Consider the following 71670-nt stretch of genomic DNA (forward strand, 5'->3'; position numbering starts at 1 on the left):
TAACTGCATCAACATATTTTCACAGTGGTAGTGAAATACCACTAGTAGATGCCCCTGAAAATTTCGGGCCCCAAATATGAATTGCAAACTGCGTTCTAGAACGCAGTTCACTATTCAATTGCAGATAAGGCAATCGGGCCCCAAATATAAATTCTAGATTTTGAATTGCGAACTGCGTTCTAGATAGAACGCAGTTCACTATTCAATTGCATATAGGGCAATCGGGCCCCAAATATGAATTCTATGTTTTGAATTGCGAACTGCGTTCTAGATAGAACGCAGTTAACTATTCAATTGCATATAAGGCAATCAAGCCACAAGTATGAATTCTAAATTTTGAATTGCGAACTGCGTTCTAGATAGAACGCAGTTCACTATTTAACAATTTGAATTGCGAACTGCGTTCTAGATAGAACGCAGTTCACTATTCAATTGCATATAAGGCAATCGGGCCCCAAACATGAATTCTAAATTTTGAATTGCAAACTGCGTTCTAGATAGAACGCAGTTCACTATTCAACAATTTCAATTGCGAACTGCGTTCAAGATAGATGCATATTGGGCAATAGGACCCCAAATATGAATTCTAAATTTTGAATTGCGAACTGCGTTCTAGATAGAACACAGTTCACTATTCAATTGCATATAAGGCAATCAGGCCCCAAATATGAATTGTAAATTTTGAATTGCGAACTGCGTTCTAGATAGAACGCAGTTCACTATTCAATTGCATATAAGGCAATCGGGCCCCAAATATGAATTCTAGATTTTGAATTGCGAACTGCGTTCTAGATAGAACGCAGTTCACTATTCAATTGCATATAAGGCAATCAAGCCGCAAATATGAATTCTAAAATTTGAATTGCGAACTGCGTTCTAGATAGAACGCAGTTCACTATTCAACAATTTGAATTGCGAACTGCGTTCTAGATAGAACGCAGTTCACTATTCAATTGCATATAAGGCAATCGGGCCCCAAATATGAATTCTAAATTTTGAATTGCGAACTGCGTTCTAGATAGAACGCAGTTCACTATTAAATTGCGAACTGAAAATATGAATTGTAAATTTTGAATTGCGAACTGTGTTCTAGATAGAACGCAGTTCACTATTCATTTGCATATAAGGCAATCGGGCCCCATATATGAATTATAGATTTTGAATTGCGAACTGCGTTCTAGATAGAACGCAGTTCACTATTCAATTGCATATAAGGCAATCAACCGCAAATATGAATTCTAAATTTTGAATTGCGAACTGCGTTCTAGATAGAACGCAGTTCACTATTCAATTGCATATAAGGCAATCGGGCCCCAAATATGAATTCTAAATTTTGAATTGCGAACTGCGTTCTAGATAGAACGCAGTTCACTATTCAATTGCATATAAGGCAAGTTAAAATATTTTTTTCTTTATGAATATGTCAGCATTACGTTTTGTTTTTTAAATCTCTAATGCGAAAAAAACATGCATTATGCTTAAAACAAAACGATAACTTTTTAGATTAATTAAACAATAAAATGCTTTTTTTGGTGATTCATTCGGGATATGAAGGTAGCGACATTGCATTAAATAAGTTTTTAAATGTTAACTGTACTTTACAGTCAGTAAATCCAGTTTATCAACTGTAACTATACTTAGCTCATTTATGCGAATTTTGTGGGCCATACATTTATAACCTAATGATCGATTTTGTATTTGATGTGTCATATACATGATAAAAAGTAAACCTGAAAGTAGTGAATTTCACGGTTACAATTGTAGTATATTTAGACAAAAACACCATTTTGTAGAGGGGAAGAGTTTTACTTCATTGGATCAAATAAAGAATAGTTATTTAACATGTACTAAGTAAATGTTGAATAATGCTGGTTAAGTAACCTGAATATGTCATCAATTACAGTTAAAGTTACTTACAAGTTAAGGAAACCTTTAATACAGGTAGTATGAACTGTTTAAGAAGAAGAAGAGATAACTGAAGAGAGCATACATTTAGGACATATTTATTATAAAAGAATACAAAAAACTATCTGTTCTGTTGTTTTGACATAACCAATTCTCTAAGGTTATCTTCACTTTCTTTTATGCTTTTTTCCAAGTAGGATTTGGACGTCTGTAAAAAGAAGTTTCAGATGAACAATAAAATTATGTATGGTAATTGAATCACAATTGATACTACAATGTATAAGAACTTTTGCTCAATGTTTGCAATAAAGTAAGTTTCAGTTTTATTTTAAAGATAATAAGGTCCAAGGGCCATGTAAATCACTTGGGCAACAATAGCCAAAATTTTCATCAAATCAGTGTTATATGGTATTAGATGGAAAAGGCCTAAACAAATTAAAAGAGGTGTACAAGAATTTTAAAAAATGTTCTCTGAATCTTCTGAGCCCCATTTGTTGTTGTTTGTTTTACAAAAAGATTCCTGTGTAAATATTCAACTCATCATGGCCCAATCGTTCCCCTAGGAATTATCATTTGAACAAACTTGAATCTACAATCACTAAGGATTCTTCCACACAACTTTCAGCTTTTTAAGGGGGATGTGCGGCCATCTTGTACATTTGGGGATAAAATGTAATCATTTCTTGAACTGGCTTGTTTCTGCCGAAACTGGCCAAAAATGTTGCAAAAAGATATAACAGCAATAAATATGAAGTCCTACATGTCATTTTGTTTGAAAAGTACAGGTATGCATACAAGAACAGGACAATGCCTTTTTAATAACTCAAAACAGATGCGAACTGCGCAGTTACTGACTTATTTTGAAGTTTTAAATTATGAAGGGGGTTTACTGGTGTCCTCTCTACAACCATTTGTTGAGAAAAAGTCATTTAGGTTTAGTTTTTGGGGGCAAAATTCATTTAAGATAATTTTTTAAAATATCAACAAACATTCAATAATTCTATTAAATTATCTCCCTTTGAGAGAGGATGTGACCCTTTATTTGAGCAAAATTGAATTCCAATTTACCCAAGGATGCTCTGTACCAAGTTAAGTTGGAAAAGGCCATATGTCTCTGGAGGATAAAAAGTTAAAGGTAATTCTACGTATATAAAAGAAAAGGGCTTGGTTTTTTATGAAACAAGTCACATTGATTGCTACAAAATATATAGGGGCCAGTTAAGTTTGCGGACCAGTACCTTTAGATAGATAACTGGTCATGTTGGCCAGTAAGTTTTATAGACGACTCTTGAAATAATAATACACAAAATAGTCTTGAATAAATCTCATTAGGCAAACATAAGACAAGTTGGGTCTAAAAATAAAATATTGTACAACTGAACATGGTAACATTAATCAAACAATCTTGTCTAGAAAATTAGAAGTCTATAAATTTTAAGATAAAGTATACAAAAAAAAAAAAGATGAGACATTATCTAAAATCCCTTAACTGAGCTTAATGATTGTTGTAATAAGGAGATAAAAAAATACAAGAAAGCAACAAAATATATGCATCTTTACTTGTTTTAATATAGGATGCCTAAAAAATATGTGTACCTCTAGGTTTTTAATCTTCTCCTCTGCTCCCTTTTTTTTATTTGCAAGATTCTTTTTAATACTGTCATGAGGCTGTAGAATGAACCTGCAAGTAAAGTCAAGCATTTATTAGCAATATGAATTTTAAATCATATTTCTTTATCATAATTTTCTTTTCTATGTGTATATATAGTTAACTGTAACTGCACCTCTTCTTCAAATACAGATTACATAACTCGTACATTGATCAAGAAAAATAATTGATGTTAGCATCAAATAATGGCCACAAACCATCTGGTTTTTCAGGGTCAAAAAATATTGAAAAATGAAAAAAAAAGTTTTTTGCATTACAAGGAGTGGTGTACATCGTCATACAAATACATGCATATATTATTATAGTTTGTAAATTATGAAAGGATCCTACTGATAAACATTTTGAGAATAAAAACACTTTCTCAAAAACTATAATAAATCAAATATAGAAAACTTGTACATTTTTCCAAATACCAACATAATTAAATACTCAATACATAATACAAAAATACTTTTCCTTTTTTACGAATTATTTTTGTTTTTTAAGCAAAGTACAAACAAATTAAATTTTATTTCACCAATTCATTTTACATTTTCATTCAGTTTTAATCATTATTCTCTTTTAAGCACAGTTCTCTCTGAGCAAAGCTGCATGTGCATTGACAAAGCTTTTGGTTAAACTACACTTTCATAATAGGTCTGCAGAAACATACAGCTACTTTTTACTTTCAAATCATATAACTGAAATATGTGTAGTTTATTTAATGATAAAAAAAAAATACAGGTTATCATCTCAAATATTTATATAATCATTTTAATAAAAAACATAAAATATATGTTTGTACATAAATTTTACATCGATTCTGCAGAAATTTAACATCAATCCTGCATCAGCACATGGGCATATATTAAAAACCTATATAATACCATGCCCTTGGATGGCTTATAACAATCACTTACATTCTTCCTACTCCTTCATAAAGTCTTGTGCTGTCTGGTAGAGCTCCTATTTCATGTTCTACTAGTTCTGAGTGTTTGATACTCCGCTTCAGTTGATCAATTTGAGCATCTGATACTTTAATCTGTTGAGTACTTGTTACCATTTTCACCTGAAGTTCCTGAAATGCCTGTCAAAAAAAGTTCCATAATACAAAACCATGTATGCTAATATGAAATAACACTCATCAATATGCAGTTAACTTGGTTTACAGTCTAGTGAAAAGATTATTAATAAACTTAAGTAACATTCTTTAACAGAAGTCTGACCTAGGTCAGATCAATTTTAACTATTTACTTATCTTGTCTGTTTAGTCAGGGCCATCACTCCCCTCAAATTTGAACCAAATATCGACCCATTCCCAATGGCAAAAAGCCATAGATTTTCCCAATTTTAGGATAAAAATTCCCAATTGCATTAATTATTAACAACTTGGGAGATTTGCACGAGCTGCTTGCTTTTTGGTTAGTTCATTTGCTGTAATTGATTAAAGCTGGCTTAATTATATCTCTAATGATCATGTAATTGGGCAGACACTGATGATTATTTTAATTAAAAGGTTCTCACAACTGGACTCAACCCCTGTGGTGAATAACAAGCCTAACTTTGGGGTTGGTTTAGAAAGAATAATCTTACCATGACCAGGCTGGTCCGTAGGACATCTGTCATTTTAACGATAGAACATTCTATCTAAGGTCGGTTATACAGCACGGCATTACGAGTGATGCATTTGAAAGTGCTCAGAAATTTATAAAGGATGGTTATAAATCATTATTTGTGATGACAGCTAGTAGCATTGGTTGATATCTTGTTTTTAGATCATAAGCCTTTCAAGTAAATGCTTACATTATCATGAAATAATTTAGACTTTGTAAACAGGTCTTCTGCATTACGGCTGTAATTGGGTCACAGGGTTTACTAATAACCGTAAATACACAAGATGTCAGTAACATACACAGAATTTTGCTTATAAGATATTGCAAATATTTAATCTATGAAATAAAGTATAAAAATTCCACATGACTACGGTAAGTTTGGTTCCCTTTTCCAAATTTGATTTTAATCTTTTTTTTAAAATATTTTTGAAAAAAAATGTTTTTTGGGGTTTTTATCTTTATCTGTGGGTTAATACCTTGATTTTTAAAAAAATGCAAATCAACATGCATCAATCATGTGAAAAAAATGAAGTCTTATTTTCCTGACCACTATAAAATTTCAAATAAAAAATCTAAATCAACATGTATAAATAAAATTTTAAAAAAAAATGGCCTCTTCATAATTCTGAACCTTTTGGTTAGTTCCTGAGAACATCATTTTAGCTAATAGCTGGCGATTGGCTGTTCGTTCGCTCTAAAACGCGTTTGCCCTTGACGCCGTTCGCTCTAGTTTTCGTTCGCCCTAGGTCCGTTTGCTCTTGACGCCGTTCGCACCGTGTCCGTTCGCCTTAATTTTATATAGGATGAATTAATTTATATATTTTTGTGTATTCTGGTCAATTTAAACATTTTGAAAGATACATATATATATAATTTATAAAACAATACCGCCCTTTCTACTTCTACATAATAATCACCATGGTTGACAGTACATGTAGTTTGATACAGTTACATGTTCCTGACTTCCATTTCCGTATATATCTCATTTAGAGATCAAAGGATAGTGTATATGTAAATTCTTTAAAGATAGAAATAGAATAGGTGATAATCATCTGCTAAGCTTCTGAATGAGCCATATACAGTCTCAAATTCTTTAATTGTTTAAAAAACACCAAGCGAATCATTCTAAAAACAAGAAAACGGTTATCGACAATTTACGGCAATTAAAATCTTACAATTATACCAATTTTTAATGAAGGAAAAACATATTTTATACGAATAATTAATAAGAGTTAAGAAGTTTTAAGCTAAAAGTAAATAAAATGACTTATAATATGGTTTATTTATAAACAAGGAGCGAACAAGGTTTAAGGCGAACGATTATTTATAATTAGAGCGAACGGACCTAGATTGAACGGACTAAGGCGAACATGTGGATGGGGCGAACACACCTGATACCTAGCTGGCTGTAAAAGTAAAACTTTAATTAAGAAGTGAACAACAGATTGTACTAAATACAGAAGTTATTTAATGACATATTAAAGTATCTTAAATTTTCCCAATTTGAGAAAAAATGTCGATAATTTTCCCAATGGAGAGTGACCTGGCCCCGTACCATGAAGTGCTGTGACAGCCCTGTTAGTTTAACTTTGGTTTATGATTTGAAGCAGACAATCACAATGAATTTTATTCTCTCTTTTACAAAGACCAAACAGTACTGTAACCAAATAATCTGCGGTCGGCCCAACGGTTACACCGTTTACATTTTATATATAATCTACATTGAGCCCTTTTTTCATAAATATGTGTAAACGGATCAAAGAATTTTTTTTTTAAAGGGTACTTGTTTGTGTCATAAACATGTAAAATGTAACCAATGTTACTGGTTACAAATAGATAGGAAGGGTAAAGGTCAGGTCTATTTTCTTGCCATATAACGAATATTTTATTTTACTTACTTTTTTAAGTTCCAAGTCAACTTGCATTGCCATGGTTTTGTTTAGTTTGATTGTACAACTTGATCCAATCGGCAATCCGTCTTTTCCGACTTCTCAGAACTTGTCGTTTTCTGTAAAGCGTACGCCGAGTCCGAGGTTTAAAAATTTAATTTGTCGGGATCGGAAAAAATCACTGATATTCATACGCAATATAGATATTGCTATCATTTCACCATTTTTCACCTTGATCGCTCGCTAATAATAATTTTTAAGTATTATATTTATATAGTGTTATTTACTTAAAGTGTATTACAATCTGATTGTGTGATTTATTCAGAACTATTTCTATAGCGGAATCATACATTTGCCTGTAATTTTGCGACGCCATTTTCCGCCATTATCCAACAAAGAGAGAACTGCATTACCCTTGACGAACAATTTTGGTTGTATAGAAATGGCAGACTATGTAAATGAACTCAAAGATGAACTTGGACAGATCGAACAAATAGAAGTAAAATTGTTGAACACGCATCGAATTCTAACAGAAGGTAAATTTATTCGAGCCGGTTGGTTATGAGCACGTGTTGGTCTAAAATACGAAATATGTAATTTAAAACAAATTAGTCGTCTCGACTAAGTTTTTTAAGAGGCTGCATAGAAAAATGATGTGTGTTGTGTTTAAGTATGATTGTGCCTTTCTCGTCATATCTTGAGTTTTATGTTTATACCATAAGATACTAAGTCGTAACATGGAAGAATAAAAACAGCACAGTAACAGACAAAGTCTTGCACCTTGATCTATGCAAAACAACCAGCATTCATTTAACCCAGCATTTAAGTAAAAGGATGAAAAGATATTCAGGTGAAGCATTATGTAGTAAATAGGTGTGTACAGTTCTTTTTGTACATTTTGTGGTGAAATAATTTTGTGGTACAGTTAATTAACCAGTTCCGAATAGGGTACAGATTTTGTGGTGCTGTAGCAAAAAGAATAATCTTACCGTGACCAGGCTACGCATTTTGTTAAATAATGCGTTTGAATTTGCCTAGCATTTTGTCTGAAATCGCACTCGAAATTCTCGGATTTTATTGTTAACATGGCGACCATAAACAGTGAATTTTCAATCGGGATGTTAAAAGTGCCAGCGATTTCATTGCAAAAACAGTTAATGTGGTAATATGGGATTATAAAAGAGCAACATTGTAGGTATTTGAGACCAATCATATGAAAATTTAGGTGAGATACAGCGCGATATAATTTTTTTATTTGCTACAAAGCGAGTATATGCGACAAATTCTATCGTTAAACCGGGTTCGTAGGACATAAATTATGTCATTTTAACGATAGAATGCAGTAGATGTTCCTATTTGAGATCTTATTATACCCCCGCAAACGAAGTTTAGGGGGGTATATTGGTTTCACCCTGTCCGTCTGTCCGTCTGTCTGTCTGTCCGTCTGTCCGTCTGTCTGTAGACGCAACTTTGTCCCCCCTATAGAATTTTTTATTACTGCATGGAACAGTTTGAAAATTTGTACATATGTTGAACACCATCTGAAGATGTGCACCTGCAATTTTTTTTAAGATCAGACAAGATTTAATGATTTTATGACAGTTTTCATTTTCCTTATTCTATATATTGTACACTAATGTTGAAAAGTAAGGGAGGTAATCCTTACAGATTTTATTAATTAATTAATAGAAAACACTCTAAAATATATTTATATAAATACATTCAGATGGAGTTTTTTGTCTTTATGTCTTAATTAATTAAAAAAAATTATTTTTTATAAGTATTCTATCAACTGACAATGCAAAGTTTTTGTTTGTCAGTGATAAATTCTTAGGAGCTAATGAGAACATCAAAGACAAGTGTGGCTGAATTCATTTGTCCCAAGGGAGCCATTATCTGAGCCATGGCTCAGATGGAGCATGTGTTCAGGGGAAATTGATAATCTGTAAAATGGGTGATGGTTTTGGGGCTATTTTAAAACTGTTTCATGTAAACCAAAAGGTCTATCATTATAAGGAAATAAATAATATAATTATTAATAAAGAAGTTAAACTATTTTTAGAGGTTGTTGAAATTTATTTGTCAAGTAATTTGATGAAGTGACCCTATTGGGCATTAATTTAAATGAAATTCAAAATTACTGATATGATTGTAGTGTTTTGGCAATTTTAAAATTGTTTGTAATATTGAATTTTCTTTTTTACATATTTTTACATAGTATGGTAATTATGGTAATGTTTTGGGAGTTTATTAAATTTAACAAACTCATCAAAGAAAATCATAGTCCTATGGGATCAATTTTCTGATATGGAGTTCAATTGTGCCATAGGAGAAAGTGAGGAAAATTTGAAACAACTAATTGCATCTGTCAAGACTCTTATTAGAAAGATATTGAAAGTTTTATCAACAGAAGAGCATTGCTTGGCTACCGGTATTTCTATTCACTGCAAAGGGAGGGGTTATTGTCATTTTGTTGGTTTTTCCTTAAATCAATTAAATTAAAAAAATATATCATCAAAAACATACATTTGTAAATGTATTGCTGTTATAGATATGTTTTTACAGTGAAATTCTGACTATTTTGATTTTAATTTTTCTTTGTTAACTTTTTTTTTTTTTTTTACAATTCTAGAATTTTTTTTTTTTATGTGTTCCAAACCTTAATTATTATTCAATTCAATTATTTGTCCCATTTGAAATTAGCCTAGCGGGGGTATTAGTCCCATTAGGACAGTTCTAGTTTTTTGTTGATGTACACTATGTCCCTGACGATATGAATGCAATATTGCTGTATGTAATTTTGAATTGAATTTAATTTGAACAAACCACTAGGGAAGCCATTACCAGTCGCGAATAAGCTGATGAGTTCCGAATAGCCATACTAATCAATTGTAGATTAAAACGATATGGCCCTTAACACCCCGATTGAATCTGTTGAATAAAAGGTTTGATGTATACCACGTACCAGTTATTGGTAATTTTTTGAAGGTGTATAGTTTGACTTGCATGGAAATAACAGTTGAAATCACCATAACAATAATTCAGATTTGTTTCTAACATCCTGTCGGAATACTGTGGCAGCGCCTCTACTTAGGCCTTTAAAAAAAAATTGTGTTTAGGGTAACACTGATGAAAAATTCATTTAATCCTAAAAACAAAGGAAAACAAAATGGTGATTCAGAAAATGATGGCTCAATAAATTTTATTTATTTTAAACATAACTTAACCACAAATGTGTTTTATGTATATTATTTCATTTCTGTTGTAAAGAAATCAAAAGAGCAGAAGGTGGAGGAGGCAAGAAAGTTATTCCTACTGTGGAAGCTCATCATAACAGACCTCAAGGTGTAGCAGTCAAAGTTAAGATTCCACAAAATGAATACCCAAAAGTAAGGCATATTGAGGAATAGCAATTGTAATCCTTGTGTGTGTATATGTTTGTCTGAAGAATATTAAAATCTATCTTAAAAACTTGTGCTTTGTTAAAACATAATCAAATTTAGATACATTAATAGCTTACATGTATGCTAATGACTCTAAATGTTTTGAGTCCAAATTTAAGTATTGAAGAATTTCATGGTCATTCCAAATTGTTATAAGGGATAGGCTGGTCAGTTTTTGAGATGTGTTGAATTACCACTTGTGTCTATTGTTGATTTTTGTTGTTCTTTAGTTTAACTTTGTGGGAAAATTATTGGGACCAAAAGGAATGTCACTCAAACGATTACAAGAAGAAACAGGGACAAAAATGTCCATTCTTGGCAAAGGGTCAATGCGTGATAAAGCTAAGGTAAACTCGCAATGAATATTTGAAATTGTAATTTACAACACTATTTGTCAAGTTTCATCATATTTTTTATACAGTTACTCTGATTTGTCATGAGAAAATATTTATGGCTATGAAATGAATATGATGTATTTACAGGAAGATGAATTAAAGAAAGAAGGTGGAAAGTATGCACATCTTAATGAAGAGTTGCATGTGCTTGTGGAAGTCTATAGTGAAATATCAGATGCTTATGCCAGACTCTCTCATGCATTATCAGAACTAGCCAAGTTTTTATCACCTGTAAGTATACTTTTACATATTATACTAAAGAAACTGTAAAACAGGTTGGCAGAAATTGGGAAATGCTTCAGAGTTCTTGAAATTTTTTGGTCCTGTCGACAAGACCAATAAAAATAACCAAGGGCCGATTACTTGAGCTTGCCTGTCAGTCCAAATGACTGGTAAAAGTTGACAGGGGAACTTGCGAAAATATGACTTAATTTCGTACATAAGCAACAAATATGATGCAAACTGTTCTGGGTAATCACTGAGGAGATCTGAATGCATATGATAAATCAAGAAGAGTTTTTCACGAATGTTTGGCTCTCTCTAGACTGATCATACGTTTTCAGAACATCTCAGTACTAATATACAGTTCTGGGTAATCACTGAGGAGATCTGAATGCATATGATAAATCAAGAAGAGTTTTTCACGAATTTTTGGCTCTCTCTAGACTGATCATACGTTTTCAGAACATCTCAGTACTAATATATAGAATTTATGTCACGTAAATGTAAACTTCCGATGCTTTCATTAAGTTTGGCGAGTGTTAAGTACATATTGACATGATGCGTTTATAATGCGACTAAGAGATGTATAGTTAGACGATGGGAATAAGGCTTTCAATCATTTTAAAACATAACGTGAACCGATGGCCCGCAAAAGATCCAAGATGGCGAGTGTCGTTTTTACGTTTTTTATGTACATTTTATACACTTTTTACATGATTGAAACAGGGTTGTAAGTTAAAGTTTTTATTGTTATTCACAGAAATACAGACAAAAATACTAATTTTAATCATTTATGTCTTCGGGAGCTAATAATAAGAACTCCACTATCCGACAACTAAGCCCCCGTGGCATGATATGTGCAGAAAGAGAAAAGGAGAATGAGAAAGAAAGAAAAAAGGAAAGTTGATAAGAGAGAGAGGGAAGGAAGTTAAAATTAATGAAGTGATAGATATTAAGAATGTGAACGTGAGAAGCCAGAATGTGAAAGTTAAGAGGAATCAGATCAGGAAAAAATGAGAGAATATGGAAGGCTTGTAAGTTAAGAATGAAATAAATTGATAATAAAATTCAAATATAGTTTTTTATCTTTCTATTAAAAAATTTTGGACTGATAGAAATTTGTCTGGACTGACAAACTTCAGATGGTAGTCAGTCCAAATGACTGACAGCAGAAAAAAATTTCAAGAACTCTGAATGCTTGCAATTTAAAGATAATAAAGTAATTTGGGGAAGTAAACATAGCTACATATTTCATATTAATTTTAATCACAGCACTTGCCTCTTGAGCCAGTGATATATAGTACATCTTATTTATATCCATTAGTTTTATAATCTTGCATAATATTTACCACTGCCAAACCTGTGTAAAATTTCGTTATTTTATCTTCAAGTTGACTTCTCATGAAACAAATTTTCATCACAGGAGTTCAATGATGAAATTCACCAACAACAAATGGAGGAGATGATGTACCTGAATGGTGAGAAACCAGGAGCAGGTGGTGGACGTGGGAGAGGCAGAGGTGGCCCAGGGGATAGAGGAAGAGGGGGACTACTCACATCACCAGCAGGAAGGGGGGCACCCCCACCCAGGTCAGCCCTGCTTCATACTCTCAAATTGCTGCACAGGAGTTTTTTTGTTAATTATTTGGCCATCCCAAAAAGTGTTTTGGTTGTCGGGACCCCATTACAACTGGTCAAATTCTGCCGACATTGATATAGAAAAATAAAAATAATATACCTGCCTGAAAGTTTTAAAATGTTGCTTAAGAGCATAGAGATTAGTTTTTTTGGCCTTAAGAATAAATTGGGGATGGGGAATTCACATGTATTTGGTTCCCTGGAATACACAGATATTTATGTAAATAAGCTTTTGTATACAGAATAATGATAGTATGTTAAACAGAGGATCACACAGGTTTGATGTTAAATTCTTAAAATATACAGAGTTAGAAGATGACCTTTTATATTTTACAGGGGAGCACCTGCAAGAGGTACCCCTAGAGGAGCTCCAGCACCTAGAGGGGCCCCAGCAGGCCGTGGTCGACCAGCACCACCACCTCTACCTCCCCACACAGAGGTTTACGAGGATTACAGCAATCAGGTGAGTTGTTGAGGACTCTCATTGTATGTACAGCAGTTGTCTGTGATGTATTTAGCGCAGGCATAATAATATATGAGTTTGTTCCCTCATTTAAGGGCTATGAAGATCCATATGCTGACCCCTATGCGAGAGATCCGTATGCAGAGTCAAGTTATGCTGCTGGGTAAGAGTCATGCTTTGATGAAGAGATTGGGGAGGGGGGTTAAGAAAATTTTTAGACATTTAAAAAGTGCATAGTTTTCCACTTGAATCAGTAGATAAAGACAATTACGCACTTTTTGTTTCTTCCTCTTGTAGAGATACACAATATTTTGACTATGGTCATGGTTCAAGTGCACAAGGTTATGATGACAATTATGGCAAAGGTAAGCATTCTTTATGAACATCTCCAAATAGATATGATTTTTAAAGAAACCAAAACTGAATCGCTAGAAAAAATAATTGTATGGCAATGAACTTGTCCTTTGTCAACAGATAGTGGATGGTCAGCAGGAGGAGGTTCCTTTGGTAAAGCCCCACCTGCTCCTAGAGGGGGGCGGGGGCGTCCCCATCCATACGGCAATGCACGGGGAGGCTATTGATGACTGGAATTCCCACACATGCCAACTGTTTTATCTCGCATATTTCACACATCAATTTACTGAAGGTACTTTGTTACCTTTGCTGCATTTGACTAAACATTTCTTAGCCCAGTTGAATGATCTGATAAGAACGATAACTTGATAATGTTTTAAATCCTAGCATTGAGCTATTAAAAAAAAAATAACCCACCATTGTATCTGTATGAAATGGCTATAAAACTTAAGTTCTTTGATGTCAAGGGAGACAAATTAAAAGAAAAATGTGTTGTAAACCTGTGTATATAAAAAATAAATAAAATGATATTGTGTTCACTGTCAGATCTTGTTAGTATAGTACATGTAAATAAAAGGAAAAAAATACACCAAATAATAATGTTTTTTCTCTCTAAAAATCCAATGTCTCAGTTTTAAAAAAAATAAAATACTTAGTACTAATATCCAAAATCAAACTTGAAAACTAAACTTAGGGTGTAGTTTGGTCATTAATAATTAAAAATAGACACAATATGTAAAGTCATTGATTAAAAGGACTTGCAAGATAAAATAAACATGAATAGCATATATCCCTTTAGATTACATCTGAGGCATTGGATTTGTTTGTTTGTGAATCTTTGTATTAACAGACCTAACTTAATTTTTACAGATAGACAGAGTATGTATATAGAAAACAAAAATTTTAAGTTTTAAAGGGGGAAAGAAATAGTGAAAAGTTTAAATTTGTAATAATAAAATTAAACATCGTTATTTGCATGTACATTTATGGTAAATTAAAAATTGATTGAAAAATTGTTAACCGAAAAATGGGGATTTGAAACTCGCATCATGAATCAATATTTGTGTATATAAAGTACATTTAGATGCGCAACTAGACTTACCTTCTCAAATTAATTTGATGGGGAGACTTGCAGTTTCCAAAATCTTAAATTTAACATCATGGCCTTCAATGTGTTGTGTTTTTAAAAAAAAAGGTAGCACAAACAAAAGATACTCTCGTTTCTTTGTGATATTTTTAATTCCAATCAAAAAGAAAGTGAAGAAGAGACGAAATATTACAGCCCCATATTTCTTGATCGAGACTGGTAAGACACCTAGAAACAGGTAAATAAAAGAGGACTTCCAAATGGTCTGAAAATTAAAAAAAAACTTAACATTATGTTCTCAGAACTAATACATGTTCCTGTAAAAAGTAGTTTAAGCATTCAACCTTATAAATAATGTAAATAATATAATTCAAATCCTGATTTAAATGAGTCCATTTTCCAAAATTTCAAGTAATGGAAAGGTTTGTCACAACTTGTGTTTGTAAATATATGGTGTTATTTAATATTTAAAATGTTTAACTTTTTATATGATGATTGGATTTATTGTAATTATCTAATATACAGGGAGCCTTAATGAGATGAAATCTTGATCTTAATTTAATCTTTAAAAAATAACCCAAATGTTCATGGACTTTTAGTTTTAAAATTAGCTGGTTGTGACATTCATTCCTTTGATCAAATGCAATATGAGCAATCTTCTGAATAATACTTTTTCTATTTCACAGGTTGTCTCCTGCAAAGATGTTCAAAACCACATTGTGTTCAAAGGAACTATACACCTTTAAATATCTTTTTATACATTTTTTATATGAATTGTACATTTTTGTATGTATTTTGTTTTTGTTGTGGCAATGTATTATCCAAATAAAGGTACATTGCTTTGAAATTTTGTTGTAAATATTGTATGTATCCCATAGTCATCAGGTACAGGTATTAGAAGATGAATTTATTATTGAGATCTTTCATTGTTTATTTCATAATCAATCGGTCGATTGTAACAAAGAGAAGATAACTCGAAGGAGGATTGTGCTGCAATTTGTATTTTACACCCTTCATTATGATCCATACGGTGTAGGTATTGCTTACTATTATCTCCATGTATGGCACATATAAAGCTGATAAATCTTGGAAGAAAATAGACACAACCAAAATGTTTTGTAAAGTCCTTGTCTGGACCAATTTGGCACATATTACCTACATATTGTCTTTGGGTTTACATTCACTGAACCACATTTCTAGGTGAAGGTTTTACTCTTTACACTATTTTTTTTTTCGGACAAAAATGGTGAACCCGGTTTATACTTCATTATGGTGTGCTTGTGAGTTATAAGTCGAAGGTAAAGGTCTTTGAGGTGAATTTCTGGATTGTGTCTGTCCTTGACCGAATATTGATTTGGCTCAGTATTTACCAAAATACCCGAATGTCTGTAGGCAAGGAGTGTGCCATGATCTTCAATCAAGTTCCAAGATTTACAAGCATATTCAAGTCTACATGTATATCGGATTTCTTTAAAAATCCTGATCCTTTCCATATTTTCTCTCCCTTTGACATTGTTTGGGCAACTCCCTACTGTGACGAATTTCTTATATGGCCCTACCGCAATAAACAAAATATGAAGTATAATGTTATAATTATTTTCTTTCAAAAAATTATTACCTAACAGCGTAGCGCAATGGGTTAGAGCGTTCACTACGAATCTGCAAGTCATGAGTTTGAATCTCGCCAAGGCTTTATATTTATACCTTTCCACACAATTATAAAACGTATTTTTTGTAAAATCTTGAAAGTTATAAGTCAGTGAATAATGTACTCAACTTTAATTTAGACAAATGTGCAATGCCACCTGAAAAATTGCCCATAATGAACTGTTTTTATATCAAATGTGCAACGACTTTGAACTTAACTTTTTCTCAAAGGTTAAGTAAAGTCCTCTAAAAAGTCAAATCCCTTTCATTGGAGAACTATTACTGTCACTGTTACTTCTTGAATTCATTATATAGGAATCAGTGTTGCATGCCAATGAAACATATATCCCGACACGTCTCGGGTTTAACTTGTACTTGCATCAAGGTCTATGTACCCGTTCCTCATTGTGTTTAAACATTTTGAATATTGTCCGTATGTTGTAATTTTAATTTTGTTTAAAGAAATTTGATAATTCATCATGAAATTACATTTCTGTCTCGTGTTAGACTATAAGATAAGGTATAAATCGCCTAATAAAAAGACTTTACTATCCGTTGGTATGCAAACTTGTTCCGTCCGGCTTACTGTAAGCCAGCTTTTATTCGCGGCGACTTTATTTTAACTTCCAATAAACTGGTTTGTGACGACGACATATGTTCGCGACCAAGTCTTATCCATACCCTTGTTATAACAAGCACATGACAAGGACTGGGTCGCGGCGAGAAATATTCGCGAAGACGAGGCTCTCCCTAACCTCGCGAAAATTTCTCGCACGCGAATAAAAGTTGGTTTACAGTATTGTACTGAGCATTCCAACATTCTCACTAGACTAACGTAGAGATCCTGGTGGGGTACTCAACTGCCGACAATACTGATGCACGGCATCCTTCCTTTTCCTACGGTCCTCGGTCCAAATTCACCACCACTAAGTACGTGCTTTCAATTATTTTCTCATTACATGCGCCTATTTTGGACATATAACAGTATGTGCTTTTGATATCATCTTTCACAATATGTGTTAGCTGGTAATATATTTTTCTGTATTTTAATGCTAGCAATTTTTCATAGTTTCAGAACGCTCTTGTTTATTTAGGAGGAGAGCGCATCAGAAACCATTGACTTGAGAAGATGTCATTTTTATACTCGTAGAAAACATCAATGTTAAGAAATCAATTGTTTAAAATTATCAAGGTTTTTAAATTCTGTTCAATCAGACCAATAAAATCACATCAAACGTAACATATTTGATGTACTATATAGTATTTAAAATTCTTAATCCATATTTTAGAATGATTTAAATTTGTAAAACGATTAATCCCAGATTTCTAAACACCATTTAAACAATGCTATAAAAGCGTGATCTAAAAGGTTCAAAATCAGACATATGTGTATGAAACAATAATTATTTTATTTCAGATCGTGAAATATTTATACAAACCCAATAGCTATAAGCAGTATAAGGACACAAAATACAAACGAACATTTCACACAAAATTAATATTATATGTAACAATAACACAATCCATAAAATGACATACAAACTCCATGACCTTTATAATATTCAAAGATCTTCAAGTCACATAAATAAAATAAATAGTTCCCCCGTTTCTCGGTTGGTTTTAAAATATCTTCAGTCACACTAAAACACACCTACCTCAAACCTTTTAGTCGAGGCATGAAATGTTTATTTACAAAAAACTGGTACAAAATGACTGCAATGATGAAGTCAAGAAAAGAGTGGGCTTAAATGGCATAACAACAAAACATGTACATATAATGTTCAAGACCATGCAGAGGTAGAGGGAGGGGTTCAATTCTCAACTGGCTACGATACTAACTGTCTTCTTGAGTGCTGACATGAAGTTCGTTTTCCTTTCCTTTTTTGACTGAACTAAGTTTTTGGCGGTTCTTTCTAGCTTTTAACAACAACATCCTTTGCGGTTCTTCCACTCGGGGTGCAGGATTTTTCTATTTCTCATGTGGAAAACCATGGAGGTAATGCCCAGAAAGTTGCCCACAACGATTACACAGAGAATCACGATGTGGAGAGCAAGCTGTGTGTCCGGGTTGGTTCCACAACTATCGTTCTTGTTGCCGCATGCTGCTACAGCTTGTATGGCGACAGCTAGGGCGTATCCCATAGACATGACAACGATGCTGAGAACGTAGTGTCCACTTAACTGCAACCCCAAAAAAAAATCAACTGGATGAAATGTTCAGCATGCAATTTCAGCAACGAATATTCAACGCAATAGTAAAATAATACCACTTATTCACTAGAATTTTAGGTAGTTATTAATAAACAATACCAGATTTCCCTGTTTCTTTTCATCTGTTGATTGACATGCCAAAAGTCCTAACATCCCAAAGGTGATTTGCTAAAATGCAAAAGTTTTGAAATATGAAACTAAGTATGAACAATAAGATATCAAAACATGGGTTTTTCCGTTAACTGAAAAATACAACTTTAAACTGTAAAATACGTAGATGTCTTGCATGCTGTGACCTTTATGTTATAATTTTCTTTTGTCTGTCATTTGATTTCATTTTGACTGTATGCCAACATGGTGATGTCAATAAACCATTGAACTGAATTGATACCTACTATAAGTCCATACCAAATACCAACTGCCGAGATAATGGGGTACTTGCCGCCTTCCAGAAATACAAACACAAGAATTCCGACGACCACACTGACGAACCCAATACCGAGACCGATCAAGGACATTATCCTGATGCTGGACAGAGGTCTTTCTTTCTCTGAAACGCAAAAATAAATATCTTGAATGACGCATACACCATATTACTGACCATAGACAACCCCTTGACCTATTTTTTGGTTTTGTTTGAATTTTTTTTTTTTTTTTGATTTTTTTTCGGGGGGGGGGGGGTGTTTGCCTTGATTATTTCTAGATGAAAGTGTTGAATTTGGCCTTGTTCAACATTCAAGGGACGCACATTAAAAAAAAAAAGATTTGCCTGTATACATTTGGTACAAGTTAAGGCAGTGGATTGATACAAATATTCAATTAAATTCAATTTTTTTTTATTTTACTAACATTTAAACACCAAGAAAATTTTAAAAGATTATTTATTTTTAAATTATATATACATGCATGCGTGATATTGTTGAGTATTGGCATTTGTTTCTGTTTCTCCGATGAAAAGTGGTTTAATAATAGTAATTATAAACTTTATCGCATGACTAGAAATCTAATTTATTTTACTTACATCAACAAAATGACGATACTGTTCGGTACTTGAGATCCATGTATTCATATTTTTTTTTTCTTTTTGCTCTTTTCATAATGATTACAAAATAATCGATATTTCACGTCTATAAACCATAGTGAACGTGATAGTCTATGTTCTAGAAGTGTATTTACTATAATTAACACTGAAACCAATCATTTGCTTTCGTAAAACATAGTTTATCTGATAAATATAGTTACACGAGTTGTAAAACTATGATTAACAACTCTTAATTATATTTAACAAATGTTAATTACTTATTTCTAGTTTACAGATGTGAATCTGTATTTATCAGCAAAATATATTGTTAAAGTTTATTTATAGATAGACTGAGAATAGCCTTCGTAAACTAGATAGTTTTACAACCGTTAGATGAAAACTATATAATTTACGATTTGTGAAATATAGTTAACAGTCGATTAACATATATATGTGTGAAACTAAGCTTAGCTCATTTTTGTGAATTAGCTCATTTTTTGTGAATTTGGCGTGCCATTCATATCGCATATCTATGGAACGCCAAATTAACATATATTCAAATATATGTACCTATCTTCAAATAATTGTACCTATCTTCAATTCATTGTACCTATCTTCAATTCATTTGTACCTAGGTATAATTATTTAGAGATAGGTATAATTATTTACACCTATCTTCAATTCAATTGTACCTATCTTCAATTCATTGTACCTATCTTCAAATCATTTGAAGATAGGTACAATTGAATTAAAGATAGGTACAATTGAATTAAAGATAGGTACAATTATTTGAAGATAGGTACAATTGAATTGAAGATAGGTGTAAATAATTATACCTATCTCTAAATAATTATACCTAGGTACAAATGAATTATACCTAGGTACAAATGAATTATACCTATCTTTAATTCAATTAAAGATAGGTTCAATTAAATTATACCTATCTCTAATTCATTTGAAGATAGGTAAAATTCATTTAATGATAGGTACAATTGATTTAAAGATAGGTTCAATTCAGACATATCTACAAAGGATTTGAAGATAGGTACAATTCAATTATACCTAGGTTCAATTCGTTTTGTGTATTGTTGAAAATAATGAACGCTCCCTTTAAGACATTTCAACATGGCGAGAAACGAGGGAAGCACCAACAACGAAGATGAAAGAAGAAATAAAGGTAAATTCACAATTTTATATATATATATATATATATATATATATATATATATATATATATATATATATATATATATATATATATATATATATATATATATATATAAAGCACTAAAAATGGCTAACGACACGAACAATAGAAATTGTCAAATTTTCGGGACAACCTGTCCCTTCTTCAGGACCAAAAAATAAATTACATAAGTAAAAAACAAAGAAAGCAAAATCTAAAGCTACTACTAAACTACTTAAGAAACTATGAAAAAGAACAGCTACATTATACACATCATTTGATCACATTCTTAAAGGTGTTGATACTGTCGCCGATCGCTATAAAGTAATCAATCGACTGCCAACTTCACGCCTGATTAAGTTAATTAGCTAATTAAAATTGATGTCCGAGTTAATAAATGAAAATTTGAACCCCCGTTGTTAACTCGTACGGCACTTATGATATAGACTCGAATTTTTGATGAAAAAGAGATAAAATTAAATGAAAATAAATAAATAAATAAAATTAAGAAAAAAATGATTTACAAATAAAAGGTAGTAAAGAAACTAATAAATGAAAGAGGCGCAGTTGACAGATTAGATAAAATTACTATGTGGGTTTCAGGTGATATATGGCTATGAGACGTTCATTTTAGTGAAGTCCATTTGTTTGTTCATGCCATCAGGTCTGAATGATTTGAGTCTGTGCATCCAGAACTTTTCCTTGCTTTTCCTCTCCGCGTCTGTCCAATTAGGATTATGGTCAATAACCAATACTGTCATGTCTTCCCATTTGTGGCCACTTGTATTAAAATGTTCTCCGACGGGCTCCTTGACTTTTTTGGTCTTTATGGTAGAGCGATGGTTGTTGATCCTTCTGCGGAGGTCACCTGTTTCACCGACGTATTGCTTAGAGCAGACTATGCAACTGATGAGATAGATGCAGTTGTCTGTGCGGCAAGAAGTGTTGCCAAATATCTTGTACGTGCGACCCGTGGTGGGGCTTTTAAAACTGTCCGCGTTGGTGCTGTGTTTGCACAAAAGGCACCTGACATCGGAACATGTTTTAAAACCGCCGTTTGGCAACGGGTTGTCTAATCTTGCCCTCACTACCATATCCTTTAAGTTCCTCGGGCGTTTAAACGCAGCCATTGGTGGATCCTTGAAAAGATCAGCCATTCTTTCGTTAGTGTAAAGAATGGGCAGATTATTTCTAAGTACTTGGGAACCGCCACCGGGCAAATGTGGAGCACTTGAGTCTTACATTGATGCTGTTGAGTCAGACATTGAGAAGCTCCTCACCAACCAAAAAATCGTCCCTGACAATCTGACGAAAGAAGAAAGATCTGCTCTACAAAGATTGAAAAACAGGGACGACATAGTCATAAAGAAAGCAGACAAAGGATCCACAGTGGTTGTCCTAGACAAACAAGCGTATTTAGCTGAAGCCAACAGACAACTAACAGACGATCGTTTCTACAAGAAACTGGACTCTGATCCCACTGAAGAGTTTTCAGCTCTCATCACTGACACCCTGGACAAAATGTATGAAAATGATGAGATTGGTGTTAATGTTTATGAAACGCTTCGCCCAACCAACTGTAGACCGGGTCAATTTTATCTGCTTCCAAAAATCCACAAGGAAGGAATGCCTGGGCGCCCTATAGTTAGTGCCATCGGACACCCCACGGAGAAAATATCTGAATATATAGATTTACATCTCCGTCCACATGTAGAAGATTTGCCATCATACCTCAAGGACACTACAGATTACCTGAATAAAACACCTTCCTCTGGCTTGCCAGACCATACTCTTCTCGTTACAATGGACGTCACGTCCTTGTACACGAATATTCCTCACGATGAAGGTATTGAGGCCTGCAGGGAGGTATGGGACAGTAGAGCGATTCAGCAGCCGTCAACCGAATCTCTACTCAAGCTCCTTGAACATGTTCTCAAGCTGAACAATTTCATGTTCAATGGCGAACATTACATACAAATAAGTGGTACAGCTATGGGCACCAAAATGGCTCCCTCTTACGCCAATATATTTATGGGAAGATTGGAACGCAGCCTGCTTCTCAGAGCTCCTTTCAAACCTTTGAGCTGGTTGCGGTTCATTGATGATATTGAGATGAAATGGGTCGAAAACCGAGACTGCCTAAATGACTTCATCACCTTTGCCAACTCCTTCCACAATTCGATTAAATTCACAGTGGACATATCTAGTTCCAAAAATGTATTTTTGGATACTACATCCACCTTGGAAGATGGTGAAATAAAATTCAGTCTCCATACCAAACCCACTGATTCTCACCTCTACCTCAAGCCTTCGAGTTGCCATCCTCCCCATACTTTTAGAGGAATTCCTAAAGGATTAACATCCCGAATCAGACGAATCTGTTCTTCTAATGAAATCTTTGAAGAACAGAGCAGAATATTGAAATCCCATCTGTGTAATCGAGGCTATAAAGCCCACACAGTTCAATCTGCAATTGATGAGATGATTACAAAAGAGAGGAAAACCCTTTTACAATACAAAGAGAAAACACAAAAGCAGGGTTCCACTTGTCACTACATATCACCCCGCCCTTAAGAACCTCAACAGCATCTGCCCATTCTTTACACTAACGAAAGAATGGCTGATCTTTTCAAGGATCCACCAATGGCTGCGTTTAAACGCCCGAGGAACTTAAAGGATATGGTAGTGAGGGCAAGATTAGACAACCCGTTGCCAAACGGCGGTTTTAAAACATGTTCCGATGTCAGGTGCCTTTTGTGCAAACACAGCACCAACGCGGACAGTTTTAAAAGCCCCACCACGGGTCGCACGTACAAGATATTTGGCAACACTTCTTGCCGCACAGACAACTGCAACTATCTCATCAGTTGCAAAGTCTGCTCTAAGCAATACGTCGGTGAAACAGGTGACCTCCGCAGAAGGATCAACAACCATCGCTCTACCATAAAGACCAAAAAAGTCAAGGAGCCCGTCGGAGAACATTTTAATACAAGTGGCCACAAATGGGAAGACATGACAGTATTGGTTATTGACCATAATCCTAATTGGACAGACGCGGAGAGGAAAAGCAAGGAAAAGTTCTGGATGCACAGACTCAAATCATTCAGACCTGATGGCATGAACAAACAAATGGACTTCACTAAAATGAACGTCTCATAGCCATATATCACCTGAAACCCACATAGTAATTTTATCTAATCTGTCAACTGCGCCTCTTTCATTTATTAGTTTCTTTACTACCTTTTATTTGTAAATCATTTTTTTCTTAATTTTATTTATTTATTTATTTTCATTTAATTTTATCTCTTTTTCATCAAAAATTCGAGTCTATATCATAAGTGCCGTACGAGTTAACAACGGGGGTTCAAATTTTCATTTATTAACTCGGACATCAATTTTAATTAGCTAATTAACTTAATCAGGCGTGAAGTTGGCAGTCGATTGATTACTTTATAGCGATCGGCGACAGTATCAACACCTTTAAGAATGTGATCAAATGATGTGTATAATGTAGCTGTTCTTTTTCATAGTTTCTTAAGTAGTTTAGTAGTAGCTTTAGATTTTGCTTTCTTTGTTTTTTACTTATGTAATTTATTTTTTGGTCCTGAAGAAGGGACGGGTTGTCCCGAAAATTTGACAATTTCTATTGTTCGTGTCGTTAGCCATTTTTAGTGCTTTATATATTCAGTTTACTGGCTTAGTATCTATATATTAGATCCGACACCTTAAAGATGCCTAGTGTTGTTGATTCTATTCAGTGCTTTATATATATATATATATATATATATATATATATATATATATATATATATATATATATATATATATATATATATATATATATATATATATATATATTTGCAAAAGGCATCATTTACTTATTAAAATATACATGTATATCAATAAGTAAGCCAAAAACATGTATACCCGAATACCCCAAAAGTGACAGAGTTAGGGTAGTGACGTAGTTAGGGTCACTATATACCTAAATAAAAAACTGGCTTTATTTTTTTCCATGATTTTATCAAAGAATGTAGGGTAAACTGATCGTGAGTGGGACACATAATTTTATAAACATGAACTGTATTCAATCCTGTGAATGTACAGTAATTATCCTTGTTTCGATGTGTTCAACCGGTGCCCCTCTGGCATTTTTATATCTGTCTGTGTATTATCAGACTCGGAATTCATCAGATTGTTATAAATATGAAAATGATATTTGTGATCATAAGTCGGACGACAAATGACCGAGAGTCGGACATGGTTTTACAGCGTGATAATGAGTCGGACAAAAGGCACAATTAATAGTTGCAGTTACTTTTTAAATCAATAAATTTATTAATTTTTTAAAGCGAATTAATTTCTGACCCCAGAAAGAGGATATATAGTTTTTTGATGAGACAAGATCATTCTATAATTCAGTTGACAATCAATAAATTTTCGCGCCAGTTGTGAAGTAACGGAAATGACGTACTATACAGGGAGTATTCATTTTTGCCAATATTTTAGTAATTGAAGATAGGTTCAATTCAGTTGTACCTATCTTTAATTCAATTGTACCTATCCTCAATTCATTGCATTTGTACCTATCTTCAAATGAATTAAAGATAGGTATATTTGAATTGTACCTATCTCTAATTCAATTTGAAGATAGGTACAATTGAATTGAAGAAAGGTACAATTGAATTGAAGATAGGTACAATTGAATTGAAGATAGGTACAATTATTTGAAGATAGGTACAAATATTTGAATATATGTTAATTTGGCGTTCCATACATATCGCTGTGCATGCGCGGATCTAGAGGGGGGGTCGGGGGGGGGGGGGGGGGGTCCCGACCCCCCCTGGAAAATGAAAATTTATTAAATTTACATAGTAAAATTATCGCGAAAATATGCCTCGGACCCCCCCTTGGCAAACACAATTATCCTTCGGACCCCCCCTGGAAAAATTTTCTGGATCCGCGCATGCTGTGTAATCTGACCTTATTTTCACCCGTTTTGCTCAGCTGACACCAATCAATAACTTGTAAAATGATTTGTATCTACATTAATGTATTTATTCAGTTACAGACATAATTACCTTGAATGTCTGTTTTCACTGCTTGGTTCTCCATAGTTATTTCAGAGAGACAGAATCAGATTAAACGTTGCGAACGGCTCCGTTAAAGCTTAAACATACGGGTAGCCTGAATATTGACCCTTAAATCCAGACAAATCTAAATTTTCATTGGTTAATAAACCAGTCCAGGCTACACCTTGTTTACATGCCCTTATTGCGAAAACCCCCCAAAATAGGATGCGCATTTCGTAATCTTTTAGGCCTTATTTTTTTTTTAAATGAATGAATTCTATCAATGAATGAATAGGAGTCTCACCGCATGTAAACAATATTTTATATACTGTACAGGCTTGTCAACTTTCATTTAAGGTATCAGATGTACAATTGACCAAAATGACTTAAGGGTCCCCGACACATTTCGGAAAAGATTTTTAAACAAACCGGCACTTTTTTTCAATGTTTGATATATTAATTCTTGGTTTGGTTGGAACATATTTTATTCAATGCATAAACATATACAAATGGTTCTAACACAAGATCTAACAACTTACAAGGTTCTTACCAAGCAACTGTAAATTAAGTAGTTTAGAATGGGAAGTACATAATTCAATGGATATTACTAAAGTAGTTAAATTATTGAACAAACGTACATGTATTAAAAAACAGTTCCGTTTTAATTTGGTCTATGCAGTATAAGACTGGAATAACGAGAATCTACCACAACCTCTGCTAAATCTTTGAACAGCTGAAAAAATACGTTGGTATAGCATGTGTTTGAAAATGATTGGGAAAGATTAAGCTAGGCCACCTTGTAACGATTCTAATGGCTAAGGTTGAAAAAAATGATATTTCACTTGTAATGAATTTGATATCCTTGCCATCTACAAACTGATTACCAAAGTAATGTAATGTCTAAAACCACGGTCCGGAGTCCGCATAGTTCTCTACGATGACGGAAGCCCAGACGACATTGCATGTATGTTTAATATGTATACATGTATATGTATACATGTACGTTGAAAATGCACGGATGTTTCACAATGACGAAGACAACTGCTATATATGCATAATGATTTGGATGTTTATTATTTGGATGAACAGTTAATAAAATGGTTCTAATATATATGGTCATTGGTCGTTTTTAGTTATTTTCTAAATGGGCCTCGAAACTCTCTGTTACATGTATTTTTTCATAGAAAAATGCTTTTGGCATATATCCATTACATATGAAACAAGAGGCAAATGGGCCACATCGCTCACCTGGGCAACAATAGTTATGGTAAAATCAGCTTAACATAGTCATAATTCAAACTATCTTGGCAATGTAGTATAATACATATACATACATATATAAGTAAGAGTTCATTTTTTTACCCTGGATATTCTTATGTTTATAATCAAGTCCCTTTTTTAAAAGGATGATTTTTATGGTTATATCACCTGTTGAGCAAATTGTTTAAATAAAGGATATAAACCTACATCAAACTCTGAACCCCTTGTGAGGCCTAAGAATTGTCCAGGGGCCAAAGTCGAAACAATTTGAAAGAATCAGCATTGTGTCAAAATGCTCGCATACCAGGCACGAAGCATCGTTTTTGAAAGGGGGGGGGGGCAGACTCATCCAAAAAAATCTTGACAAGCAAAAATTAAAAAAAAATTGTAAAAGGTTACTTTCCAAAATCCTACGTGCCTGCATATAAGTAAACCACATATCATAACGTTTCATTTTTTTGTGAATAATATTTTCCTTTGTGAAATTGGAATCCCACCCCACTCCTCAAGATTTTGATTTGAAAGAATTTAATTAAAAATCTACATTGTCTGAGGTTGCTTTTCTTGGCAAATGGTTTTTTAAAAAAGACATTTCAATTATTTTCCATTAACATTCCTATGTAACCCCCCCCCCCCTCCCCCGGGAGCATGATTATTTGAAAGAACCTGAATCTACCCTGCCTGAAAATGCTTTCACACAAGTTTCAGCTTTCCTGGCTAATTGGTTTCTGACAAGAAGATTTTTAAAAGATTTACACTTTATATTCCAATGTAAAAGGTCGACCACCCCTATTATGGCTCCACCCTACCCCAAGAGTCATGATTTTCACAAATGTGTGTCTACACTATACCGGTACATAAGGATGCTTCAAAACAAGTTTCAGCTTTCCTGGCTGATTAGTTTCTGAGAAGATTTTAAAAGATTTACACTATATATTCCTATGTAAAAGTTCGACCCCCCTGCACCCCAACCCCCATCCCCCTCCCATTGTGGCTCCACCTTCCCCGGAGTCATGATTTTCACAAATTTGTCTCTACACTACATAAGAATGCTTCTACAAAAGTTTCAACTTTCCTGGCTGATTAGTTTCTGAGAAGATTTTAAAAGATTTACACTATATATTCATATGTAGAAGTTCGACCCCCCCCCCCTCATTGTTAATCCACCCTCCCCGGAGTCATGATTTTCACAAATTTGTATCTACACTACATAAGAATGCTTCTACAAAAGTTTCAACTTTCCTGGCTGATTAGTTTCTGAGAAGATTTTAAAAGATTTACAATATATATTCATATGTAGAAGTTCGACCCCCCCCCCCCCCCTCATTGTTAATCCACCCTCCCCGGAGTCATGATTTTCACAAATTTGTATCTACACTACATAAGGATGCTTCCACAAAAGTTTCAGATTTCCTGGCTGATTAGTATATTCTAGTGTAAAACTTTGACCCTCATTGTAGCCTCACCTTACCCCCGGGGACAATGATTTGAACAAACTTGAATCTAGCTACACTATCTGAGGATGCTTCCACACAAGTTTCAGCTTCTCTGGTCAAATGGTTTCTGAGAAGAAGATTTTTGAAAAATATCAACAAATTTTCAATAATTCCTAATTATCCCCCCCTGAAAGAGAGCATGGCCCTTTATTTTATCAAACTTGAATCCCTTTTACCTACTGATGCTTTGTGCCAAGTTTAGTTGAAATTGGCCCAGTGGTTCTGGAGGAGAAGTTAAAAATGTGAAAAGTTTACAGACAGATGGACGGACGGACGCCGAACAAAATGTGATCAGGTAAGCTCACTTGATCTTTCAGTCAAGATTTCTGTTTGAAACGACCCCTCGCCCCTGGAATTTGAATAATAAGTATCAACAACTGTGTGAAAGAGCTGATTGGTTGATTTTTTTTCTAAATGGTTTGTTACGAACATACTCTATTGAACGTATATATAATACAACTGGGACTTGCCAGGAACTTAGACTATTATCTCCTTATCAATGTTTTATGTAATATAGTTATTGATAAAAACCATGCACATTTATAAATAGGTCAGCGAAAATTATTGGGCAGATATATATAGATTATTATAGACTTTACAACAATAGCTCGTTACGAAACAAATTTGCGTTTTTAGCACATGCTTCGTATTAATGACAACTTTAGTCTTGAAAATGGCCTCAAATGAAAACACGATACTTTTACTATAGCCTCAATGTGTCTATGGTAGGAATCAAGGTAAGTATTAGAAATCAACATTACTTAGCACTTGCAGCTTACGGGGATAAAGATTTGGATTCATGTCCTCACATTTTTATTTCTTCCTGGAACGTACACGTATCATCACCTTTTTTTAAAAGGGGGTGGGTGGGTGGATGGCAGCCTCATCCAAAAAATCTTTGCAAGCAAAAAAAAAAATCATGAAAATTCTAATCCTTCAGCTCTTAAGCAGTTCAATTGTTTCTTTATTTTCACTTCCATGCAAAGAGGTATAGCGCACTTACTATACGATTTGGCCTCAGATATAGCCTTTAGCAAACATCAGACATTTTCAATATTATACAATATTTAGTTTAAATATATTCAAAGAAACGCAAATTACACAATCACCATGCTCTAAGTCTAAGACTCTTAATTATCTTACACGACATCATTAAACTATTCAGGTTTTGTGTGGGATATATAGGAAAGTAGTCAGTATACGATAAAAAATTGGATATTTGACTATTTTAACCACTCTAAACCAAAGACATCCGATTAAAATTATGTTCTACAGGTAGTGTAGTACACGTTTACATTGAATTAGTTTTGGTTTAACGTGGTCTTCGTACTAAGTATTGGACAAATATTTCAATTAATTTCTTTTCTAATACAATCATGTTTATAACATATATATTGAGAATGCATTTTTTGAAAATGTTAGATGCGTGGCCTAGTGGTAACGCAGGTCTTTTTGATTTTGTGGTCGCTAGATCGAATCCACTAAGTAGTATTTTTTTCACTTAAATTGAAACATGAACAGAAAAGAAAGATTAAGTTACACTTATCTAATCTTCTAGGTTTTTAAATATTATCTTGTTTAATTCAGTCTGAGTATGAGTACACCCAATATAAACAGTTCTCTTTATTAACACTTTACATGTACTCTATTTACACTTATATCCATTGCACTTTGCTTGAACATATCACGGTTCAGAATATCAACTACTGTTATACCCAGAGTTTCCCGAATTTATGACAAATCAGTTGTTACAGACACCATTATAGAATCAGTAGTTTATCCAGGTTCCGAAAATCATATTGCGACAGCTTGGTACCTGACGCTATTTTTTAATAACAGGTACTTTCCGTCCAAACATAGGTGTAGGCGAAATAATGGGAAAAAACGCTATACCTCTTTAATCACCAAACACATATTGAGATCTTTGAAAAAGGCTGAAAGAATTTTTCCAATTCTCTGGTACAAATTCTGTTGCTGGGATTTTTTAAACAACAAAAATACAAAACAAAAGTCGCAATAAAATTGTTCAGATTAATTTATTTGAAAAGAGGAAACCGAAATCTTATTGCATTTATCTCACATGATATATGGGAAAAATGCCAAAGACTCAGTCTCCACTTTCTGACCAGTATTACAATAAGTGCAGGTGTTTCCATTGTGTGCATAACTCTTGTCAATCATTCTAAGAACACATGAATCTGAAGTTCCTCATAAACTAAAAACCATAAGGCGATCCAACTAAAGCCTCAGCCGCTGGAGAAGTGCCGAAGATTTCATCGGCAAAATCATGGGCTTCATCCACCAAATGACCAGTCATCATGAACGGGATCTTCTGGATGTAGCTGCTCTTTCGCACTCTCTCTGGGTAAACCATATTCCTGTCAAAATTTTTTTTAGCATGAGGTGACAGTAAATGTAAAAATAATTTTTCTAATTTCCAAGTTTCGCCAAAAAAAAAAGTAAAAATGAATGTTTTATATACTTACCACTGATCTTGTTCACAAAAGTAGTACTTCTGAGGGGGAGGCATGCCATTGAAGGTCGAGGCTGCAGACATGGTGTATGCACCCATGTCCCTGAAGAAGAGCCAGTGTCCCACCCGGAGCTCGGGGAGGGGGCAGTCCTCCAGAATACAGTCCAGTCCATCACAGGTTGGTCCCCAAATGCTGCTACTGTAACTCCGTTCGTCACTTTCCTATTTGTAATAATGAATAAAAAGAGAGCTTGACTTATTGAAATAACTCAATTTTTTCCATTTTAAATTGGAAAAATTATTCATTTCCTTTATTATTATTTATTTCATTTATTTAAAAAATTTTATTACAAAAATATACAATTTTACAAAAAACATATATGGTTAAAATTTTGCTGGCACAAATTTTGGAGACAAAGGGGAATATAATAACATAATTTCAATTTTTAAAGAATTTTTGGCGCACGACCCTTCTTGCAGACCCATGTGATTGTATATGTAGTTAATGTGATACATGAGTTTAAGTACAATATTTCTACTAGGTGTTAAAAGCAAATCATTATGTAATCAATTAATTTGTAAAATCAACATTCAGTACCTGAAGAGTGCTAACTTCCACCTTGGCATGGTCGAACAGCAGGCAGTTGAAAGAGCCGTACACGCCATCATTTACGTAGTACATCATGACCGGTCCTTGGGTGTCCACAGGGTCATCATCTACGATAACACGGAAATATCAAGTTAGCTTTTAACATCAATTAGTAACATTAATATTTTATCTATTTCAATAGTTAGTTGTATTACTTGAAAAACAGTTCAATATTCTGAGCATTTTCTTACAATAGCTTGAGTGGATAATAAGAAACTTTCCTTGTTATTCCCAATCGTTTGCTATTTATAGTGTACATATTCATTTTTGTTATTCAAATATTGTATCATTACTTGAATGTCAGTCAATTTAAATCTTATCTTGGTAAAACAAAGCAAGCAATCATTTATATACCACATGATGGTCTATCTGACACTTAATCTGTTTTCTTACCATTGGTCTTCTCTTTGGTCACTACCCTCTTGGCAATGACGTTGACAGTCAGGGTGAAGGCTGACGCCACAAAGTACCTCCCTGGTTCTGCGATGATCTCTACCCCCTCTGAAGCTGGGAAGTATTGGTCCAAGGCCTCATTGACAACACTGGCAATCTAAAGCATTGACAAATGGTACATGTATGTGCACATCACAAAGTATTTTAAAAATGTAATTTCCTAAATTTGTCTTGTTTGTATCAAATTTTTTAAAACATTTAAATTATACCATTTATCTCAAAAACATTATCAGACAGTTGTATTTTCTTAATTTCTAATAAAAGATATTTGATATTTAAACAATTTTAAAAAAATTATCATCCATAATTAAATACACTGTACATGTATTGCTAAATGAAAAGTAAACACACTGCACTAAATGGAATTGGAGCTGATTGTTGTCCTGGAAACCCTCCTCCAATGTCAAGCAAGGTCATGTCAAATCCCATGTCAATGGCTAGATCAAAGACATTGCGTGCCTGCTGAATGGCCACAGCAAAGGCTTCTGCTTCCTCACACCCACTGCCAACATGGAAACTGTAACACACAAAATCACAATTTTATCATCACAAAACATTTTAAGGTATCCGATGTACAATTGAGCCAGAGAGCTCTGGATTTTCCGGGATGAGCTCGGTAGATAACGGAGCTTGAAATAAATTTTCAAAAAGTCGCACTATTTTTTATCTGACATAATAAGCGATAAAGAATAAACAATTGATGCATAAAGTCAAGCAATATTTTTTTTTCTTATTTTAAAACGAGTTATTTTAACTTTTCCCCCTTACGCTGATTGTGACGTTGTAGCAGCTTTACGTCATTTGCCGTTGTATGACGTTATTTTTTTCCCGCGGCGCTCTTACAAACTGTGCATAACCTGAATTGGGGTAATCTGTTAATCGTATGGCCCTATTCAATTTGTTCAATTTTTTGTATACCTAATTTCATTATACATACAGAGTGTTTCGGACCTAACATTTGTATTTCCTACTAATTATTTTCAATAAGTACCATGCATACGGATTTCTTGGTTAAAATGCTTGTACACGTTTATTGTAATTATTGTGTTAAAACATCTCCTTGTTATTTTCCGTAAATCAAGTTACATGTAGGCCTAACAAGAGTCAAATAATGAAATTTCTAATCATTGATTTATTTTTTCATGGAGATTCCAAACAATTTTCTTCTCTCGCATTTCATATTAAATGTATGTGCATGAACGGTACATTTTTTACTTTTTCAAATTCGCTGGATTTTATATCATTCAAATAATACTATTAGATACTGATTCCGACTGCTTTAAAGTTAATTCGTTTCATTTTGCTGTTTACATAAAAGAGGCGCGTCACCATCCAATGAAATCAAATACTAGTTTTCGAGATTTGATTGACAGATTCAGCCAGATAGCCGATGTCCGATGAATGTTATGTGAGGTATTTGTACACAATATTATCGTGTAAAAAATGCATGCTTATTACAACATCACAGCGTCATTGATGGTTGATTTATATTTTGTTATAATTGTGTAAAGCATGTTGATGTATTGTGCATTCCACAATTGTATCGATACGGAAACATCGTAGTCATACTTTATCGACAGTCTCCATTTTAAAACTGACTTAATTTTTTTGTTAAAAAAGGATACAATTTTGAGTAAAAGATAACACAATATATATTGTTTTCTACGAGTAAAAGGCATGGAATGAATTCTAATAAAACATTTCACACGGTTCTTGCACGCTTTGTTCGTAACGCTTTACACACCTGATGTGACCCGCTATTCACGACTTCGTTGTATTAGTAACAATATTTTTTGTGCAAACATTTTGCTGAATGAAAAAAAAATCAACAATTTAGATATTGAATTCTAAAACTACAAGTTCTCAATTGTAAAGGATAATTACCAGGTAACGGGAATATGCGTTGGATTATGAATGCGACGGCTAACGTGGGGGGGGGGGGGTAAAAATCGTGTGAGTCGTCATGGTCATTGTAAAAAAAAAAATCGCAAAAATAAATAAAGATATTGATGAAGGTAATCAATTTATGTAAAAACTTTATTTTTATTAAAATATGTTAGCAATATTTATTTGATAAATATTATTAATGATTACACATGTTTTCGTCAAAGAAAAGTAGTATTTTACCATGCGTGATTTGCAGAGCTAGAGTTACTTCCCCATAGTGATTTGGCGGGAAAAACATATATTTGTAGAAACTACATATCCTTACCTATCAAACGAGTACATTGAACATATACCTTACCAGGCATCATTTTTTGGTCAATTGTACATCGGATACCTTAAGTGGTATCCCTCTATCTAGTCTGACCTTCCGTTTATTATTTGTGTTTATTCTGTGGATTTTTTAACTTTCATAGTTATTACATCATTGGCAAATTTGAGATATGTAACAGGAGACATAACTTTTGATAAAAACATTTTCCTTTGTAGTCAACTCCAAAGACAATTTGCAAAGAATGCACTGAAAGGTATCTTTAAATTGTGCACTGCTATCACATTTAAGATTTCTTTTTGAAAATACTTATCTGTATTTCTTTTTGAAAATACTTATCTGTAAGGCAAATAAATTAAACTCTATTTTTTGTGGCAAAAAATTAGTTTTATTATTATTTGAGAACAGAAAAAATTCATTTTCACTTTAAACAGAAATTGATTTACATGTACTTCACTATCAAAGCCGCAATAAAATTCAGCCTAATGTTTTTGCACTTTCAAAACTAAATATCATTTTTTTGCCATAAAGCAAAATTCCATATCATTTTCAAGAAGTATGAGCTTGTACCAAGGTATTTACCCATGAAAAATTTCCATTAGCCAAATTCGGATGCAGACACTATTATATAAACTGACCTGACTCCCATGACATTGAGTCCAAGGTTGCGAGCCACCTCCAGCAGGGTGCAGGCTTTGTCAGGGTGACATCCATACTTGTTCCCTAGCTCACATTGAACCTTAAAGTTGGAGGGAGGGAGGATTCTCAGCACCAACCTAATCAATGGAAGAAGGAGACATAAACTTTATACAGGGAAAAATTGTTCAAAATATATGTAAAAGAGATCCAATCTTTGGAGAATGAATTTATTTGAATACTGGTATGTTCCAAATCATGCTACGGTACATTTATCATGATGCATTTAAAATTAAATTCTTATCATAATACATTTCTACTTCTTGAAATCATTTCAAGGAGAAAGGACAAGTTTTAGATTATACCTTTACCTAAAATTGAGATTTCCATACAATAAGGAGAAACTAAATTCTCACATATCTGGGTATACATATTTTCAAATTATTTTCCGCATAAAGACCAAGGATGAAGATTATTGTCTTTTAACTTACTTGGCTTCAGGAAATAAAGCTTTGACTTTATGCAACTCATCCTCATTGTCAAAAGTCATCATCTCCACATTCTTCTTGGCAGCATATTTGATGAAGGAGTTCTGTTTGCATGGATTGGCATAGATGATTCTGGAAGGATCCACTCCCAAATCCAACACTTTCATGATTTCTGCCTATAATATGGAGAGAAAAAATATAAACTTCATGAGTTTTAATCTTGTCATAAAGTGAAACTTGAGTTCAAATAAAATGTTTGTGCTTAACATGCAATATAAAACATTTAATCTTTAGAGAAGAAAAGAAATTTGAACAATTCCTCAGAAATTCTTTGACAGCTAATTTTCTCACAGCATCTGAAACATTGATACAACAGTATTAAAACAATTAAGTCAATTCATAAACTGGATCACCCACCTTGCTTGCACAGTCAAAATTGACTCCAATATCAGACAACAGCTTCAGGACAGCATAGTCATCATTGCACTTAACAGCTAAAATAAAAACACAAATGGTGCACAATTAAATGTCTATCAGGTTCTTTTTGGCATTAAAAAACTGCATGATTATAGTTCGCTAGATAAGAAATTTTACCATAGAAGGGCATAACCCTTGGCAGTGTCTCTTTCCAGACTTGATACTTTGCGATGATGTCCCCAAGGTCACCAATAAAGAAAGCCTCCTCTTTGACCTGGAATTATTTGAATGAACCAATCAATCAATGCTACTTTTGCAGCCAAAGATAAAAATTATCATCAAGATCATTTCAGCTTTACATATAACCTGAAGCGGATGTATACCACTGATAACTAGAGTACAATGTTCTGAGCATTTCATTTTCATAAACACACAATAGATTCTCTCAAAAAAAGAACTAGACAATTGGATTTAAATTTTCCAGTGCCTAGAAAAATTGAATTCAATACACAGCGAAAAATTTACAAAAAAAACAATAACAGGGTAAAACTACATGTATCTAAAATTAAACACTCATTTATTTTATCAAATCTCTGACTCCGACAAATAAATGCCAGCCAAAGTCTTTATCAATAATGCATGGATTTAAACTCAACAGAAAAGCTGCCTCACTTAAAAACAATAAACAATACTTTACAGAATAGATTACCTCTCGGTCATGGAGGGCAGCTTTCTCCTGGACAAGGCTCTTGATGGATCGTTCATAGGTTATCATTTGAACGGTACAGTTATTTCCGAGGTATTTCTTCATGATTATCAAAAGTTATGCAAGCAATCTACAAATGGAAATGATTTCATGTGAATGTTTTAACTGGGAACAGCTTTTATTTTCTGAATCAAATTTTATGGGTCAACTGCAAAAGAGTTCAGGCCGTCACAGAGAGGAAACTGTTGCCCTGTGATATGGGAAACAGTGATGGGGGTGGGTTGATGGATGTTATACAAACAATTATAACTACAAGAACAAGCTCTGTGATGATTGTTGCATAAAATGCAGGCTGTTTGTTTTCCTCAGTAAGCAGGTCTTGTTATATGTGTAAATGAATTTTATTACAAATAATGTGTTAAAATTTATCCAGTATTTGTATTAGTTGTGAAACTGCTTGAAACTGTACCAGTATACTAAGATTGTATTATGAATGTATGAAAGAGTTAACTTTATGTCTGAAGACTCTGTTACAGTAGGTAAGCTTTGTGATATTCTGAGCTTTGTACCTGGCCAGAGGAAACACCTGCACTCAACCGATACTAGCTGGGTTCCCACGGTGGTTCTGCGTTGAAGTTAAACTTCTGCTTGAGTCTGCAGAAGCCCTCGGGGCACTCGATGTAGAACCTCAAGGAAAAACCACCCTGAAAACAAAAATATGACATCAGAACATCTAATCATCAAAATTTGTCAGGCTTTTATCACACCATATACACAGTCAGCATATTCATCCTCCTTTTTGACTTACATGGGTCATGGATTGAGAAATGTTATGTAGGTTTATTGTCACCCTGATCATGTTGATAAGATGTACAGTGACTACATTGTTGCTACTATAATAAAATGCACTGTACTTGGCTAGGCTAGCACTGGTATTCACTGATAAATAGAAACGTTAACTTTTATTAATATACGGTGTAGCTGAGATCCATATATATTACTGTAATGATCAAAAATACAGAAATGAATTATAATTAGCAATAATGGTGCAGTTGAACTTAGCCTTAAAAGAGCAAAAACGCCTAAACCTTCTTATTTCATTAAAATACAGTTTTTTGACTGACACACATCATTTTGCAAGTTGGATAAAGTGTCTGGCAAAATTGTCCATAAATATGCCATTCATATGTAAACTTCTGGACTTGGTTTAACAAAAGATTTAAGGACTTATGACCAAATTTATCAATGCTAAATAATCTAATGGCTGTAAAATACAATGATATTAAAATAATTGTAAATGAATGGATTGGTTTTATGTAAATTTTGTCTATTAAATATCATTTATTAAATGAGACTAAACATATTTACAACTTTTTCATGTAAAAGGCAGCCGTGGTGCTATCAATATATCAATAAGTTATGCAAGTAATAAGGACATTTTGAATTGTTAAGTAATACAGCCTATATATACTAAAGATAATTAACACATAGTTGGACATTTGGGGTAAGTCAATGAATCTTATTCTAACTTCAATCTTGACAAAATTTGGTAAACAGTTTTGAGAATATCCCTGATTGACATGTCCTCCCTTATGGTGGAATAACACACCTGGAAAAAGTCACTCAAATTAACAGGAAACTTTTTGATAATGAAAGATATAATGATAAATAAACTGTCCAAATTTAAATGTCAAATAAGCGAAAAATTTGCAGTTTGGGGATAAAAAAAATGTATATCTAAAATAATTATTCCAGTAAGTAACAACAAAAGCTCCTGAGGGATTCGAACTCGGGATGTACGGATCACAAGTCCGACACTTCATCCACTCGGGTATGGAGCAAGTAATAAGCTTCTGTCCATAAAATCCTTTTGACAAAACGAAATGTCCTTTCGATCAGCGGTCAGCCATTTTGTGACAATGTGTTATTTCACCTTAAGCTTTATTTATTTTAAAAAAAATTTCCAAAATATAAAACACTAAATGCCATTTTAGCTATCTTTTTAACAATTCATAAATGGAAGTTTTTAATGATTCTTTTTATTGTAAAATACAATAAAATATATCCAAGATCAATTTGGATTGTTTTATTTGTTTGGAACAAATTCATGCAATACAAAAGTACTCTTTCCATCAACCAAAACTTTGTGTGCTAGATGCCCAGGAGTCAAAATAAAAAGATTACTTCGTATTAGGGAAAAGTTGCATTTTAACATGTTAAATAGACCTTCATTTTATGTTACTCAGTAATCATAGTTTGTCCCAAGTTATTACTTCATTCATCTCTAGATTAAATTAATTCATTTATTTAAATTAAAATAAACACACCTGGCAACAATGTACAATTCAAATCGATAAAAGGAAAAAGAATCAAAGATTTCTCAATCAATACATCATCTGTTTTTACCCAGAGAATTTCATTAATTACAAAGTCAACCAGTTACCTCATATATAATGCACATATATTCCTTTACCAAATAACATTCGAACGTGTCATCCCGTAGGTTATTTATGAAAGTGATGAAAATCTGTTTACAAACCATTCTTCTACAAAAAGCTTAATATACTGATGACGACATTTTTTAAATGGTCATCTCTACTGGAAGTTCAAGGTTGTCACCACGTGAAAATCACATGTTTTCCTAAGTAAACACCGATTTTAACTCAACCTTTCTTATTTTTAAAAATATAAACCATATATGTTTTGTTAAAACGATGACATATAAAACAGAAAATTGTCAAATTTTTCATCATGATACTCAGATAGGAAACCCAGTGTGCGTCCAAACAAGGCAACGTCCGATCCGGTATCGTGTAACTTACATAAACCCCAATAAAACTCACCAAAACAGAAACCTCGGGAGCGCTAGTACCCTTCTCCTCTTTGGTCGGAATTTTGCCCGGTTTTGTTAACAAAAATGACAATAAAATATCCCCGTAATTACAGTTTTATCCCCCTGAATAAAATATCGCTTGTTCAAAGCTCATTCAAGAGAAGGAAGTTGAGTAAAAGGAAGAACCTACTGTCAATTTCATTTATTCCGGATAATAATTTCTCAAAGGACAATAAATGAGAGCAAATCACAGAATCTATGAATAAGTCCCTCTAATCCATTCATGAAAACAAAAAAGTTATTAAAATGACAAAGATTTTTTTTAGAATACTTTATGCAAACTGTAGCAGTTGCTGCTTTGTTAAGAGTTTTCATTTTTTTTTAAATAAAAAGTGTTTTCTCAGTGTCATTGTCAAAACTTTTCTGAACATTTTTCTAAAGCATAAGCTAATTAAAACGTCATTGGAATTTAATTATTTACCATATAGGTACTTAATTAGTGATAATAAATATACAGAATTTAGTCATTATAAAAAAAACTTACTGATAAGTGGAAAAGTAACAGCATTCAATTATGAAAAGACGGTATAATTTTTTTTTCAGAGTCATTCAATCCAACCTGTGGGTTAAATAAACACAAAATCTACAAATCTGCACACATATATATACTCATTACTTTTATGTCTTACCAAGAAATATAATAAATCTAAAAGATCAGATTATGTTCCAGATATAAACACAATGAAATACAAAAAGAAGTCATAATATCGATGATCAAATTACTAGTACTTAAAAAACAAACCATATAAATTCTTCGCATTCTTACATAGAGCATGCCACAAAAACTATTGAATTCTTTATCCACATGTATATATACACGCGTAAAAGATATATGTAAAATATAAAGAAGGAAACAGTTTCTGATATTCATTACCTTAAAAGTGTCTTTTAAAGCGATAAACTGTTATGAAACTGAAAGTTGGAAATACATATTCTCAGAAAACCTTGTCCCTAGTTTTTAACATTTTACCAGATGCATATTTTATTTGATTTTTTTTTAACTAAAAACGATTCTCATACCCGAACACTCCCAGATGATTCAAATATATGCGAGTGACTGCTTATATAATGTAGGAGACTCACTACTCCCGCAAATAAGTAATAAGTTTAATTAAGTTTATTCATTGTAAAAGATGTGCACTCAGGATTGCATTTGATTCCAAGCATCTCGATATCATCCGGAGAAATATAGTCGACTTGTTAACAAATCAAAGATGTTACTTTCCTCGGTAGATTAACCAGAAGTAAGTTACATTGTAAAGAATTCATAAAGATTCAACTCTCCGAGATTTATGACTGAAGGTGATTTCAATTTTTTTCAAGCAAGTGTCATATTAATTTTGTTTTGAATTTACTGGTAGTGTGTGAATACAAATTAAATGAAAATTTACGAAGTTGTTACTATATTTACGCCCTCCTGAATCCTGACATGTTGCAATTGCCATATTGTAAATTTTGTATTTACTGCCACCCGGTAAATTCAAAATTTACAACATGTCAGACTTTCCTAGTATATTAAAAAAAATTTTCATTGTAAAAATTAATTTGAAATTATCGCGTTTTGCGTTAAATCGCGAGAATTTCATTTTTGTTACCGACGAAAATAAGCTCCACGGGCTTTCGTCAATTTACAATATTTCACAAAAACAAAGACATAAATGTTTCGTGAATTTTTTATTCGCACATGTGTATAAATAAATTGACATCTTGTGATATAAAATTAATTAGAGAGATAGGTCATATCTTATTAAGCTCTTAAATAGCGAAGTTATTGTCTGTCCAGAACTTTAAAATTTTTGAAGATAAATTGTCCACAAAGCTACGGGGATTCTGCATTGCAACAGATATAAAAGTAAACCCGGATGATTACGTTAAAAAACTGTGCGTGGCATTACGAGTGACTCCCGAATGATTAGAGACATCAGATTTTTCCATTTAGATCTCCGTAAATAATCTATTTGAATTGTTCTTGTGAATTGTTCTGAATTTATTTGTTTGTTTTTTGGGGGGTTTTTTTGTGGGTTTTTTTGGGGTTTTTTTTTTAGGGGGTGTTAAAAATCGTACAAATTAATCTGATAGAAATAATAACTTGAGACAGCTAATAGAAAACTTTGTATATCGGCTATCCAGTTATTTTCGCGATGACCTCGTGTTCGCCTTCCTTTCACGATCATTGTCACATTGCAAAAAATACATAAACGGAATATCGATATTTCTTTGCTAAAAGAAACTTTTTAAAACGTAAAAAATCACTGAAGCAAATCAAGAAATGATACATCCTTATCTTTTTTGTGACACACGACATTCATAATAGCATTGTTTCCGATATCTTCAAGCTATAGATGTATTTATTATAAGCAACGAGGATGATTTAATTGATTGCAGAATACGTTATTCGGTCTTTCCCAACTAAAAAGAACAAATTAAAACAAATATTTACACTTTGCCAATGTATCAGCTACATGAATATCTGCTGATGAGTACACAAATAAATCATAAAATATTAGTTATTATGTCCATGAATTCCTCTATCTAAATTGTGAAATTCATGGCCCCTGAGTCAGGGATTCAAGCCCTAGGGCGGGGCCAATATAGGCATCTAGTGCTTTTTCTCGACTTGACGGAAAAGGCCGAGCGGTGTATAATGTGTGTACTTTCTTCCTTGCACTCGATTTCCGTTGCGATTGTAGAGTTGCAATATCACCGTCACAACAGGTGGGTAAATTACACGTATGTGATTCAATTAAATTTGAATATTTATCTTTAAATTCACTTTCTTTACCCCTTATTAAGGTGCATTGATTGATTTGAGTGATATTTATGCACAACACAGACGACCCAATCACCGAATCTGGCGCATATGAATACAATTTCAACAATTCTAACCAAATATACCAAGTAGCTGACCCTGTACGAGTCTCCAAACTAGATAACAACCTGATATTATACTTACATGTACGCTGATTATAAAAACATTTCATTTATGTAAATAGAACCATTTTAACAAGACCTTGGACTTTCGGTTGGACGTAGCTATCTATTACTTGCGTCAAAACAAGTTAAAAATGACGCAGTTACAAGCGAAATATGCATCAATTGCGTAGTCTTAGCTAAAAAGCCAGACAAAATCTTGTTGATTTCAAAGAGCCATGGCTGGGGGCCAGCAATAAAATAGACAGGCCTACGTAACATTGCTGTTTGACACATCTACCGAAAGTCCAAGCCCTTGTTAAAATGGTTCTATTTGTTCACAGTTAAACGATTTCAATTCATTCATTTATTATTATGCCAAAGTTTTAACATATACATCGAACAACAGATTGAACTGTAAAAATGTGTAAAAAGAATTTATTTCGCTGTGTACTATTTTTGATAGCATAATTCGGCTGATCCAATGGCTCTTTCATTAATTGCATTGTGGTCGTAGAATAGGACAGAGAATTTTGAAAAAAATCATAATTGCAAGAAGGAAATTAGGTTAATAAATGTGAATATAAGCATTGTATCGTTATATTGAAAGGATGTGGTCTCATAACTACAATGGTGTATGCAAACAAACTTTCATGGCGCGAGCGCTCGTTACTCAATTTATATGCATGTATGCAAACACCGTTGCAGTTATGAGACTACATGTATTTAAAAAAACAATGATTGAAAGCATAAAATTTCAGAGCAAGCGTTTAAAATTTAAACACAAATGCAAAATCGTATGCTTAAATCATGCATTTTCACTCCTAAACCCCTTCGTAAAAAAGAATCCCTCGGGTCTGTAAGTATATATACTGCCTTTGTTTGAACAGATTCTTTTTTAAAAAAAATCCAAGATTATCGAACAACAATCGCAACAGAACGGTATATATACCCCACAGCTGGTCCCCAGTATTAAATCTGTTCGGACGCGGTGATTTGATTTCCTGACCTATAGTGCGATGTAAGACCAATATTAATAATCAACATTAATAATCAAATACATGGATTAGTATTTTCTCATAATCACACCTTTGAATTGAGACTTTGGATCATGCTGACAAAGTTGTCAGCACCTTTACAAATTCAGGAGCGTAACAAATGGAGGTTTTGTGAAACCTGTGGACGAGAATAGAACCGATGACGTAGAACTCCGGGGTTATCACTTCAGAGCTCGGCGGACCGACAATGTTCCATGCAAGTTTTGAAGACAAAGATTGAATAGGACGGATATACAAAGCGTAAAACGGGGTATTTATTATCATGGATGATTTGATCGGTTTTGTGTTGAGGGCTTACAAAATGTAGAAACGGGTAAATTAAAAGTTTTGGAGTTTACCACTTGCTGTGCGATTCATCAACCCAGAGCAGTTTTACCTACGCAAAGGTGTACTCATGATTTATAATACGGCTCATAAATCGGGATGGAAACTCTCACGGAAAGGTGAACAGTGAGAGGGACTTTTGCCTCTGAGAACTTCAAGGGTTCGTTTGATAAGTAAAATACATTTCGGTGCTCTCGAGAATGGAGATGAATTTACACACTCTTCATTTTAATGGTTATTATCTTCTGTGTATTAAATGGACAGTCAATGAACAACGGACGCCGATCTGTGCTTTTCTTCAATATTGATTCAACCAAGTCAGTGCATTTTCTCTGTTTGACTTGCATTGGATTTCACTTTGTCGTAGTGTATATATATATACATATACACGGTAATAGAATAAACCTAACACAGACAATCGGACGATGTCCCTTCAAAAGTATGATTTTGTGGGGGTGTCGGCCACCCAGCTTCCGTACGTCCACGACAGTTTCCCGGCAGGGTCGCGGATCAGCGCCGTCAAATACAACACGATGCGAAGTGTCCAAAGATCTAGGAACACCTTATACAGGGGACCTACGGAACCCAGCAGAAACGAACTCGATCTTCGCCTACCCCAGATACAGTCACACAGACAAGGTGGCAGGAGGAAAAACGGACAGACGACTTCTCGTGGCACGACAAATGTTGAGAGACAGAAAGCCTATTTTCGACTGAAGGGAATTCCCCTTAACCAAGTGTATTCTCTATATCGTGCAAAGACTGACCGTTACGACCACGACCAAAGGTTCCATAACGGGCTCAAAGATACCAACTCGTCTTTAACAAGTCTTTGGAAGGATCCTACGATCCTTCAAAATGAACTTACAAGTTTGGATATGGCGGATACTAATTCATCTCGGACTAGCGAGTACAGTGAATATGTGGCGCTATCGCGAAGGAGTCGTCTGCAAGAGATGGATCGTGAGTCCCCAGTGCCCGGCATATTGCCGGGCAGGAAGTCCAAGGCTCGGAAAAGCCGTAAACTGGGGAACACTGTGTCCTCCAAACGTCTTCAGCAGTTATTGGACAGTGAGGATCCATTAGACCCAGACGCCTTCTATCATCGCTAGAGCAACTTTTACAATTTACTTCTTCCATCAGCAGTTTACTATTTATCAACACATCGGTCAAAGACCGCTAGATTAGCGAGCCTGTATCGACACACGTATTTATATATTTAATACCACACCTGTTTTTATTTACAAGATTTTAATAAATTTTACCCTTCAAAAATCAGTTTTGAGCATCTTAATGGATTTCGAGGAGAATTTTTTGAAAATGGTATCGACAGGTAATGCTAATGTTCTATTGCCGGATTTTATTTACTTATCTTTCTTTATGGCACTCTAGCAAGGCTTACAATTTGTTCCGATTTGTATAGACTGTCAACGGCCAGACACATTGAGAGATCTTTTAATAATGAAAAACGATAATCGTTTAGCATACATCGTTTATTCCTTTAAATATGTGTCTGTTGTCGTGCATGGCGGCTTGTATTGTTCATGCAAAGGTGCAAGGTATTTTTATTGTGAAGAAACCTTAACAACAAAACTATCACAGGCAATTAAGCATAAGAACCAAAGAAAACACACACAATAAACTAGCATTACGAACTTTTATTCAGATTTATATTTAATCAAACATTGGGTTTTGCGTCATGTCTTTAAGCTGCAAGGATTCAATATTAATAAAAATTTATCATTTATTAAATTTTTGGACTTTTCTATCGTGTCAGATATATACACGTGCACAATGCCCATGAATTATCACGTTAAAGGCCGAACATTTTACAAACGCCCCCTTTTTTACCTGTACAAACTTCTAAATGATGCCGCTTGTCAATCAAGTTTGAAACAATAGCACCCAGTTTGATTGACGTGATCGTCCGAGCGCGATCTTGCCAGGTCCGCAGATTTCTGTTTACTAGCAATTAACAACGTTATCTTTGATATCTTCCGTCTTGTATTAAAAGGGGGAAATTGAAAATTGATTTTTAAACATTTAAAATTGATTATGAAAAATAATTATTCAGTGATTGAAAATACGCATAATTTATATTTAAATTATGTTGAATGTGTGTGACCTAATAAATTCCACGAAAATGCATGGACAGCTCCAAAACATATAAAAATTTCTTTTTACAACAAAAGTTCACTGTGCTAGTGCTACTAAAGCTATATTTACTGGTAATTCACTCAGTTGGAAGTTGGTGCATGTAAACGTCTTTCCATGGAAAAGGAACTCCATTAATTGTCGACGTATAATGGCTGTCTTTATATTCCACATTCTTACTGATCGTATGGTTTTCTTATACTATTATAATTGTTAAAATTAAGTTTTTAAACAATGTCAAGTGCTAAACACAATGTACTGAGTTATGGTTTTATAGCATAATCAATTTACTGCATTTTTTCAATTGTGCTTTACACACGTGCTTAGAGAAAATTCGGACGACACATACTATTTCCGTATAAAATCGCTTCGTATGGTCATTAGAACAATAAGATATTTAAACTAAGACCAATTCTGACTAATTCTTTATTTCCTGTGTATTAATTTGCCTCCTGTGTATAGAGATTAGCAGCGTTCACGACCACGGTAGACTGCAAGCCCCGGAGGCTTTCACACCTCTAATAATTAAGCCCCGCCCTCACCTGAGATTTACCACCCGGTAAAAATGTTCGGCCTTTAAGTATCGAGATCAAACAACCACCCCCTCTCTCTACATGTATTACCTATACATGCTGTACGATTCAATGTATGTATGATATGGTTTTTTAAAAGAAACATACCGGTATATAATTAGACAAACAATATTCGTTGATAAACAAGAATCTTGGCTATTTACATATATTTTAGATAAACATTTACATGTACATATTTATAAAGCTTAGTTATACATATTTCGTTTAGTCATTCAATTTTTCACATACATGTAGAATGTATTTAAGTAAATAACATTTTTTATATGACAAAATATTTGTATAGCATATGCAAAAACTACGCCAAAGTAGACTTTGGCTCTCCATCGTATTTTCCAACTGGGTCTTATAATAATGCAGAAATTACTCAAGAAATCACTATCTTGCATTCGGCCCAAGTGGTGTTAATGAATTCTATACCTACGCCCTCAAAGGGACGTAAAGATGAGTAAAAGATATATGTGATGCATGAACAAATTTGACAAGTTGTTTTAACAATAAAATGCTTTCTTTGGAGATTCATTCGGGATATGAAGGTAGCGACATTGCGGAAAAAATACATAACCCGCGTTAGTGGGGTTTTCAATGATCGCTACCTTCATAACCCGAATGATTCACCAAAGAAAGCATTTTATTGTTTATATTAACAGCTTTCTTTTAGCTAATTGATGAATTGATTATGAAAAGTAAGTCAAATTCACTAAATAACTGTTAATGTACTTAAGTACGTTAGCTAAAAGAAACAGCCAAATTGTCTCCTGTGAGACTTTGAGTCTGACATCGTCATGATTATTTCGTGCAGTCCGTGATTTTTCCTAGGTCTCTGTAGGTGTGGACCAATTGATAAACAGGGCGTGTCGATACCTGTCCTGTCATTTTCTTATCAGTTTCAGCCGCTGTAGATTTGGACAAATCGATAAACAGGGCGTGTAGATTTCAGTCTGGCTGTTTCTATAGAGCTATGAATTAAAAGTTTCCGAAAGAAGGAGTAGAGGGAATAATACTTGGTAGATGTAAATATACGTGGTTAAAGCTCTGAATATATACAATTTATATCCTCTCCCGGAATATTTACAGATTACATACATTTTATGTTATTCGGCGGTTTTCGTCATGGATGTAAACAATGTGATCCGATTATGTACGAGACATTCGACTGTTATGACCCAATAACGCAACAGAAGCACTTTTGAGCCTTCGATATAATGTGGGTCTTCTCCTTTTCTTTTTTTTTTTTTTACTTGGAATGGCAAGGAAGAATACTGTACGTAACATTTATGGCAGGTGAACTGACGTCATCTTTGTTAGACGGAATGTAAAATCTTCTGCATCATAGCGAAATCCTAAAATCAAGCAAGAAACATATGAATTGCTTTGTAATTATATGTACATAATTTAACATCGAATTTTAATAATTTACAATTGACTGACACAATTTTATCACTTAAATAATTGGGATTTTGTTTTGATCGAAAGAAATTCTGTACGGAGCGCCATATAAATTGTAGATTACCAAGCCTATGACCTATATATACTGATCATACATAATTATATCATTATACAATATAAAGTCATTGTGTCCCGGATAGAACAATTTGAAACTTCCGCCATCTAATGATATAAAGTTATAAAAAAAAAATGACTGCAGAGCTAGAAATGAGTAGATTTTACTTTGGTAACTGCATTCGCAGTTGCGCAAACTTTTACACCAGAGTGATATAGAAATACAAGAAATTTTTTATTGTCGAGAATTGTTTTAATGCTGATCCTATCTCTCAAAAGAAATTCAGATTTTTGAGTGCTTATACTATGCAAATTACGATGATTTTTTATTTCAGCATAAATTCTTTTCCCACGTAAATGAATACCGTGTCCTACCTGTGGCACAGTGAACAGCAACGATTGCGCAATGTAATACTGACGATGTTCTTTATCATGTTTCCACAGATGAACAACATTACCTGGGAAAAAAAAAGTTAATCTGGGCATTTCAAAGGTCATAAATTGTCTGCATTCTTTGTATCTGTATTCTGTTTCACAATAAGTAAGCTGTATGTATTTGGTACAGTGTATACACATGTACTTGTTTATTTTATATACCTGAAACTGTTTTATCATAGTTTCCATGGGGGTCTCCAATAAAAAAGTCTCCTTGAGAGGTAGTGACCTGTTCATACCTATGAATGTTCAGAAACAAGTCGTGCATGACGGGACAGAAAATGGCTGTTCCGCTGTCTTTCCAGTCCGTTGTAGAGTACACACCGCTGTTCCGACCGATAGGAATCAGCCGCCTCCCTGTAATACATAGGTTGTGGTCTGTTTAAATCATAATCAATCAATCGTAAATGTGTTAATTATTTGACAAAGAAAGTATGTAATAAAGAAATTTGAAAAACACATTGTGGTTTATTAATATAAGTTCAACCAACGAAAGTCAAAAAATACATTCTCTCTTTGCTCTTGGTACCTCGATTTTCGTTGATTTCGTGGGTACATCTCATCCTTTATTCTGCCCCCCCCCCCCCCCCCCGTTGCCTGAACCCACAGGTTTTCTATCCGTTGTCTGCTTTCATTGTTGAAAGCCGTGTAGCCGATAGAAAACCCGTTGGTTCCGACTATAGCCGTCCCATTTTAACGGTTCAAAACGTTAACTCGCAAAATTTGCCCCCCCCCCCCCCTCGAGTTTATTTTTGAATGGTTTCACAACGATCCAGTCATTATCCAGTAAAGTTGTGATAAATACCGTGACTGAATATTCAGTGCTTATATTAGAAATATGTAAGAATATGCCGATTCTGCCCAAAGCGTTAGGCCGTCATGTTAATAAGTTTGAATTTAGAAGATATGTGCCTGGACCCCTTTCACCAACATACAACGCCCAAGATTATGGCATGCTAGAAAAGATTTAAAATTTATAAAACTCTTCTTTCTTCGTTTGAAAAATACCATTGAATAGCCACGACCCTCGTTAATATCACATCGAGGTAAAATACATGTATATATTTACATTATCCAGTGTCTTTGCCTGTGATAACACTACGTATCGATTTTGTACTATATAACCCATAATACAAATGACGCCAAATTGAGGCGCCGGCGGGGTTTGCTTATTTATGTTTGAATATTTAATCGTACGATGGCCTAAAATTATATAAATATAAGTAATAAGGAATCATTCTTTGAATATTATGAGGTGATAATTTCGATCGGGGCGTGATCAAATCTATCATAAAGCCCTTCGGGCTTTATTGGATTTGATCACGCCCCGACCGAAATTATCACCTCATAATACTAAAAGAATGATTCCTTATTCCTTATATAATATGACATAGGAAATCCAGTCATTATCCAGTAAGGTTGTGATAAATACCGTGCAATTGACTGAATATTCAGTGCTTATATTAGATGTAGTCTCAAAGTTGCAAGAAGAAAATGGATGTTTTTGGTAGTAAAAAATAATGCAATAAATTAAGGAGAGAGAGAGAGAGAGAGAGAGAGAATATTCATGGGCATCAAAATAATTTATCTTTCATGCCCGATTTTTAAAAAAAATCTTTAAATCAATAAACGTATATACCTATTTGCATATACTCACTGTACAGAGGGGCTGCCTCGGGGGGCGCCTCCGTGTAACCATCATCTATCCTCCGCCGCTTCAGGGGATGGGCGGACTCAGAATCCATGCCAGAGCACTGTGTGTTGTTATTATCGAAAATGTTGACAGAATCGTCATCCATTGTCCCCTCCTCTGCTCAAAAAGAGGGGATATTTTATAAGGGCTCACATGGCGTTACAAATTTTATAACAAGGGCAACATTGCTCACCTGAGCAACAATAGCCGTAACTCTCATCAGATCAGAATTACAGTATAAAAATCAAAACACCTTGACAATTAGGTGCAGTAGATCTTGTCAAAAAGTTTAACACCCACCCACCCCTTAAGGCTTCACTTTTCTCTGGGGAATTATGGTTTGATAGAACTTTAATCTGCACAACCTGTTTTTTCACACAGTATTCTGCTTTTTGGACGAAATGCTTTTTCTCTATATCTTCCTATGTAAAAAGTTGACATTTCCTCTTAATGTGGCCCCATACTCCGGGTATCACGATTTGAACAAACTTTAACCTACGCTTTTTGAGGTTTCTTCCATACAAATTTGAGTTCTTCTGGTCTAATAGTTTTTTGAGAAGAAGATTTTTAAAAAAATACCAACAGACATTTTAATGATTCTAAATAATCTCCCCTTTAAAGAGGGCGTGACCCTTCATTTGAACAAACTTGAACGCCCTTCACCCATTGATGCTTTGTTTCAAATTTGGTTGAAATCGGCTCAGTGGCTCTGGAGAAGAAGATGAAAATGTAAAAAGTTTACGAAAATGCCAACGTCGACGACTGACAACGGGATCAGAAAAGCTCTCCAAAGCGTTTGGCTCAGGTGAGCTAAACAGTCAAAAGAGACATATTTTGTTAAAGTAGATTAGTGATCAAGTCTAAAAACTGCATCTTATATATTTTCGTCGTAAAAAAAAGAAGACTTTATCTGGAGTGTACGGTAGTCCCTAATGGGGCGCCATACTATTTTAAATTAATAAATACTGAAATATACTTTTGGCTAGTACTTTCCGAAGTTAGACTCACATATCTTTTACCTTGCACAAATCAGACAGAACTTTGTGCTCAAAACTATTCTTGACTTTAAAAATTTCATGTAATGAAATAAAAATTTGTCTTCATAATTTGGCGCCAATATCGATAAAAATCTGCCTGGATCATGTCTTAATTTCCACCTTATTACATGTTGCGTACCAGCTGTTCAGTAGACTTGGTTTAATGTTAAGACAACTTACCTTTGCGAAAAGCAAAACAAGCGTAGCAGGAAGTCCTACTGTTCAACACTGTTCAAATTTTGTCATCGCTTTGGTTATCACAAATTCCACTGGACACTGACCTAATTCTTGTTGTTTGTAGTTTGTATTCACTATTCACCTTAATTACATTAGCATATGTTACACCTGTATTGGGAACATTTATGGAAGTCAGAGATAATATTCAGAGAGTAATCCTTCGACACAGAAAGTTGAACAAAAAGACTGTACACCTTTGTTTACGTATGGAAATCTATACGGGTCACATCTTTTGGTTAATGTTTGCAATCTAAGTACTTTTATTGCCGTATAATATATATATATATATATATATATATATATATATATATATATATATATATATATATATATATATATATATATATATATATATAAAGCACTAAAAATGGCTAACGACACGAACAATAGAAATTGTCAAATTTTCGGGACAACCCGTCCCTTCTTCAGGACCAAAAAATAAATTACATAAGAAGCAAAATCTAAAGCTACTACTAAACTACTTAAGAAACTATGAAAAAGAACAGCTACATTATACACATCATTTGATCATATTCTTAAAGGTGTTGATACTGTCGCCGATCGCTATAAAGTAATCAATCGACTGCCAACTTCACGCCTGATTAAGTTAATTAGCTAATTAAAATTGACGTCCGAGTTAATAAATGAAAATTTGAACCCCCGTTGTTAACTCGTACGGCACTTATGATATAGACTCGAATTTTTGATTAAAAAGAGATAAAATTAAATGAAAATAAATAAATAAATAGAATTAAGAAAAAATGATTTACAAATAAAAGGTAGTAAAGAAACTAATAAATGAAAGAGGCGCAGTTGACAGATTAGATAAAATTACTATGTGGGTTTCAGGTGATATATGGCTATGAGTTCAAATTTTCATTTATTAACTCGGACGTCAATTTTAATTAGCTAATTAACTTAATCAGGCGTGAAGTTGGCAGTCGATTGATTACTTTATAGCGATCGGCGACAGTATCAACACCTTTAAGAATATGATCAAATGATGTGTATAATGTAGCTGTTCTTTTTCATAGTTTCTTAAAGGCCGAACATTTTTACCGGGTGGTAAATCTCAGGTGAGGGCGGGGCTTAATTATTAGAGGTGTGAAAGCCTCCGGGGCTTGCAGTCTACCGTGGTCGTGAACGCTGCTAATCTCTATACACAGGAGGCAAATTAATACACAGGAAATAAAGAATTAGTCAGAATTGGTCTTAGTTTAAATATCTTATTGTTCTAATGACCATACGAAGCGATTTTATACGGAAATAGTATGTGTCGTCCGAATTTTCTCTAAGCACGTGTGTAAAGCACAATTGAAAAAATGCAGTAAATTGATTATGCTATAAAACCATAACTCAGTACATTGTGTTTAGCACTTGACATTGTTTAAAAACTTAATTTTAACAATTATAATAGTATAAGAAAACCATACGATCAGTAAGAATGTGGAATATAAAGACAGCCATTATACGTCGACAATTAATGGAGTTCCTTTTCCATGGAAAGACGTTTACATGCACCAACTTCCAACTGAGTGAATTACCAGTAAATATAGCTTTAGTAGCACTAGCACAGTGAACTTTTGTTGTAAAAAGAAATTTTTATATGTTTTGGAGCTGTCCATGCATTTTCGTGGAATTTATTAGGTCACACACATTCAACATAATTTAAATATAAATTATGCGTATTTTCAATCACTGAATAATTATTTTTCATAATCAATTTTAAATGTTTAAAAATCAATTTTCAATTTCCCCCTTTTAATACAAGACGGAAGATATCAAAGATAACGTTGTTAATTGCTAGTAAACAGAAATCTGCGGACCTGGCAAGATCGCGCTCGGACGATCACGTCAATCAAACTGGGTGCTATTGTTTCAAACTTGATTGACAAGCGGCATCATTTAGAAGTTTGTACAGGTAAAAAAGGGGGCGTTTGTAAAATGTTCGGCCTTTAAGTAGTTTAGTAGTAGCTTTAGATTTTGCTTTCTTTGTTTTTTACTTATGTAATTTATTTTTTGGTCCTGAAGAAGGGACGGGTTGTCCCGAAAATTTGACAATTTCTATTGTTCGTGTCGTTAGCCATTTTTAGTGCTTTATATATTCAGTTTACTGGCTTAGTATCTATATATTAGATCCGACACCTTAAAGATGCCCAGTGTTGTTGATTCTATTCAGTGCTTTATATATATATATATATATATATATATATATATATATATATATATATATATATATATATATATATATATATATATATATATCAGCAACTGATGATAATGATTTAGAATTTTACGATAGTAAGATGACATGGATCCGAAAGAAACACTAATCAAAAAAGTGAGAGAAAGGATCATCGCGCCAAATTCACAAAAATGAGCTAATCATTGTTTCACAGTCAATAAACTAGGTTCAACGGTTGTAAACTATAGATTACGAACAGAAAACCATAGTTAACGAATTTAATCTAAAATATTTTACATCTGTAAACCATAGTTGACGCAATCATCTATGTTTCAAAAGTGTAAAACTATAATTAACACTGAAAACAACCATTTGCGATAGCAAAACATAGTTTATCTGATAAACATAGTTTCACGATTGTGAAACTATGATTAACAACTCTAAACTATAGATATTACGAAAGTAAATTATAGTTTACAGATGTGAATCTATATTTATCAGCAAAATCTAGTGTTTAAGTTATTTGCAGTGAGATAAACTTATAGATTGTCATTCGTAATCTATAATTTAAAACCGTTAAATATAGTTTTACAGATAAAAACTATAGCTAACAAATCGTTAACTAGAGTTTGAGGTTCGTAAACTATAGTTAAGAGTGGATAAAACTAATTTATCAATTGTGAAACTATGATTAGCTCATTTTTATGAATTTTGCATTCCATATCTATCCCCCCCCCCCCATTTTTGTAAACCAGGAAAATCAATCATTTTATGGCAAACTGGCCCCACCACTTTTTGGAGCAAGGACGCTTACATGTCATATAAACTTGTATACAGTCTGCAGTATAGTATGTTGTATACTATAGTACTATCTTCGCAATTCATGTCAAAACTATATTCATTATCTTTCTACAGCACTGCTAAGAAATTGGCAGAGGCGTGCAAAATTAAAACAAAATCCATGAAAATTTACTTATATATAACATGTTTATATTCACAATGCATGACAAATGACAATATGATATATTTAAACTATAAAATGCTTTCTTCGGTGATTCATTCGGGATATGAAGGTAGCGACATTGCAGAAAAAATACACAATCCGCGTTAGCGTGTTATGTAAATTTTTTCTGCAATGATCGCTACATTCATAACCCACTTGAAAAAAGTAAGTAAAATTCGCTAATTAACTGTTAATGTACGTAAGTAGGTTAGCTAAAAGGAACAGCCTGATCGTCTCCTGTGAGACTAAGAGTCTGGCATCATCATGCTTATTTCGTGCAGTCCGTGATATTTTGTAGGTCGCTGTAGGTTTAGACCAATCTATAAACAGGGCGTGTCAATTTCAGACCTGTCAATTTTTGCTCAAGTTTCAGCCGCTGTAGATTTCGACCAATCGATGAACGGGGTATGTAGATTTCAGTCTGGCTGTTTCTATAGAGCTATGAATTAACTATAAGTTTTCGTAAATAATACTTTGTAGATGTGTGTGTGTGTGTGTGTGTGTGTATATATATATATATATATATATAAGAGCATTTTTCCTTTTATTCAATCTGTGCTCTTTGATTTAAGCTATTTCTATCTTTTCTTTTGTGCAGTTTCTATTAAAGAATGAGTATCATAAACATTTGTTACTGATTCCAACACCAGGCATTTACCTTTACCTTACATAGTATATCGGAGAGGACAATATGATGTTTTGATTTATCATGCATGCTTGCAGTTGGCGTATTTCACACCTTATATCGAATATCATTCTTCTTTAATACTGTGGTAACTTGAGATGAAGTCACACGAATTATCTGACAATTTTAATAATCTCTTTTTGGAAATCTGTCTTTTGTGAAGAATATGTATGTCGTCGTACTTTCTTATGAAAGGTCAGAATTGTAAAATCGTCACAATAAACTTTTTTTTTCGTAGAAAAAATATCTAATGTTATCAGTGGCTGTTCATTGGGCCGTAAAAGTCGCTGGCATTACAAAAAAAATAAGACCCATGTCACCGTGTTTTTTTATATTTTATCTGCAATGATCGCTATATGCGTACATACATGCTTAGCTTCTATGAACAACCAAAGAAAATATTAAATTATTTTAATAAGCTTAGAAAGCACATCATTGTCAAAAAAAGGATGTCTCTTGGAAGGATTGAACACCTCTTAAATTGTTCATATAAAAGGAGGAAAAAAATTATCATTGTATTACGGATTATAAAAAAATAGAAAATATACATCGTGGCCTATCTGGCATAAATGTAAATTTCCGCGCAGCATTTGTTGAAATTTCAGGCGATAAATGGCGTTGTATCGGTACAATGAACGTGTGAGACTTCGTTTCGTGACTAGATGAGGTGGTAACAATTTGGTAGTTAAGGTAGTTTACAGCTATTAGACGTTACCACACACATACACACCCACGCGCGCGTTTGATATTAGTATTCCAAATTAAAAGTACAATATATGTCATATAATGAAAATAATATGAAATTAAAAGATAATTGTAATGCATGCATGAATGTAAAGATTGTTTGAAAGCTGAAACATTCTACGAAAAGTTGTTCGAAGTCCTTCATTACTCTTACAATCATTTTTGACATTGTAGGTGGTAGATTAGTATTTAATACATGTATGATTGGTTTTGCGCAACTGCAATATATCTGTTTCTGCACTTCGTCTATTTCCAAAAAAACCTCACATATTTCATCAAAACAATAAATTGTTTCAGAGTCAGCAATTTCTGCAATGATCGACTCTCTCTCTCTCTCTCTCTCTCTCTCTCTCTCTCTCTCTCTCTCTCTCTCTCTCTGTATTGTCTAAATGTGTTACGTAAAGCATAATGCTTCCGTCTTTGGATTGCTAAATTCTTAAGGTTGATTCGTTAATTAATACCGGAACATAAAGAATCGTCTGAATCTTTATGGGTATAGTTATAGGTTTCTCAGCAGTCTTGAAATGAAAAAATTGCTGATTTATAAAATTCCATTCTGCATTCTAATTCGATATCGGAAGGTGATTTATCCACCAAAAGACACAGCATTCCACGAACCCGTTGTCTCTCTATTCAATATCAGTTATTACATATTGACACGTCCATTTCTTCAGAAAGGCTTTACCATAAAAACAAGTATATCTTTTGTTATCGGAGTTATTTATGATTTCTTTCTCCCTCTGATTTTTTCCTTATCTCGGACAGTTTCCATTCTAGTAAAACCTACATTCCGATTGATGAAAGATGAGTATCTTTAAATTGGTTTCTATTATTGTCTGTCCCAAGTTACATATTGTATTGCTTCCATCACTTTCTGATGATTTTTAATAAATATACACATACCCGTGAAAGAAATACAGTTGAAATCGATGAAAGGGAATATATCCAAGATACCTTCATTGAACAATTATCATTTTTCAATCATAAAAGTTCACAGGAACGAAAACAAATTTCTTACGGAGATTGTTTACATCTTTTCTCCATTCGGAAGTACTCGGGATACCTCGCGCAATTCTTCAACGTTATCATCCGGGCTTATTAATGGCTGATGCAATGCTAAATTCCCGTAGACTTTTTATTTTGGGATGTTTATTGAAACCTGAAGCGGTAAAGGGGGCGTTTCAAAACAGATAATCTGAACATTTTTCATATTAGTGGATGACCGTAGTTTGAGCACAAAGGTATTTATGCTTATCGAAATATCAAGCAAAAAGTGGCGTAAGCAAAAACTCGGGGCAGAGTATAGACGTTTTTGTTATTGATTGTATATCACCTTTTCGAATAAGTAATATCACCCATTCGAATAATTGATAAATGTATCACCTAGTATTTATTTTTTTTATTAAAGGAGACTTTACTAACATACAGGTGATATCGACCTGGAATTTGTTTTCAGACCGGGAGCTACAGATCTGCAGCTATACAATTTGAATAGGTCAAGAAAGTAATATATAGTTAATAAGTTACGTGAATCATTCGTGTCGTCAATATTTATTTCAAATATGTAGTTTGAATAGGTGAAACACTGATTCAAATAGGTGATATCTCCTGTTCGGAAGTATAAATAATAAAACCTATTTGAGTCAGTGATAAAACAAAATCAAAAAGGCAATTCATGTATCATCACCTTTTGATTATGTGAATTAATATTTACATGTATTTAAATATCACTTGTTCGAATAGCTGATATAAAAGGGTAACGGTTAATATCACCTATTTGAATAATTGATAACACAAAAAACAAAAAGATAGATATAGCTATAGATTATATCACCTATTTGGAAAAAAAATACCACTTCCTGAAGAAACGATATAACATTGTAACATATTCAAATAGTTGATTTGTAATATTTATACCATACGGCCCTAAAAGTTTTTTCCGTTTCTAAAGAAATTAAAATGTTTTTAAAAGAGGGACACAAACAAAATAGATTTCCACTTTGACCGTGTGCATTATCCTTACAAGCAAAAATCTGCTCAACATACAGATACGAATATCTATCACTTTTACATAGCATATCAATATTACCCGGTTATAGGACAGATCACTCTATTATTGAATTATAATTAAAATAAAGGTTTTTGGAGATTCAATAATTCTTTATTAAGAGACCCCACCTATGTCCAGAAAGTTAAAGATACAATAGCAGAAACTGAATTAGAATATAGGGAACCAGGTAATCCAGTGGAAATCGAGATATCTACATGTATTGATGATGACCTATTTTTAGAGATTTTATTAATGAAGATAAGACAAATTACTATTTATTATGCTAGTAAAAAGTCTAAGGAACGGAAAAAACAAAAGGAGCTTCTTGAAAGACAAATTAAATTTACACACGATCTATATAATACATATCACCTAATTTCCTATGCCCAAGCCCTTTCTGATTTTCAAGATGAATTAGAAAAGATAAGAAAATATGAATTGGATGGACTTTTACTACGTACTCATTGTAAATGGATTGAGAATGGCGAAAAGCCAACAAAATACTTTTGTGCCCTTGAAAAAAGAAATTATGTAAATAAAAATGTTACAAAATTAATCAATAGTAGAGGAAAATGTATTGTTGAGCAAAATGAAATCTTGACTGAAATTAAAAAGTCTTATCAAGTTCTATACAAAAACTATGATGAACAAATAGAAAACATAGATCTTAATGACCTTTTCACACAATACAAAAATACATATACTAAAAGTTAATGAAATGGAACAACGACTCCTTGATAATAATATTACCTTATCTGAAATATTGTGTTCTCTTTAGAACATGAAAAACGATAAAACCCCTTGAACTGATGGTTTCACGACTGAATTTTTTAAATTCTTCTGGATAGACATGAATAAATTTATATTAAAATCCTATCAATGTAGTTTTAAGAAAGGACATTTATCAATAAGTCAAACCCGAGGAATTATTTCTATTATTCCAAAAGGAAATGAACCAAGAGAACAATTAAAAAATTGGCGACCAATTTCACTACTAATTACAACATATAAAATTTTATCTGCTGTTCTAGCTAATCGAATGAAACCTCTCCTTTCCTCTCTTATACATGAAAATCAAAAAGGTTTTTTTAAAGGGAGATACATTGGTGAAAACACAAGACTCTTATATGATGTTATTCATTATTACAATGGGAATAAGGTCCCAGGACTTGTCCTTATTATAGATTTTGAAAAAGCTTTTGATTCAGTTTCATTGAGTTTTATGTTTAAAGTACTTCATTTTTTTCATTTTGGGGAAATCTTTATAAAATGGGTCAACATATTATTTTCAAAAGCAAGTCTTTGTGTTATTCAAAATGTTTTTTTTTCCTGACTTTTTTTATATTGGAAGGGGGTGTAGGCAGGGTAATCCAATTTCACCATACTTGTTTATTCTATGTGCCGAAATTATGGGTATATTGATCCGAAATTATCTCAATATTAAAGGTATAGTTATTATAGGGAAGGAATATAAACTACTACAATACGCAGATGATACTGTTTTACTATTACATGTTTTAAAAAATCATTAAAAAATGCCTTATCTCTTATTGATCAGTTTGCAAAATACTCAGGTTTAAAACTCAATTATGATCAAACATTATGTGTTAAAATAGGTTCACTATCAAATTGCAAGCAAAATATACTCCCAGAGGCTAACATAAGATGGTCCCTGGAGCCGTTTACAGTTCTTGGTATAACCTACTGCATAGGCCTAAACCCTATAGCCATTCATGAATTGAATTTTTTACCTAAATTATGTGAAATGAAAAAAACTTGTTGCTTCTTGGTCGAAACGTCAGTTAAGCCCAGCTGGCAAAATAACTGTAATAAAATCTATTATTTTGCCAAAAATTATCCACTTAATTATTGCTCTTCCAAATCCTCCGTCTTGTTATATGAAGGAGTTAGAACAACTTCTTTTCAATTTTCTATGAAATAATAAACCTCCAAGAGTGGCAAAAAAATGTATCACACAAAAGTATGAAGATGGTGGACTTAGAATGATAGATCTAAACAATTTATGTACAAGTTTAAAGATCACATGGATTCGTAGATTTCTAAATAATACTTCCTCTTGGAAATCACTGTTACTCAGTACGTTGCCAAAAAATTAAAAACATTTTTTGTACGGAAATATGTTTACAAAAGTTTTGTCAAGTTGCTGTACAAACTTGTTTTGGAGAGATGTATTTGATGCTCTATTTAAATTTAGGAAAATTGTTGAAACTGAAGTGTCTGAATCTGTTGTTCAGCCAAACTGGTATAATGAAAATTCTAAAATTAACAACAATTTTTTTTTTATGAATGCTTGGCTCAAAAAGGTGTTCTGTATGTATATGATTTTTTAAGTACTAATAGCCAAATATTGCAATATGAAGATTTTTGTAATAAATTTGATGTACTGATTCCATTTACAACCTATTATGGTATTGTCAACAATATTAAATTGTTAAAACTGCCTTATGATGTAAATACAATTATGTTCAACAATCCATATTATCCAGTTTTCTTAAAGCCAATTCTCAAAAATATAAAGGATTCAAAAGAGATATATCATATAATCACAGCTACATCCTGGGAAAAACCAAAATATGAAACAAAATGGGAAAATGAACTTAACCTTGATGTAGACAGATTTTGGTGGAAATTACATAATCGTGCAATTTTTAAGATATCCACAGATGTACAAATTCAATGATTTCAATACAGAATTGTTCACAGAATTTTAACTACAAATGTATTTTTGAAAAGGATTGGAATTGTGCAATCTGATTTATGCTCTTTTTGTGACCTTTATCCTGAAAACTTGTCCCATTTATTTTGGGAGTGTACTTATGTTGAAGAACTATGGAATTCTTTTTTTGACTGGATTAATGACCAAACTAATACTATGATTGATGCCAATATTGTTGATATTTTGTTTGGTAAACTGTCAAAACACAAAAATATAATCAATCTTTTGATCATCTTAGTAAAACGCCATATCTATAAGAGAAGAAATAACAAAATGTTACCTTCTTTTGAAAGCTTAAAGAGAGAAATACACATATTATAGAAATTTAGAACATTATATGTTATAAAAAAAAATAACAATTTTTATAAACGATGGGATATTTTCTCTTCCCATCCATACGTGTCCTCTGTTTTTTTTTTTTATTTAGACTTGGGATACTCTATATTTTTCCAACTTCTGCTTTTTTTTTCTTTATACAATCTTAGTATATATAGTTACTCTGTGTACACAACCATAAACACTGGATGAATGTGTGTGTATATGAAAAAAATGTCCTATGTACAGCTTTTTTCACAATAAAATTGTAAATTTAATGACCTCAGGCCCTCCCAACCCTGACATCAAATAAATGTTTAAGTTGTCTGGGGCAAAAAAACATACAGATACGAATAAACATTACCCGGATTAACTTGCGCCGGCAAAAGGAAGATGACAGGTGTAACTTCCGGCATAATTTAATTTTGATGAAATCGGCAAATTGAAGAAGAAATCCGCTAATTTTGTTTGTAACGGTGAGTAAATAAAGATGCCAGAAATATTAGTTCATTGTTTACGTTTGATAATTATGTAGTGGTGGTTGATCCAAAGATAAAAACATTAATTGCAGTTCGAAATTTCTCTGATGTTGCTGTTTTTATGATATAGAGCATGAAAAGTGCCATACTTCAGCATACACCCCCATAATAATTATGTCAGGTGTTATTGTTGTATTCTGTATGTTTATGAATGTCATGTGAATTGATTAAAATGAATATCTTTACAGTACAGGTGAAAGTAATCTGGACCAGCCATGTCGGCATCTGCTGTATATTTGCTGGATTCCAAGGGAAAGGTTTGTGTGCTAGGTTCATGATTGCACTTCTCTCACTTGTCAATATAAACAAATTGAATAATGCCTCTAAAGGGCTTATGAAAGCATTCATTGTTATCTAAATTTGGGGGGTGTTCTCAAATTTACTTATATTTTTGAATGACTTACCATGAGTATGTGTTTACAATTGATTTTTCTGTTTATAGGTGCTGATATGTCGTAATTATAGAGGAGACATTGACATGTCAGTTATTGACAAGTTCATGTCTCTTTTAATGGAAAGGGAAGAAGATATGAATGCCTCCCCCATCATACAGCATGGCAACACAACCTTTATTTTCATCAAGTATAATAGCTTGTATTTGGTTGCCACATCCAAAAAGAATGCCAATGTTACCATGGTCTTCTCCTTCCTTCATAAGCTAGTACAGGTTGGTATAAAATGGCAGCATCTCTAATTTTCTATTCTGATAAACGAAGATTTATTTTGCCATTAATGAGTCTTTTATGGAAATTGACTATCAGGTTATAACAGGATATACCAGTAGTTTGAATATGTTCAGTTTGACCTCTTTACTGTAAAATGCATGAGCACAGCTAGTTTTCATTTTTTTTGTAGGTATTTATTGAATACTTCAAAGAACTTGAAGAGGAAAGCATCAGAGATAACTTTGTTCTAATCTATGAGCTACTAGATGAAGTAATGGATTTTGGTTTTCCACAGACAACCGATAGTAAAATTCTTCAAGAGTATGTGTTTAATAATATAAAACTGTTAATAATTTGCTGATATATTGCAATTAATTGATATAGTTTCAACTCTCTCTGGATGTAAGTCAGACTCTAATGATAGTTGTTTAAATTTTAAAGATTCATTACCCAAGAGGGTCACAAGATGGAGGTAGCACCCCGACCCCCACCTGCAGTCACCAATGCTGTGTCATGGCGATCCGAGAAAATCAAGTACAGGAAAAATGAGGTGTTCCTTGATGTCATTGAATCAGTAAATCTACTAGTAAGTAAAAACAAACAATATCAAGGGTACTTTTTGGTTGATTAATATCATCTGTCCATAATTACTAGATGATACAATAATGAGTTTGTTTGATGAACAGGTCAGTGCCAATGGTAATGTGCTTCGAAGTGAAATTGTTGGAGCTGTGAAAATGAGAGTGTACTTATCAGGGATGCCTGAGTTGAGACTGGGTCTCAATGATAAAGTGCTGTTTGAGAGTACAGGGCGTGAGTACAATTAGTTTTTCCCTGTAAATAAAAAGTTATCTTGTTTACTCTTAAATTGGTCTCTGAGCTAACTTGTATGCTGATTTTTTAGGTGGCAAGAGCAAGTCAGTGGAGCTTGAGGATGTGAAATTCCACCAATGTGTCAGACTGTCAAGATTTGAAAATGACAGGACAATTTCCTTCATTCCACCAGATGGAGAATTTGAGTTAATGTCTTACAGGTTGAACACTCATGTAAGTTTAACATCAGTCAAGTTCAGGATGCTTAGAAAGACTTCCATGAAAAATAAAACTCAATAATATGAAAATTTTATTTTCATTTATTGTTGCGTTTTTAGCTCACCGAGACGAAGTCAAGGAGAGCTTATGCTATACCCTCGGCGTCGGCGGTGGCGTCGGCGTCGGCGTCCGGACCTGGTTAAAGTTTTTGTTGCAGGTCCTTTATCTAAGCTATTATTTGTCCTATCTTCACCAAACTTGCATGGATGATGCATCTGGACCTACTTATGGACTTGAAAGACTTTGATGCTGAATCTGGGTCCTAAATTTCAGATGCTGGAGGAGGTTAAGGTTGTTGGACCAGGTTAAAGTTTTTGTTGCAGGTGCCCTTTGATAGCAATATCTTAGTTACTGCTGGTCCGTACTTCACCAAACTTGCATGGATGGTGTGCCTTATGATACTGATGCACCAGACAGGCTTGAGTGCTGAATCTGAGCAATAGGTTTCGGATGCTGGAAGGGGTTAAGGTTTTTAGAGCTGGTTAAAGTTTTTGTTGCAGGTGCCCTCTGATGATTATATCTTAGTTACTACTGGTCCTAACTTCACCAAACTTGTATGGATGGTGCGTCTTATGATACTGATGCACCTGACAAGCTTGAATGCTGAATCTGAGCAATAGGTTTCGGATGCTGGAGGAGGTTAAGGTTTTAAGAGCTGGTTAAATAAAGTTTTTGAAACAGGTGCCCTCTGATGATGATATCTTAGTTATTACTTGTCCTTACTTCACCAGACTTCCATGGATGGTGTGTCTTATGATACTGATGCACCTGACAGGCTTGAATGCTGAGTCTGGTTTCGGATGCTGGATAAAGTTAAGTTTTTAGGAACAGGTCACATGTTTAATAGATGATAGTACTATTTCAAACTTGCATAGTTGATTTAACTGTAATATGAATGAATCGCAGAGGTAGCTTCAGATGCAGAGCTTGATCTCCATTATCAAGGATGCTAAAAAATAAATCTTAGTTATTACAGGTCCTAACTTCACCAAACATTAATGGTTGGGGTGTTTTATGATACAGATGCACCTGACAGGCATGGATGCTGAATCTGAGCCATAGGTTGCGGATGCTGGAGGAAGTTAAGGTTTTAATTGCTAGTGCCCTCTGATGATGATATCTTAGTTATTACTGGTCCAAACTTCACCAAACTTGCATGGATGATGCGTCTTATGATACCAATGCACCTGATGGGCTTGAATGCTGAATCTGAGCCATAGGTTTTGGATGCTGGATGAGGTTTAGTTTTTTGGAACAGGTCACATGTTTTATAGAAGATAGCTTGCATAGTTGATTTAACTTTATAATAATTTAAATGCAGAGGTTGCTTCAGATGCAGAGTCTGATCTCCATTATCAAGGATGCTAAAGAAATCTCCTACCTCACTCAAACCAGCTCGATAGATAGATGTGTTTGTTGATAAATGATATAACATGATTCCTATGATATAGTATTGTATGATATGAAACAATATTGTTTGATATGATACAATATGATATATTATGTTATATTATAAAAAGTTATACGATAAGATATGATATTGTATCAATTTTTTTTATATTTTATATGATATTGTATCATGATATTGTTATGTATAGTATTGTATATTATGATACAATATTGTAATATTATATTGTATTTTTAATTTATTATTTTATCACATGATACAATTACATAAGATATTGCAAAATATTATATTGTATCCTATGATACAATATTGTATATTCTATAATATTGTATCATACAATATTGTATAATATGATATTGGTTTCAGTAATATAGAATTATATCACATGAAATTGTATAATATGATATTGTAATATTATATAATATTGTATCATACGATATTGTATGATATGATATTGGTTTATATGATATATTATCATATCACATGAAATTGTATTATATGATATTATAATATATATTATTGTGTCATATGATACAATATGTATAATATAATAATGTATTTTATAATATTTTACTTTATCACATAATATTGTATCATTTGATAAGATACAATGTTGGAATCAAATTATATTGTATTATATGATATAATATCATATAATGTATCAAATATGTTTCAGTGTCATTTAATACAATATCATACTATATTATACAATATAATATCATGTTTCAATGTTATGTTGTATTATGTAATATGATATTGTAATATAATACTATATTGTTTTATATTTTATGATATTGTATTATGTGATCAAATACAATAAGGTATAACACAATACAATGTCATATCATACATTACAATATCATATCTCATTATTGTTTATTACGGTATTTTATTGTATTATATGATATATATTATAAATATGACATGATGCAATATTTCATTTTATATCATTGTATTGATTAACATATGAACATATGATTATCATAAAAAATTTTATCAGATGATATACGATATTTTGTCAAAACAGAATCCATGAATATCCAAGATAATAAAGTATGATTTTCATATAAAATGATAAAGGTGGTCTTATAAAGGTGATGTCTCATAAGGGTGATGCTCCGTCTCGGTGAGCTTAGTAATCTATGATTACCTATGTTTTGTTATAATATAGATATTGTTTTGTTTTGCAGGTGAAGCCATTGATTTGGGTTGAGTCTGTTATTGAGAGGCATGCCCATAGCCGCGTTGAGTACATGATAAAGGTAAGTGTTTATTTATTTTAATTGATACTCCTCAATTATTGTAGTTGTTAATACTTATTAATTAAACTACTTTATATCTCGGGGTATTAAACTTGTGTATTTCTCGTCTGACAGGCCAAGAGTCAGTTCAAGAGGAGATCCACTGCCAACAACGTTGAGATCATCATTCCAGTTCCTGCAGATGCAGACTCACCCAAGTTCAAAACAACAGTTGGCAGCTGCAAATATGCTCCTGACATGAATGCAGTCATTTGGACCATCAAATCATTCCCTGTAAGATCAAACTTCACAAATCATGAGAAGAAAAAAAAATCAAATATCAATATTAATACTAGAATTTCCTTGAAAAGAGTTTACTAGTACATGTATATTGCTTATGATACATGTATTTGATATTCATTTGAACTTGGATATATCAAATACACATGTACCATGGATATGACAGAACCAGGGTGAAGACCTAAACACCATTTATTTTTTTAACATCTTCAAATACTGTTTTATCTCAATGTTTTCTTTGTCTCATTGAGTAAGAGATATATACAAGTATGTAAGAGGTTTGATTGTACTTGAACATGTCTTTAAAATGTTTTTGGCTTTCAGGGAGGCAAGGAGTACTTGATGAGAGCACACTTTGGCTTACCTAGTGTTGTAGCTGAGGAGAGTGAGGGCAGGCCCCCGATCCATGTTAAATTTGAGATTCCTTACTTCACTGTATCTGGCATACAGGTATATTTTGTGATCATATATATCACTATACAGTTCAATCATCCTCTTCCTTCAATAAAATTATTTTGAATGCTTGTATCGAAAGCTGGTTTTCGGCATGATAATAAAACAACTTATTTCCCCACAATGGTCAGTTAAATTTCAATCTGAAAAACTTAAATGATTTTTTTAAGGTGAGATATCTGAAGATCATTGAAAAGAGTGGATACCAGGCTCTCCCATGGGTACGCTACATCACACAGAATGGAGATTATCAGCTCAGGACGCAATAGTGTCAAAAGAAGAACACGGACAAAAAATGGAACAAATCTAGAGATGGCAATGCAGCCATTAATGGCCATTAATTCTACTGTAGTGCTGTAAATATCAAAAAGAAAATGTTTTGGTTTGCTTCCATTATAAATGAGAAAAATACTGAACATTTTTTCTTAAACATATTAACCTTCTTTAAAATTGATACCAACTTAAATCAGCCCATGTATAAGTTATTATATAAATACCAGGTTTTAAACATGTTCCAGATTATTTAAATCCTGGATTCATTCATATTTAATGTTTTAAAACCTTTGTATTTTTAAGATTTTAAGAAGAATCTTAATTTGTGTTCCAAGAGATCTTCATGCACGCTTCATTGTATTTAAGTATTTATGGTAATATTATGTCATAATTTCTGGTGGAAAATAAAAATCTCAGTAATGTATTAATACTTGTTTTGTCATCATATTGTTTTTGAAAGTATAATGTATTACGGTAACTATTTAAATACTTTGTTTTATTGTTCAAGTAATGAAAAAACATTTAATAGAAAAATCAATTTTATTATGCAGTGTACAAAAATATTGCATCTAAAAGTATGTAAAGCATGAACTTCATGCAGTCCAAGTTGCAGGATTTTCTGTTTTTATATAAAAGGGAATCTAAGATACGCATAAATACAATATACATTGAATGTTTGCCAAAATAATAATTAAAACTGGAATTTTTGTCTAATTGTGAAATATCCTGGTACTAATACTTATAATACGATTAAAGCAAATGATGGAAGCCAGAACCAATTGCACTTTGAAATAATAAAGATTTTTTTCTAATGGCAAAATAGAACATACCCTCCTGTGATGGAAAAGCAAAATTTTGTATCTACTTGTATATACTGTAAAGTGTTTTCAACTACATGTACATGATTCTAATAACACTGACATAATAATAAATACTGGAAGCATCTGAATTTGAAAATACATTGAAAAACTAGTTAAAGATATACATATACATGCATACATATTTTGCAATGATCAACACTGACATATCACAGAAATATCACAGTCTCCAGGAAATAATGGACGCCAAAGCACTACATGCACCATAAAGTCATTTGGGTTAATCATAAGTTACAACCAATTCCCTTATATGGCCACTTGAGGATTTATATCTTTATTCTATAGCCAGTAGTTGAACCATGGTTCTTGGTTTCTATAGTGCAGCAAGAATTGTTCTATAGACTTGATTAACACTAGTCTATTCTACAGGTAGAATATCCAGAAGTTTTCAAGCACTTATTTTCTGCGACCTTTTCTGTAGGAAGGAGCCCCCAGCACAGGGGAGCCATCTGTATCGTAGCCAAGCATTTTCCTCAGTTTTACAATCTCTTGTTTATACCTAAAAATTCGGAAAACAAAAAACACATTGATATTTAAATACTTGTGATTACAGTGGACTTGATTATTAGAACTTGTGATAGCTCAATTTTGGTGGGTTTTGCATGTTCTCCTTACCCAGGAAACTACATCCTAAACAAATTTTCATACAGGTGTATTCAAAATTTACATTCCTAAGAACCTATGAAAAACTACTGTAGCTATCAACAAAAATTGTTCCTCATGAACCTTCATTATTCAGTGCCAGTACATTAGAACAGTTAGAATCCACTAATTACCTAACAAGATGGTGATCTATATAGTCCTGACTCTCCTTCAGTTGTTCTTTCAGCACAATGTTTTCACTCATCAGTTTGGCTCTCTCCTCTTCTAGGTCCTTTTGTGTATTTAGTGTGTACTCCCTTAACTGCTTACGCAAAGCAGCCCAGGTTTCTGCTGGTTTTTCTCCTGGCCTGTTCAATGATGGAATGGGTCTTTAAGGTTATCTTATATGGCTTACAAACATAGAAAAGTTGGTTCTATCTTTGCTCGACTATTGAAACAGACGAGTACCGGTATATTATGAACTGAAAATGCATGAATGTGCAAGAAAGATACGATATTTCACACTCACTTCATCCTAATGTCATCCTCCTCTGACACACCATACTGAAAATGAAAAAAAAGACATTTCAAAATTTTAGCTTTATTTTTCTTTAAATACCAGAACTCTTTTTTATCATTGATTGTTGGTAAGGGGTTAAAATCCTTACCTTGTTTTTGTAATTCTCCGTAGTCTGTCTGAGTCTGTTGACCTCCCCTTTGAGACGAGTGATTTCCCGCAGATTGGAGGAGTTGATTTCTGAGTCGGACAACTTCAGTTCCGTCTCATCGGGTCCCATGTCAATGTCATCTAAACCTCTCTCCTCACACTGAAGCCGCAAGTTTCTTTTAAAAAAAAAAGTTTTCCTCAATAAATGATATCAACACAATACATGTATGATATTTCACTCAAAACTAGAAACGTGCAATTTTCCTGAAAAAAATACTAGCATTATATACTGGAAGATGGTAAACAAAGGAGATAAACATAAGTAAAGAGATTTTACAGGTTATCTATTCTATCTTACATCATGTGCAAATTTTATTGTTTGTAAATCAATATACTACATAAAAAAGATGGCAGGAGAAACCTTTTTGATAGCCTCCATGATAAATAAAGGGATGGCAGAAAACATTAAGCCAAGATATAATTATGTGTTTATTGGCAAAATACGATTTTATATTTCCCGATTTCTTTACCTGGTGGTGGGAGATTTATGGTACTTCTAGTTACTATTCTCCACTTTCAAATCGCACAAATATATGGTGCATTGAAATTAGTAAACTTCAACATGAGAGTTTCTAACTTTGCTGAGTTGTTGACACACTGACCTGTAATGTATCAGCAGTTCTTCATACTTGTGGAGCAGTGTGCGCTTGCTCTCTCGATATTGCTGGGCTGCTAAACTAAGCTGTTCTTCTCGCTCCTTATGAGATCGAGAAATGTCTTTATGCATGTTCTCCACGTATTCCCTCATTCGGCCCGAGTTACGACCTTCAGGTCCTGCATTATTTTTATCCACAAATTCCTAAATTAAACCCAAAAATCTCCTTAATAATAAAAATCAGTGACCTTCAATTCTAGCACCCACTGAATTTTAAATTAATGCAGTAAATAGGAATAGTTGAACAATTGTATTTATTGTTTGGTAGATGTGATTGCAGAAAAATATAGGTACATTGTATCCTAATTTATTAAATGAGCTGCAAGTATCTATTTCTGTGAACTTACAGCGATATCTTCGACGTATTTAATGAGGCGTCCCCTGTAGTCCTCTCCAAGGTCCTTGACCTTGTGCTGGAGTCGATTCAGCTGGAGTTCTAACTGCTCCTTCTCCCCGCGGGCAACAATCAATGCCTGGCATGGTATAGATTGGTTGAACATTGTGTATTGTTAATGAATCTTACAATCTATTTATAATAGTTTAAAAAATAAACTGGAAATAATATTAATTTCAAAATGTTTAAAGAGAATAATCAGCAATTGTTTATAAGCCAAAATTACAGTCATTTTGTTTTAAAGTTTTGTAATTCTGCAAGCATGTTAATGTTTACTTTTCAGTATTTCGACAGCTTCATGCATACATACTCCCTACAGCTATGATAATTCAATTTAAGGCAGTGCTTTGAGTCACATATAAGACATTTTTGGTAACAATTTCTTATGCAGAAACTGGTCCAGGACCAGTTCAGCTAAAAAGTATACTTTTCTAATTATTAGGATTTTTTTTATTTGGGAGTTTTTTGAAATGCAATTCAATTGGAAATTTTTGGAACTGCACTTTGTTTTAATATAGCAGCTTACATAATGCAAAATATTTAGTTGATCTATAGCTGTCAAGGATGCTGCTTATCCCTCCTTCATTGACCTATTGTATACATGTATTACGGATATTATGGCAACAATGCAGTGTCCTATTTGCAAACATTCCAATTAAATCTTGTTGATCTTGTCACTGTCATGCAAATATATTTCTGCTTCTAAAACTGTGAAGCAATGAGAAAAACGCTCTAATACATGGATAACATTTATAAAATGGGACACTTTGTTGTCGCATTTTATATCCTATGTTTGCATTCAAAAAGCGTAAGTAGCTGGAAGGGATGCAAAACTTGTGCCCCCTGGTTCAGCACTAGATAAATTCCATGCAATATTGTAACACAAGACTACCAGATGAATACTCTTATCTAGAGTACACCAGCCCACTTACATCATTGTCAAGGCACCATATTATCTATGAAGGATATTTTTAGAATAATGACACACTAATTATATTTTTGTACATGTGTATTTACAAACTACCCGTATTAAAATCTCTCAGACTACTGAGTTATCTCCCTTAAAATACTTACAGCATTCAATTCTGCGAGACGACGCTGCCTCTCTCTGGCCAAATTACGAGACTCCTGCAGTTCCTTCTGAACAGCATTCCTAAAACAAAAACTCAAAACAGTCAACCACTGCTAACTCAATTATAACTTAAAATATAGTGATTTTCAGAACAAAGGAAACTAATACATTAACTCCATTACAGAAAATAATTTGACTTAACATAAAGAGAGGTAATTTAGTAAATACTGTTTAAAAATAGGTTACACCTT

At 33.3% G+C, this 71670-nt stretch overlaps 7 protein-coding genes across 14 annotated transcripts in view; 2 read left to right on the plus strand and 5 right to left on the minus strand.

Annotated features, from left to right (window-relative positions):
• Positions 1-1987: 1987 nt before the first annotated feature.
• LOC128166341 (prefoldin subunit 1-like) lies at positions 1988-7229 on the minus strand. Its single transcript, XM_052831443.1, has 4 exons — positions 7065-7229; positions 4474-4640; positions 3502-3586; positions 1988-2113 (listed from the first exon to the last, which is right to left on the minus strand). Exons 1-4 carry the CDS (start codon positions 7095-7097, stop codon positions 2027-2029), a joined length of 372 nt encoding a protein of 123 aa, XP_052687403.1. The 5' UTR covers positions 7098-7229; the 3' UTR covers positions 1988-2026.
• A 178-nt stretch (positions 7230-7407) lies between these two features.
• Positions 7408-15504, plus strand: LOC128166340 (KH domain-containing, RNA-binding, signal transduction-associated protein 2-like). 2 transcript variants are annotated; one of them, XR_008241149.1, is made up of 10 exons: positions 7408-7591; positions 10326-10444; positions 10729-10845; positions 10981-11124; positions 12539-12705; positions 13090-13216; positions 13312-13379; positions 13514-13581; positions 13691-13862; positions 15344-15504. XR_008241149.1 is itself a non-coding variant. In XM_052831441.1 (9 exons), the coding sequence occupies exons 1-9, from the start codon at positions 7498-7500 to the stop codon at positions 13795-13797; spliced, it is 1011 nt and encodes a 336-aa protein (XP_052687401.1). In that variant the 5' UTR covers positions 7409-7497; the 3' UTR covers positions 13798-13943. The 2 variants fall into 2 exon arrangements, 1 of the variants encoding a protein (XP_052687401.1); XM_052831441.1 differs by lacking the exon at positions 15344-15504 and having other exon boundaries at positions 7409-7591; positions 13691-13943.
• Positions 15505-17694: 2190 nt separating this feature from the next.
• LOC128166772 (uncharacterized) lies at positions 17695-25925 on the minus strand. Its single transcript, XM_052832138.1, has 4 exons — positions 25804-25925; positions 18911-19065; positions 18615-18683; positions 17695-18485 (listed from the first exon to the last, which is right to left on the minus strand). The coding sequence occupies exons 1-4, from the start codon at positions 25835-25837 to the stop codon at positions 18225-18227; spliced, it is 519 nt and encodes a 172-aa protein (XP_052688098.1). The 5' UTR covers positions 25838-25925; the 3' UTR covers positions 17695-18224.
• A 4642-nt stretch (positions 25926-30567) lies between these two features.
• LOC128166771 (ornithine decarboxylase-like) lies at positions 30568-39588 on the minus strand. Its single transcript, XM_052832137.1, has 12 exons — positions 39431-39588; positions 37157-37291; positions 36591-36717; positions 36059-36155; positions 35882-35958; positions 35468-35640; positions 34979-35116; positions 32477-32642; positions 32066-32222; positions 31622-31740; positions 31037-31245; positions 30568-30928 (listed from the first exon to the last, which is right to left on the minus strand). Exons 3-12 carry the CDS (start codon positions 36690-36692, stop codon positions 30766-30768), a joined length of 1401 nt encoding a protein of 466 aa, XP_052688097.1. The 5' UTR covers positions 36693-36717; positions 37157-37291; positions 39431-39588; the 3' UTR covers positions 30568-30765.
• A 6920-nt stretch (positions 39589-46508) lies between these two features.
• Positions 46509-51634, minus strand: LOC128168218 (uncharacterized). 3 transcript variants are annotated; one of them, XM_052834401.1, is made up of 5 exons: positions 51365-51634; positions 50112-50264; positions 48617-48811; positions 48395-48477; positions 46509-47859 (listed from the first exon to the last, which is right to left on the minus strand). In XM_052834401.1, the coding sequence occupies exons 2-5, from the start codon at positions 50251-50253 to the stop codon at positions 47821-47823; spliced, it is 459 nt and encodes a 152-aa protein (XP_052690361.1). In that variant the 5' UTR covers positions 50254-50264; positions 51365-51634; the 3' UTR covers positions 46509-47820. The 3 variants fall into 3 exon arrangements, with proteins under 3 accessions (XP_052690361.1, XP_052690359.1, XP_052690360.1); XM_052834399.1 differs by having other exon boundaries at positions 48617-48832; XM_052834400.1 differs by having other exon boundaries at positions 48617-48832; positions 50112-50267.
• Positions 51635-61512: 9878 nt separating this feature from the next.
• LOC128165886 (AP-1 complex subunit mu-1) lies at positions 61513-67541 on the plus strand. Of its 2 annotated transcripts, none has more exons than XM_052830814.1 (11): positions 61513-61616; positions 61868-61936; positions 62122-62346; positions 62535-62665; positions 62786-62930; positions 63031-63157; positions 63249-63391; positions 66035-66106; positions 66221-66379; positions 66710-66835; positions 67009-67541. In XM_052830814.1, the coding sequence occupies exons 2-11, from the start codon at positions 61895-61897 to the stop codon at positions 67105-67107; spliced, it is 1269 nt and encodes a 422-aa protein (XP_052686774.1). In that variant the 5' UTR covers positions 61513-61616; positions 61868-61894; the 3' UTR covers positions 67108-67541. The 2 variants fall into 2 exon arrangements, with proteins under 2 accessions (XP_052686774.1, XP_052686775.1); XM_052830815.1 differs by having other exon boundaries at positions 61529-61616; positions 61873-61936.
• A 91-nt stretch (positions 67542-67632) lies between these two features.
• The window catches only part of LOC128165885 (coiled-coil domain-containing protein 78-like), a 13040-nt gene continuing 9002 nt past the window's right edge, over positions 67633-71670 (minus strand). For all 4 annotated transcript variants that reach the window (XM_052830812.1, XM_052830809.1, XM_052830810.1 and 1 more), the window contains exons 15-21: positions 71422-71500; positions 70301-70426; positions 69901-70097; positions 69240-69414; positions 69101-69135; positions 68766-68939; positions 67633-68488 (exon numbers count right to left, since the gene is read on the minus strand). In XM_052830812.1, coding sequence (XP_052686772.1) covers positions 68386-68488; positions 68766-68939; positions 69101-69135; positions 69240-69414; positions 69901-70097; positions 70301-70426; positions 71422-71500 — 889 coding nt within the window. In that variant the 3' untranslated portion in view covers positions 67633-68385. The remainder of the gene's footprint in view (positions 68489-68765; positions 68940-69100; positions 69136-69239; positions 69415-69900; positions 70098-70300; positions 70427-71421; positions 71501-71670) is intronic.

Source organism: Crassostrea angulata, chromosome 10, assembly GCF_025612915.1.
Source record: "Crassostrea angulata isolate pt1a10 chromosome 10, ASM2561291v2, whole genome shotgun sequence".
NCBI lineage: Eukaryota > Metazoa > Mollusca > Bivalvia > Ostreida > Ostreidae > Magallana > Magallana angulata.

Coding starts and splice junctions, on each gene's coding strand:
- LOC128166341 (XM_052831443.1), bottom strand. CDS start 7,097: ATGGCAATGCAAGTTGACTTGGAACTTAAAAAA. Junction 3,587..4,473: donor TATGAAGGAGTAGGAAGAAT/GTAAGTGATTGT, acceptor CTTTACTTGCAG/GTTCATTCTACAGCCTCATG. Junction 2,114..3,501: donor AGAAGATTAAAAACCTAGAG/GTACACATATTT, acceptor TTCTTTTTACAG/ACGTCCAAATCCTACTTGGA.
- LOC128166340 (XM_052831441.1), top strand. CDS start 7,498: ATGGCAGACTATGTAAATGAACTCAAAGATGAACTTGGACAGATCGAA. Junction 10,445..10,728: donor CACAAAATGAATACCCAAAA/GTAAGGCATATT, acceptor GTTGTTCTTTAG/TTTAACTTTGTGGGAAAATT. Junction 13,380..13,513: donor GAGTCAAGTTATGCTGCTGG/GTAAGAGTCATG, acceptor TTCCTCTTGTAG/AGATACACAATATTTTGACT.
- LOC128166772 (XM_052832138.1), bottom strand. CDS start 25,837: ATGGAGAACCAAGCAGTGAAAACAGACATTCAAG. Junction 19,066..25,803: donor AGTGAAAACAGACATTCAAG/GTAATTATGTCT, acceptor TTTGCGTTTCAG/AGAAAGAAAGACCTCTGTCC. Junction 18,684..18,910: donor GTATTTGGTATGGACTTATA/GTAGGTATCAAT, acceptor TTTGCATTTTAG/CAAATCACCTTTGGGATGTT.
- LOC128166771 (XM_052832137.1), bottom strand. CDS start 36,692: ATGAAGAAATACCTCGGAAATAACTGTACCGTTCAAATGATAACCTAT. Junction 36,156..36,590: donor CTGCCCTCCATGACCGAGAG/GTAATCTATTCT, acceptor AAATAATTCCAG/GTCAAAGAGGAGGCTTTCTT. Junction 35,641..35,881: donor ATTTTGACTGTGCAAGCAAG/GTGGGTGATCCA, acceptor TCCATATTATAG/GCAGAAATCATGAAAGTGTT.
- LOC128168218 (XM_052834399.1), bottom strand. CDS start 50,253: ATGGATGACGATTCTGTCAACATTTTCGATAATAACAACACACAGTGC. Junction 48,478..48,616: donor CTATGATAAAACAGTTTCAG/GTATATAAAATA, acceptor TTTTTTTCCCAG/GTAATGTTGTTCATCTGTGG. Junction 47,860..48,394: donor TGCTGTTCACTGTGCCACAG/GTAGGACACGGT, acceptor GCTTGATTTTAG/GATTTCGCTATGATGCAGAA.
- LOC128165886 (XM_052830814.1), top strand. CDS start 61,895: ATGTCGGCATCTGCTGTATATTTGCTGGATTCCAAGGGAAAG. Junction 62,931..63,030: donor TTGAATCAGTAAATCTACTA/GTAAGTAAAAAC, acceptor TTTGATGAACAG/GTCAGTGCCAATGGTAATGT. Junction 66,380..66,709: donor GGACCATCAAATCATTCCCT/GTAAGATCAAAC, acceptor TTTGGCTTTCAG/GGAGGCAAGGAGTACTTGAT.